Below are 72,089 nucleotides of genomic sequence, written 5' to 3'. Positions count from 1 at the left end.
ACACCCTCCATTTAAATGTAATTTTACAACTCAAAAAAATTTTCCATAGAAATGGAGCTCCAATTTTTTTGCAAGTCAATAGAGAAATATCATTAGAGAAATTCACTTTACAGTCAATTTTTGAGAGCTATGATTTATATAAAGTGATATTCACTTATATAAGAACCCAAACAATAAAGGAGCAACACTTTTTTAAAAATAGCGTTTTATTTTCAAAATATATGCCAAGATAGTTTTCAACATTCACCCTTATTAAACCTTGTGTCCCAAATTTTTTTCTTCTTCTCTCCCCCATCCTGACAGCAAATAATCCAATATATGTTAAACATGTGCAATTCTTCTACATATATTTCCACAATTATCCACAATTCTTGTTGCACAAGAAAAATCAGATTAAAAAAAGGGGGAAATGAGAAAACAAAAAGTAACCAAACAATAACCAAGATGAAAATACTATGTTGTGATCCACATTCAGTCCCTACATTCCTCTTTCTGGATGCAGATGGCTCTCAAGGAATAACACTTAATGAAAAAGAATTCTAGTTATTAGATTATTTTAAATTAGGGCTTCTTTCTTGAAACATTTCACTCTTTTGAAATTTTGTATCATGCATCCTTGCAAAGTACTTTCTCTTCCTTCTTTTTCTCCCTTCTGCTTTTCTGCTTCCTTTTTTGTGTTGTCTTTTTCCATCCAGAGATGGGCCATATTTATAACGTTTTTCATGGGCCATACAAAATTATCAACTTATAGAACTCAAAGAGTTTGGGAGATTGTTGTAATTGATTTTCAGCTAATTATCAATTGCAATTGCCTTAACAAATGATTTCACAACCCCAGACATTCCTTGAGGGCAGAGACTATATTTGTATTTGTATCCTTAGAAATTGAGTACTTGGCACACAGTAGGTGCTTAATAAATGTTTTTTGACTGACTTGATTAATCTTATATAAAAGACATAAAAGAACACTAGTTTGGGATCAGCTATTTGAGACTTAGCAAGCTCTCTCTTGGTCTCTCTAGGTTTCACTTTTCTCATCTATAAAATAAAGTAGAATTCTTTATAAGCTTCCAACTCTAAAATTCTATAATTCTAAGTGAACAACAGATAATCTTGGAGGATAGGAGAGGAACAGTAAAAAAAAAAGACAATCAATGTGGCTGTTGCTCATGGTAAGGTACAAAAAAAATCATGAAAATGGAGATGCTACACTAAACCTTCATTACCACTGTGAAATCCATTTCCCTAAATTTGGATTTGGTAAACAGAAAAGATTTAGCAACACTCCAGTGATATAGCTTTTACTGCCCAAATGACTTACTTGAAATTGGAAATGGGCCTATTTGCTCACATTCAGTCTTTCCCTAGTACAAGCACATTCAACGTTCTTTATAAAAGATACTGAATCCAAAGTTACTTTCTGTTCTCCTTTTCTTGTTGATACCCACTTTGTAAAGTTCCCCTCAAGCCATGGAAGATTGGTCATTAGACATTCTATAAACATCTTTGGTAGCAAAAGAACACAGGGGGAAAAAGGGAATGAAATGTTAAAATTCTGCCTTCTTCCAAAATCCAGCTGAGCCAGCCCGTATCAAATCCTAAGTATTGGCAGAGCTTTAGTTCTTCTCTTATTAACAGAATGATAACTGTTAGGCTGTTAGAATTTTATTTGACTTCTTGAAAAGGGAGAGGCATCCAGGCTAATATTGCATGACACTTATTTCCCAGAAGCTATGCCTAAAACTGAAATAAAAAGATGAAGAGAAAGCTAAAAGATTACACAATGACCCAAACACTATAATCATGGTCTATTTGTCGCTAAGAGCAAAACCACTGGTGTTTGCATTTGATTAGTGTCATCTCAGTTAATGGAAAAGAACTAGAAATTCAGATCAGCAGAACATTATGTTCGGAATATATATCTTAACCAGAAGATCATTATACACAATAACAACAATGTTGCACTACGATCAACTGTGAAAGACTCAGCTATTCTCAGTGATACAGTGATCTAAGACAATTCCATAAGACTCGTGATGAAAAATGCTACCAGATTCTATAGAAAAAAGTTATGAATTCTGAGTACAAATTGAAATATATACCTATATGTCTATATGTTTGTGCATACGTATATATGTGTGTATGTGTGCGTATTATGTACAAGTGTGTATAATACACACTTACATACTCTTTCTCCCCCCCCCCAAGCTGGGGTTAAGTGACTTGCCCAGGGTCACACAGCTAGGAAATGTTAAGTGTCTGAGACCAGATTTGAACTCAGGTCCTCCTGAATTCAAGGCTGGTGCTCTATCCACTGCGCCACCTAGCTGTCCCACGCTTACATATTCTTAACGACCTCATGTGGGGTTTTATTGGCAAAGATACTGGAATGGTTTGCCATTTCCTTATCCAGCTGTTTAAAGATGAGAAAACTGAGGCAATTAGGGTTAAGTGACACTCACTGCCCAGGGTCATGTAGCTGGTAGGTGTTTGAGATCATAAGAAGATGTCTTCTTGACTCCAGGGCTAGCACTCTATCCATTGTATTACCTAGCTGCTAGCTGATAGATAGATAGATAGATAGATAGATAGATAGATAGATAGATAGATAGATAGATAGATAGATAGATAGACAGATAGAATGGACGGATGTACAGATGGATGGATGGAAAGATGGATATGTTAAAAACTGTTCATAAAGCAAACTTGTATATGAAAATGCTTATATTTTCTAGTGTTTGTTGAGTCTGGATGACAAAGAATAAAAAGGCATCTTAAAAAAAAAGAAAAGAAAAGAAAAAATGAATATGAAGAAGGCAAAATGTATATTTAAGAACACATGGGGAGGTATATATAAACTAATATAGAATACACAATAAGAAGCAAAAACAGGGTGTTTGGATTAGATCAATGACCTTAGAGTTGTGCCTCTCCTAGTGAGATGTTCTCCCTGCCCTTTGCTAAGGGACATGCACAAACTAAGGCTCCTGATTGATTTGGTTCTTATGATAGAGAGGTGTTACCATATAATAATATTAGACATTGATTGAGCCAGAACTTGTCACTTACTCTGGGGCTTTACAAAGCAAAAAGAAGTGTCTGTCAGTCCCTTTCAAGGCAGCTTCTTTAATGAAACAAAGTGCTTAATCAATATACACTAATACTAGAATGTAAATGGAAAGAACAAAACGAAACAAAAATGACTACTGTATAATTATAATGGCCAAATCGGGTCCTGGAGGAAAGTAGAGAAAACACATCTGCCTCTCTTCTTTGAGAGGTGGATAACTATGAGTATATGAAATTGCATATGTTTTTGGAAACAGTGAATACAATTATTGTTTTTTCTGAACCTCTTTTTTTTCCTCCTTTTTAAAATTTTTTGTTATGCAGAATGCATCATTGAGGATTAGAGGAAAAGGATATATTTGGAAATAAAGGTGATACAAAATTGAAAGATACTAACATTTTTTAAGAAAAGAAAATCATAGGGATGACTAGGTGACCAATGGATAAAGCACCAGTTCTGGCGTCAGGAGGACCTGAGTTCAAATCCAGCCTCAGACACTTAACACTTATTAGCTATGTGACGCTGGGCAAGTAATTTAACTCCAAATGCTTCAAGAAAGAAAGAACAAGAAAAGAAAATCATGGAATACTTGCTTAGAAATAGAGAACAAGAAAAGTCAGGCATTGGGGATTGAAGAAAAGTTGTTTGGGCTTTTTGTTTAAATAGAACAAGAAAAGAGTATATTTCTGAAGAAGCAATGAACTAAATCTGAGAGAGGTTTTAAGGAAACAAGCCTAGGGTTCTGGACTAAAAAAGAAATGAACTTCCTAGTATCTAACATGGTGATACTTTTAGAATAAGGCACTTAAACCAATGTTTCCTGAATTTAACCCAATCCAAAGAATTGAGGAAATAAATAAAGCTGCCAGAAAACAATTTAGAACCATCTCTGAAGCTAAATTCCGAACAATCCTATTGCATTTCCAATTCATCATAGTTCATATTGTTGAAGAAGTAATTTAATATTCTGAATTTCCTCTTGGCCAAGGCATTTTTATTTCTCTGTGTTCATAAGAATAGAATCAGACCATGGATGTACAAGAAAGTCTCATAATCATAATTTCCACCAAATGGAGTAAGACTAGTCAAATTAAAGCTTTCCTGCTCAGTTGGAAAGATAGAGAATAGATTGATAGAGATAAAAAAGTAGGTAATAAAGAATTGAAAGATGAATAGAAGGATTGGTTAATTGGTTAATGGCCTTCATTTCTGAAAAGGAACAAAGTTACATTACTATTTTAGGATATTATTACAATGTGTCTGACTGTGATTGATTATAGAATAATATGAGGTTGGAAGGTTCTACTACAGATTGGGCACAAATAGTCCTTATGAACATTTGGAGTGGAAAAATCTCTAAATTTGCACATCTCACATTTCTTTTGAACTACTATAATTCTGCTTTGCTCATGTCTTGTTCCACGTGGGCACGCCATGTTGAATGGTCCTATGCCAGTGTCTCCTCTGTTGCACATGGCCACTGTAATTCAGAACACTGTTTGCTTCAGTCGATTCATCTGTCAAATGGGATGGAGAAGGAAATGTCAAACCACTGCAATATCTTTGCCAAGAATACCTCAAATGGGGTCATAAAAAGTTGGTCACTACTAAAATGATTAAACATCAAAAAACAACTCTTCAGTTGGAAAGTACAAAATTAGAAAACTGATGAAAGCATGATAAGTGATTGAAACACACTAGGAAAAAGGTTTATGGACAGCATTTTTTCCCCATAGACATACTTTTACCCATTGTATTTTCATAATGGTAATATCTGCTTTACCTACAGTTCTTTGCAGCTGTGTCAGACTCTAGGTGCACAGCAAAATGAGATAGGTCTAGCTAGAAGTCTGACTCCACAACAACTCAAAGTCCTTCATATTTGAAGTAAAGTAGTTGCTATTATACCTTAAGAAAAATTAAAAAAAAAAAAAAAGGTTGGCCTAAATGCTATTGCTGATTGTTGATTGTACTTTGTTCTCAAAGAGGACATCAAGACATCAAAAGGTAATGCCATGACATGCAAGTGAATTGGATTTAAATGAGGAAGTGCCAGGCAAAATCACCAGTCTCACCTGTCCTCCTCACTAGACCCATTTATATCTGGGTCTAGTAGCAAGATGTGGAAATGGCCCGAAGTCTTTTCCAGATCCCAGTCTGACTGAAGCAAAATGCCCATCCAGTGATTAAGGCTAGGTAAGAAATGAGGCAAGAGAATGGCTTCTTTTATCTAGCCCCCCAAAAAAAAATCTGGAAGGGGAAGATCCTCAGGGTCTCTGGCCAAAATAGAAACAATTGCTATTTACATTCACTCTGAGACAATTAGGAACCAAACAATGACCCTATGGACTTGGGCCAGTACCCACAATTGGCCAATCAATGAGAGACAGAATAATTTGGGTTTAAGGCATGGTCCTAAAGAAAGAAACTAGCCCTTAAATCCCAACATATCTTGCAAGATATCCATGATCAAAATTTACATTCCTTATTGTTACCAGAATTTAGTAGCTACCTAATTTTTCTTATATAAAGGAAAGGAAACTGATTTATAAGTAATAATAATAATAGTGAGCACCTGAGAGATATATCATTCATAAGAAAATAGCTACCTGAGCTACCAGTAAAGGAGAAAAAAATCCAAATGGCTGTTTTGCAATGTTATCAACATGCCCTTTAATTTCTCAGCTGAAAGAAAGGGCATTTCCTCAGTTTCTATCCCACATTTTACTATAACAAATAGAAAGCCAATAATAGGCTCAGGGAAACTTGGCACTCCATAATCTCTCTCCACTAAGAGGTCCCATTCAGTTCTTGACTTTGTCTAACACACCCCAGCCCTGAATAAGCATTGTAATGCCAGAGAAACTGAGGCAAGATAGAGATTTAAAAAGTTTTTAATATTTTATTTGAATTTTTGTGAGGCAGAGATTGTCTGGGGGCAGAGCAGACATTTCCCTCCCCCCCAGGGCTGAATTGGACTTTTATCTCAAAGAATTCAGCATCAAATGTGAGATTCCAATAATTTTTATAGGGCTCTAGTGATCAGGGGAGACAAAGGCAAGGGGGTAGAGTCCAAACACTGTGAGAAGGAATTTTCTGGAACGGATCATAAATCAGGTTCTGTCAGGTTGGGAGGTGAGGATCATAATTTCTGATAAATTGGGAGTGAAAGAAATATTCACCCAGAGACAGAAAGTCTGGAGTGATAGAGGTAGAAGATGCCAATTAGTTATCTGAAATAGGACATCTAGAGTTTTATGACTCTTTTGGAATGCCAGAGTGGCCAGATCTCCACAGCCCTAATTATCTCGGTCCAAATGAAGAGGAAAGGGGTATTGAACCAGGGGGACTGAGGCAGAACAATAAAAGGAAACTGTAGCACAACAGCACTACTTAAATTTTAGGTGTTGACTAATGAATAGGGTCTCTCCAAAGAGGAAAGTAGAAATTTAACCAGTGTAGAACATGAATCAGGTATGGACAGCCATTTCAGTGCCTTCACATAAAAGAACTACTAAGCACAAAAGTCTCACAACACATACTCATTTTTTTTTCTTTTTTCCTGAGGCTGGGGTTAAGTGACTTGCCCAGGGTCACACAGCTAGGAAGCATTAAGTGTCTGAGACCAGATTTGAACTCTTGTGTCCTCTTGAATTCAAGGCTGGTGCTCTATCCACTGCACCACCTAGCTGCCCCTACACATACTCATTAACAGAGACTTAAAACAAGTTATGGACACTTAAATATTCTCCCAAGAGATTAAGATTCAAAACAACCAAAACATAAAGGCTTTTACAGAACTGTTGAATAGGCATTTTACATTTTACCTCAGCTCTACATTTTATAAACAGTTTTCTCCAGGATTTTTAAGGGGCCGAGCTCCTGCCAGTACTGGTGGTCATCCTTTCCAATATAAGAACTTCTCCTGCTACCAGTTGTGAAAAATGCTGAGAAGTTGTGTTTCCACAGTGTTGCAAGCTTTAAGATAGTATGGGATTGGGATAGTGGGTACCACTGACCCAGAGGTTTTCAGAATGTGAGAGGTTAAGGAAGATTAGGATTCACAGGACAATTAAGTGATCAATAGAAAGCAAACAAGAAATTGCAGGGCTAGGAAGGCACGGGTAGATTCAGAAAGACTCGAAAGGAGTTTTGTGGTTTTGAGAAAACCACAAATTTAAGATAATAGCCATCCAGCCCGAACTTGTTGGGATCAGTGATCTGATTTGACCAAATCACTACTGTGCCTGCTTAATAGGCTAATTGAATATTAAACAACACACTCCAGAGGAGGAGTTTTCTACCATTTTTGAACATGGGATCTATGATGGGGGAGGGAGCATGTTTTATGCATATTAAAGGGGAAACATGTAGTGGATGTATCAAAAAGACTATAACCCAGATAAAATGGACCAATTCATTTTCTGAAGGGAGGAACTTAGTCACACCAGCAAGTATAAAGGTTCTCCCATTTCTGTACTCAGTGGGGCCCGTTTCTGGCCAGAAACATTAAGATGATTCCTTAAGATTCTTCTTTAATAAATTTTCTTTGATACCTGATTTTTCAGTATCAAGAGTATTATTTTTAACACAGTGTACACCAATCTAAGGACTCAGAGTCTCTGGTCTCCTAAAGTGACAAGGGAGCCTACAAACTTGGAAATGTCCATCTTAGGATGGCTACATAATCACCTAAGACCAGGCAAAGAAATACAAAAAAGCGGAGGAAACCAGAGGCCCAGAGTCAAGCTCAAATCACTGAACCCTAGCTCTAGCTATCTTTCGGGACCAGTTGCTATGGAGGAAGGAAGTCACCAGTAGGTTATTACCTCTTAAAGATCCACTAAGTCAACAACTCTTCCTGTTCAGCAGACAATCAAGTTATTGCTTCATCATTCCAAAATACCCAAGTCCTGCAGCCCCAAGCTATTTCTCTGGAAAGGCTCAGCACTCATGAGGTTTCCTCCAATCCAATTCCTATTATAGTTTGCAAGAGGAAATCACAGTCATGGACCAGTCATGGGACAGTGGAGCCAGCACTTACAGATCAGGCAACACTACTGTTCCCTGTCCACTATATGCTTCCTGATCAATAAAAAATCATGACAACTAGTAAGATGATTGATCTTCTCTTAACTTTTTTTTCCCTAGAAGACTATAATAAGTGCCAGAAAGCCAAGGTCAGCTCAACCGGTGAATTTGGTCTTTGTTTGAGTCTTCTATTTCCACTGCCAAATTCTCGATGCAGATGCCATATAAAGACAAAGAATCATTCTTTGGGAATAAGGACTAGAGAACATTCCTTGGGCAGCAGTATTGAACAAATCAAGGAAGAGGCATATTTATACCTTCCATATCTTTTTTTTTCTCATCTAACCTTCACCAAAGGTCTTTCTTTATTCCCCAGAGATAACCAAAACTCAAAATTTTCTTCACATAAAAGCTAAAGTCTAAAATCCAGTTCATTCACCACTATGAAATCTAAACACTTGAAATATAATTCTATAATGCATTCCTTCCCATTTTCCCAGAAATAGCGTCTCAACACTGAAGAACAGGAAAGAAAAAAAGAGGGAAGTGACTTAAAGGTTACATTGCAAATATTAACACATAATTACAAAGCTAGCCTCTTAAGCTGTCATCAAGATCTCAGCTTTTAACATTGGACAATATCTACTAATTCCAGTAAAAATAGACATAAAAGAACCCTCTGTTTTCCCCACAATATACAAAAAAGTGCCCCTATTTACCTTTCAAAGCACCTGCTCCCATAAAGCCTTGCAACAGTAGAGCCTCTTTTATTAAAAAAAAAAAAAAAAAAAAAAAAAAAAAAAAGCTTCATCATGAATAGGCATATCATTTCACCCCAGAACGAAATAAATATTTTCTGCAAACTGAAACTAAAATTCTATCCGACAGCCCAGTTTTCCTTTATTCTTATCTTGTTGAATACAGATCTAAAACCTGAACATCTCTAGGCTTGATTAACTTCATTTTTAAACTTCCTCCCTCTAGATTCTTTGTTCTCCCTAATCTCTGCAAGGGATTTCTGAGTAGGCATTTCTCCCCATTGGCCTTAAAGAGTCAAGTTATATTTATGGCAGTAACTGCTGCTCAATACTGCAAGCAAAATCGTCTTAACTATATATCATGTGATAGATTTAGTGAATGCTTGAAAAAGAAGCCTCCTGTTAGACAATCAGAACATGTGCATTCAATATACATTTGTCAGTTTTTTAGAAAGACAAAAAGTGAATTCATTCTAAAATTAAATCAAAGGAATTACCTTAGAACACGGATAGGCATTCTATACCTCTGTTACAACTATTAATGTTATTTTACCCATTCCCTATTCAATACACATCTATTTCTTCCCATCTCTCAACCAATCAATCAATAAACATTTATTGTCTACTACTATTTTTAAAACTATTAGTTATTAATTATGATCTATTAGTTATTAATTATGATTGATTATTTACTGCTATAGTTAAGTTCCAAGCACTGTGCTGAGCACTAGAGATACAAAAAAAGAGATAAAAGCTCCCTATCTTCAAGGAGCTTATAATCTGGGGGGAGAGGATAGACAGGCAAACAAATATATACAAAGCAAGCTATATGCAGGAGAAATAGAAAATAATTAACAGGAATAAGGCACTAGAATTAAAACGGTTTCAAGAAGGCTTCCTATTGAAGATGGGACTTTAATTTGGACTTAGAGAAAGCCAAAGAGATCAATACTTAGAGAGGAGGGAAGAAGAGAATTCCAGATATTGGGGATAGTCAAAAAAGAATTCCCAAAGTTGAGAAACAGTGTCTTGTGAATGTAACAGCCAAAAGGCCAGTATCAGAGGATCAAAAAGTATGTCAGGAAATAAGGTGTAAGGAGACTGTAAAGGTAAGAAGGAGTTACATTGTAAAGGACTTTGAATACCCACAAAATATTTTGTATTTTCTCCTAGAGGCAATAGGAAACTACGGAGTTTATGAAGGGGTTGTAAGGGAGATCAGACCTGTACTTTAGGGAAAAAAAACACTTCAGTAACTAAATGGAGAATTGATTGGAGTGGGTTGAGGCAGGCAGACATGTCTCCAATAGATATGAAGTGATCAGGGCAGGATCAGAGAAGAGAAGACAGTTCAATCAAGGGATGTTTCAAAGATGAAATCAGCAGGCCTTGGCAACAGATTGGATACAGAAAATTAAAGATAGGAAAGAGTCCAGAATGACTTCTATGATGTGAGTCTGAGAGAATGGGAGGATGGTGTTGCTTTCTACAATAATGGAAAAAGTGAGGGATGGGGAGTTTAGGGGGAAAGATAATAAGTTCTGTTTTGGACATATTGAGTTTAAGATTTCTACTGAACATGCAATTGAAGATGTCTGAAAGGCAGTTGAAGATATAAGATTGAAGGTCAGAAAAGAGATTGGGACAAGAAAGATAGATTTAATGTTTGCAGCAGCAAGGAACTAGAAAATGAGTGGATGCCCATCAGTTGGGAAATGGTTGAATAAGCTATAGTTTACAAATGTAATGGAATATTATTGTTCTGTAAGAAATGACGAGCTGACTGATTTCAGAAAAGCCTGGGAAGACTTTTATGAACTGATACTAAGTGAAGTGAATAGAATCAAGAGAACATTGTACATACAACAACAAGATTATGTGATCAACTGTGATGGACTTGGTTTTTTCTTCAATTCAATAGGGTTGGAATTCTCCAGCTCTGGACTCAAATAGGCCCACCTAGATAAACCACTTTATCTGATTCCCTGGGGCAATCTCTCACAGAGGCAGGACTCAAAGAGAATCTCTCCTTCAAGGAGCTTCAAGTGCTTTATCGCATGGCTCATTCCCAAAGTCAGAGAGAGAGAAAGAGAAAAAGTTAGGGCTCCCCTCATCAATATGGGATGATTTAAAAAAAAAAAAAAAAAAAAAAAAAAAGAAGGTGGTTTCCCCCCCCCCCCAGCAATGAGGTGATTCAGGTCAATTCCAATAGACTTGTGATGAAAAGAATCATCTGAATCCAGACAGAGGATTATGAAGACTGAATGTGGATAATAGCATTTTATTTTCATCTTTGTTATTATTGTTTGTTTGCTTGTTTTTTTTTCTCATTTTTTAACCTTCTGATCTGATTTTTCTTATGCAGCATGATAAATGTGAAAATATATTTAGAAAAATTGCACAGATTTAGCCTATATTAGATTATTTGCTGTCTAGGAGAGGGGATAGGTTTGGAACACAAGGTTTTGCGAGGGTGAATGTTGAAAACTATCTTCACATATATTTTGAAAAATAAAAGGTATTAAATATATATACTTCATTTCCAAAAAAAAAAAAAAAAGATAGTTTTGAGAATCATCAGTCATCAGCATAATTCTCAAAACAAGCAAACAAACAATAGGATTCTGTCCTTGGGCCCTTTTTTTTTTTTCCTGCTATACTAAATACACTTGGTGATTTCATCAGCTCCCATGGGAATCCTGAACAACACCAATAGTTAGAGAGGGTGATCTAGAAGAGGATCCAGAAAAGGAGACAAAGAAGTATTCAGAGTTAGAAGGAGAACCAAGAAAGAGTAGTTTCCTAAAAACCTAGAGAGAAAAGAAAATCAAGGAAAAAAGGGTACTCAAGAGTGGACAAAGATGGTATAAATTCTCATTAGGGAAATAGGTGAGGATAAAGAGAGGGTAACATTGAAAGAGAATATTATTTCAGCAAGCAGAGGTTTCCTTGGCATAGTATGGCATAACATAGCATGGCATGGCATGACATGTGAGATCCTCTGCAAGGAGTAGGTTTAAAATTGGCTCTTTTTATAATAGAAGCTTTAGCTACAAGCTGAGGCCTACTCTGGATGGGGGCTGGTGGGTGGAGTTTGAGCTGGAATTGAATAGAATTGAATGAGTCTTTCTTCAATTCAATAGAGTTGGAATTCTCCAGCTCTGGACTCAAATAGCCCCACCTGGATAAACCACTTTACCTGATTCCCTGGGGCAATCTCTCACAGAGGCAGAGTTCAAGGAGAATCTCTCCTTCAAGGAGCTTCAAGTGCTTTACCTCGGGTCATTCCCAAAGTAAGAGAGAAGGAGAAAGAGTTATGGGGCTCCCCTCATCAATATGGGATGATAACAAAAAAGGAAGGATTTTTTTCAGGATAGGAGAGACATTTGTAGGCAGTGGGGAAGGAGCCAATAGAAAGGAAGAAACTGAAATAAGTGAAAGAATAAGGAAAATAACTGAAAGATTAGTAAGCAAGAGGGATGTAGATAGTACAACAAATGCAGGGCATTTCCTCTTTTTATCTTTTCCATTTTTTTAAGTGCAGCCCCTTGGTAATTTTTTTGGCGCTAGCAGGAATGTGATAGTAGCACTAGAGAACTTCCTCACCCTAACATAGATAGTAAGTAGACTTGGAGGGATTTCTGCTGTGAAGCAGCAAAATTGTACCCCCAAAAAAGATTAGTTTTCTGTGTATAATTAGAAGCTTGAATAATAAAAGAGTTAAAACAAGCCTAAACATTTTATGAAGACTTTAACATCTGACTTCTCAAAACAGAAATCATGGAAAGTTGGTGATTAGTATATTTTACCAGCCATTATCTATCACATAACTATCAATTAATCCACAATTGTTTATTAAGAGTCTACTATGTACCAGACATTATGCCAGAAACTGGACATACAAGTACAAAAGTGATTCCCTGCCTTCAAGAAGCTTACGTTCTACTCAAGGAGAGGGATGGATATAACAATGCAATGTGTATGTGTATGTGTATGTGTGTGTGTGTGTGTGTGTATGTATGTATGTATGTGTGCAGTCATTTCAATTATGTCCAATTCTTTATGATACTATTTGGAGTTTTCTTGGCAAAGTTACTGGAATGGCTTGCTATTTCCTTCTTCAGCTCATTTTATAGATGAGGAACTGAGGCAAACAGAATTAAGTTGTTGAACCAAAAAGGACCCTGTAAGTTTCTCATGAAAATCTGAACTTAGCCACCTCACACACCAGATCAAAGTGACAACCATGATCATAGAGTGTGACCTTGCCTATTTCTGTTCTTCTGCTTAAGTGGGCATCACACCTGTGAGGTACTTCTATAGATAAGATCAGTTATTGTTCTCCAAAAATACTGACCCTGGAAGGTCCCCTTAAGCCATTCCCACCATTGTATATATCTCAAGCCCATTCCCATCATTATATGCATCTTGTTATTGCTATAGGCTGTGAAAAACATACTTTTCTTGAATAATAGCTGCCTAATGATAAATAAGGAAATCACCTAACTGCATTCTTTTTGCTTCTGTTATCACCTGCTTGCTTTGCTAGTTACAATCCTATATAAACTCTGTGCCTCAGATCCTTTGCACCAAATGCTTTGCTTTAAAAGCATATTCCCATTCAATCAGCTAGCTTATTATTAAATTCTCCATTTTAAAATTAAACTAGTTTCTACTCACCTCAATTTCCTTGGTATTACAAAGTGGCTTGCACAGGATCACACAGCAAGGAAGTGTCTGAGGCCAGATTTGAACTCAGGAAGAAGAGCCTTCATGATTCTAAACCCAGTGCTCTATCATGTAGCAAAAAGGAGTTGATCCCTGACTAATAATCTCACAGCTCAGGATGTACCACAAAAAGTCAGAGTCAGAAAACAAATTGTTAAACTAAATGTAAAGTATCTGTTCGGTAGCAAAAAAAAAAAAAATCTTGATTGAATTAGGAAAATCTAACCATTGGCTGGGGCCATGCTACTAAAGAGGAAGAGGGAAGGAGCAGGCAGTAACATGAAAACTTCACAAAGAAAGAAAGAATATCTGGGGTGCCATGGTCCAAGTTGCTCTGATCAAATGTACCAGTGTACCCTAAATTCATAGCAATTTTCCCTGCTAGTTTTATGTGTATTTATAGAGAATACACACCAGGTTTATAGTGTCAATATTTTCTAACTCCTGTTCTTAGAGCCGTCTTAGTAAATGCCTTTTCACTGAGTTAATTGTTTCTAATGACTGCCTATTAAAGATAAACTCACTGATAGGGGCACATAAGCCATTGCTTTAGCAATGCAGATCCATAGAGGGTAATCTGAGGGAAATAGCTAATCTATTGGAAGGTACCCTAGAGGGGGAATTACATACAAAATAAGCAAGTGATTTGAGGAAGGAACTCTAATTATTAAGTCTTCAAAGTGGATTCTTAAAGGATGTGGCATTTAAATTGGGTTTTGAAGGGTGTTAGGGGCTACTAGAAGCAGAAGCAAGGAGAGCATTCTAAGCCTGGGGCATAGAAACAGAAACTGGAATGATGTATATGGGGAATCCTAAGGAGGCTAATTTGGTTACAACTTGGAGGAGAAAAGGGAGAAATGTATTATCAGCCTTGAAATAGACTGGAGCCAGACTGAGGAACTCCTTAATTTGGAATTTTTGTATTTTACGCTAAAGTCAAGTAGTAGCCACTGAAGTTTCTTGAGCAAAGCTGGGATGGTGAAAGCTTGGGAGAGGAGAGGTTTTTAATTCTGACTTCTAGTTTGGGGAGAATTCATACTTGGTTCTAGGATCTCTCTAGGGAGAAGAGAAAGACTCTGTGAAGAAACTGTGACTTAAGCGTGTCCTTCTCCCAGATTGCCTTCAAGCTTCAGGGAATGACCCATTGGATGAGATGAAGATATCTGTCTATCCATCTGTTCTTCTGTCTCTCTATATCTATGTCTGTGTCTATGTCTGTCTGTGTCTCTGTCTTTGTGTCTCTCTTTGTCTGGCTCAATCTTTCTCTGACTCTCAGATATCTCACCCTTCCAATGAGAGAGTTCATTCTTTCTATATATTGTCTGGTATCATCCAATCTGAATAATTTCTATGATTTTTGTTTGCTATCTGCTTGAATAAGTGTACTTATCCACTACTCACTATGATGGCCTTCAGGTAACTTCATGTAGGAAGAGAATCAAGCCTTCAGTCATAGCTTTGAGTACTCCTCCCTTAAGGAATAGGGAATCAGGAAAAGTGGCTTGAGCATAAATATTATTTCTTCTACATTAACAATATCAGGAGAGAGAGTGACAGGTAGATATGACTCTTATCTGATATCTGCTCTCCAAACAGAGCAAAGTGACCCACCTCATGGCCCTAATCTCTTACTGCCTTCCTGGCAGGAATTAAAGTCTCCCTTTGAGAGGAATAAAGAAGACTCTAGGAACATCTTTTTTCTATCTCTTGCAAGCCACATTTTTGGCAAACACATGTGGACATGTGTATAACCCACATGGGAAACTCACATACATGCCTTACATTTGCAAACAAAATTATATAATCAGAACTTTTAATGAATATCTTCACAGGCCCACTCTACTATTGGTGGAATTGTGATCTGATTTAACCATTCATCAAAACAATTTGAAATTTTAACCAAAAAGGAAACTAAATTGTTCATACCATTTGGTCCAGAGATTCCTCTGCTGGAAAAATACTCCAAGAAGTTCAACAACAGAAAAACAAAAGTCCCCATCTATGCTAAAATATTCATAGCAGATTTTTTATAATCAAAATGCTGGTAACAAAATGGATGTTCATAGATTTAAAAATCGCTAAATTGATTATGGCATAAAATGTAATGGAGTATTGTTGTCCTCCAATTGAAAAAAAAAAAAAGAATACATAAAAACCTAAGAAGACATAGATGAACTAATGCAGAATAAAGTTAGAAGGGCAGCTAAGTGATGCCATAGTGCACAGAGCATTGGGCTTGGAATCAGAAAGACTTGAGTTCAAATCCAGCCTCAGATATTTACTGGTTGTGTAACCCTGTTCAAATCACTTAACCTTGTTTACTTCAATTCTTCATCTGTAAAATGAACTGGAGAAGGAAACAGCAAACCACTCCAGTATCATTGCCAAGAAAATCCCAAATGAAGTCACAGAGAGTCAGACACAACAGCAAAAGTTAGAACCGGAAAACAATGTACACTGATTACAATAATATAAATTAAATTAAAAGAATATTAAAATGAAACTTTTATGGAAATTTTGTGTGCAACTTCACATATGGTTTCTTAATGGAGACTGGGGTGGAGATAAGGGAAAGAAACTGGAACTCAAAAGTTTAAAAAAAAACAAATGTAACTGGAGGAAAATATTAAATAATTTTTTTAAAAAAGCAAATTCCAAGAAGAAAGTTAAAATGAAGCTAAATCCTGTCTGTTTGCAATAACCAGTCTTCTCCTTGAAGAATAAAAGAGGAAATATACAATCTTCCTTTCCAGAGAGGTGAGGGACCATGGATACCAAAAGTTATATGTGGTGACAGATGGATTTACTGTTTCACAATTTTCTTTGGTTACAAGGGAAGGCTCCCTGAGGAGGGAAACCGTAGGTTATATTCAGAAATGACTGTGAAAGAAAAACAGAAGGCATTAATCAAATATTCACTTAAAATAAAATTTGTAAAGAAAGTTGAAAAGCTAGATTTTTTTTTCATCTTTTTTTTGATGCTTTTATTAAAAAAAAAAAAAAAAGCCAATTTAAGTTGATCAAACAGGAAGCCAGAAAACACCACACTAATGAAAAGCTTCAAATTTGTATGTAAAGTTAAAAGTACCTTGCATGAAGCCCAAGTACTTTGAGCCCAGTCTGAGGCCCTTAAAGCAATAGCCTGGTCATGAAAGAGCAATTTAAAAGGCTAAAAGACCTACAGGAATTTCACAGGATGATAAGATTGAAATTACATATTTTTTTTAAATTGGAAAAACTTAATAGCTAAAAATGGTACAAGAAAAATAATCATTAAAGATAGAAAAGAAACACTTGTTCAAATTGATCAGCAATTAGGAGAAATAGATTGAAATAAGCTATATAAAGTTGGCTGTGACTATGAATTCTTGACTAGCTGGGTCTGATTCTAATGCCTTTGATTCACCAAAGGAACCCCAAAATGTTGTATAATCTTTCTGCATTACAGACTACTGACTTGAGTCTAAAAAGTATTTTAATCAAACTTATGCTAAAGATATATGCAAACCTTTATTGTCTGGCAGTAAAATATTGATTTTAGTACCAGTTCAGGGCATCTACTGGCACAGTGGAGAAAGGAGGTCAGTCCTTTAGTCAGAAAGACTCATTTTTCTAAATTCAAATCTGGCCTCAGATACTTACTAGTTATGAGACCCTGGGCAAGCCACTTAAACCTGTTTGGTTCAGTTATCTGGAAGACTCACCTAGAAATAATTCCAGGATAGGAAATCTTGCTTCAAGTCAAGTTAACAAACATTTATTAAGCTTTTACTTGGTTTGGGGCATTGTGCTAAAGATAATTCAAATTTAAAAAAAAAAAAGTCCCTGACCTCAAGTACTGTACATTCAATGGGAGAAGACAACACATGAGAGACCTGAAAAAATATAGGAGTTGTGGTGCCCACATGTCTGGAGAGTCAGCGGAATAAAAGAGCTCACTAACATGGCTGGCTTGGCATGTTCCTCAAAATGTAGGCTCTGGGAGAAACTTACCAATGGGGGAGATCACTACACAGATGGAGAAACCTCCCAAAGGTCTTCAGAGATGAATCTTGAGACAGGGTTTATGATTTATTTGGTAATGATGGGTTGTACCTTATGTTTTTAAGGGTGAAAAGTTTTTTTGTTTTTTTGGTTTTTTTCTCCTAGTTTTGTTTTGGGTGAAGAAAAAACTGAAAGATGGTTTGATGTCGAAATGGGTACATCAATGCGGAGGCAACTGGAAGAGAAAACAGGGGCCCTGCTGATGGAAGAAACAGGGCAAGTGAATGCCTTGCTGCCCTCATGGAAACAGATTTAGTTGAGGTAGTGGGTGGGTAAGGGAATTTCTTTGCCAAGATCTCAAAATAGAGCTGTTTAAAACGCCCTTTCACAGCATGTCAGACAAATGAAGCGTGTGTATTGCATACATTTCAGAATGATTAAATGTCAAAAGAAGGCTTTGAGAAGGGAGAAAAACTATGCCTGAAAAAAATAGCCTGCCATATATTTCCAAATCTGGGTACAAATGGACAACCCTGAAATTAGGACATGTTATCATCTAACAGTTTCCTTAACCAAGTTCTTCAAAATGTCAAAACAGTTAAGACTTAAATTATAATTTTGAAAGTAATCACAGTAATTGAGAGTTAGAAATAACCCCAGCTGCCATCTTGTCCAACTCAAACTCAAGGAATCTCCAGTAGAACATACCCAACAAGTGGTCATCCAGCTTCTGCTTGCAGACCTCCAAGGAAGTGGCCCATTCTACTTTTGGTCAGCTCTGATTGATAGGAAGGTTTTCCTAACACCAAACCTAAACTGATCACTTTGCACTATCCACTACCCCTGGTTCTGCCATCTAGTGTCAAATAGAACCAATTTAATCCTTCTTCCATGGGACAGTCTTTTAACTTTTTAGACAACTATCCTGTTCCTTCTGAAGCTTCTCTTCTCCAGACTAAACATATCTCATATAATAAAGATGGAATTTCCTACTTGCCTTCCTTTTCCAACTTATCAATGTCCTCCTTAAACCAAGATACCTGAAACTAAACACAATATTCCAGGTGAAATAAGAGCAGAATAAAATGAGTATACAATGGGATATTCACCTTAACATTTCTGGAAACTGTGCCTCTCTCAACAAAGCCTAAGTGTGTATTAAGTTCATATTAACTTTGCAGCCCACTAAAATCCCAAGATCTTTTTCAGAACAAGTGTATCTAGAAAAACATATCTCCCCCACATTTTGTACTTGTGATATTGATTTTTTTTGTACCCATGTCTAAGATTTTATTTTTATCCATCTTACTAAATTCAGGTCAATGTTCCAGCCTGTCAAGATGCTTTTGAATTTGGGGGCTCAAAGAGCAGTTAGTAATTCCACATCAGAGTATCATGTCTGAATTCATCTAATTGTATTATGATCTAATAAAAGGTGTCAACACAAGAGTTGTACTGTAGCCTGTAACACTTCCAAATGTAACCTGGTATGGTTAATGAACCTACTTCTTTTGAGTCTGACACTGCTGGTTTAACCCATATCTCTTCATCTTCTTTATAAGAATAACATGAGATGCTTGCTCAAAAGCTTTGGTAAAATGAAGGCAAACTATCCCTGCTGAGTTTTTGTGGCAGTTTCCACTCAGATGTTCTGTTACTATCTTCTGTGCTATAGCTACTACTGGTAAGCCTTTCCCTTAAAAGAAAAAGTTAAACTTTTAATCTAATAGCCTTAAAGCATATCTCAGGAATTATGCAGCTATAACCAACCTGACATCCAGCAAAAGCAAATAGATGCTCTCAGGTTAGTATTAGGTCTGTTCTCAAATCCCTATATCCAGCCAACTATGACTTAAAATAAGTCGATTCCAAGCTCAGGGCTCTATCTACTGTACCACCTAGCTGTTTTATTCATTCCTGTCAAATCCTGATGATCAATTTGTATCCCTTTGGCCCATTTCAGCAACTTGACTCAATAAAACTACAAAGTTGCTTTATGAAGAGAAGGGGACTTCAATACTCAGTTCTCATCTCTCAAAATGCTACCAGTTGCCAAACAAATCCACAAGAAGACAAGAATAAAACCTCATCTTTAAGTATTTTGTTTTAAATTCCTGCTTTTATTGTTTCTACCTGCCAAAACCCCCAAAATTTCCAATCTTTATTTGACATCTTTTCATATAATATATCATGTAACATATCTCCTTATGATTTTAATATAATATCAAATGATATCCAAACTTTTTAATCCCTAATGCTTTCCTTCTTCTATTCAACCTAACCTTCAAAATCCTCAGCATCAGCATCATCAATAAGATGAAGGAATTTGGTTCCGGGCATCAGAAGTTCCTTACAATTTTAAATAGATTCTAAATAGATGGCCTTATCTATGACCTTTTTGAATCCTATTATGCAGTCTCTCGGTAATGGTAATCTTAAATGGATCATGCCTCCTATCCAAGGGATCCCAAGGAAAGAGTAGAATCTAGCTCTTGTCTCTCAAAGGGCCTTAAACTCCCCTTGAAATACTTAGGCTAACAAAACTGTTAAATAAATAACAGATTTATTTCAGGCAATAATGAACCCTCCCCCCCCAAAAAAAAAGCTTCCTCATTTGTAAAATTAGGAGATTGGAGTGGATAACCTCTAAGTTTCTTCCAGCTAGAGAGCAAGATCTGGGACTTGTATCCAAGGCCTCAGTGTAAGGAAAATCATTCAGTGTTTCTCTCCTCTGAGGTTCACCTCATAATTGCCACAAACTCCAAGCACTAATTAGTGAAGTCTCTGAACCAAGAGTAGAATGACAGCCTTGATAAAAATACCAAGTCAACAGCTCTAGTGCAAGGACAGATGTAGCAAATCTTCTCTGCCTCTGATATGGCTCCAGCTGAACTATTTTCTTGACTCTGGGAGACCAGTGTCTGCACTTTCAGACTTCAGTTCCCTCACTCTAGATGACGTTCAAGCTTTCTGTCACATAATTGTCAACTCAGAAATTTCTCTTTTGTATTTTTTGTGCCTGTGGCTTTTGTTACCCCTATACATGTAGCCTCAAACTTCACATCTGTCTTATATAGAAGGATTGGGGCTGGGGCTGGGAAAGCTCAACTCCTTTTGGTCTATGCCAGCTATTTATAATTTATCTGAAACTACCACCAAATTTTCTGGGTCACATTGAACAACTACAAAGATAAAAAACGGAAGAAAATTAAAATTGCTGACTTAACTAGGCATCCTATAAGCAGTTCAAGGAACTCTATTCAATAATTCTCTATTATAAGATTCATAAGTGGGTTCCAATCTTGGTGCCAACTTTTTTTTTTTATAGACAAAATCTAGAAGTTAAAGGTCAAATGAACAGAATCCAAGGGAGCACATGTATACTTTAAGTATCTGTTGAATTCAGCAAACCCTAAAACTGAGTGGGAAGAGAGAGAGGAACTATAAAAAGTTCAGGGGCATAGGGGATGCAAACATACTGATTTCCAGTTTAGGATAGAGTTTTTCATAGTACATGGTGACATACTAAGTCAAATGTGGGAACCATTAGCATTCCTCCCTGGTAAGTGACTAATGCAGTATAAATACAGAATGTTTATTCAAAAAAAGGAAAAAATAAGAAACCCTGGACTGTTCTTAATAAACTATGTCCTTAGCCAAAGGTCACTCAGAATGCCAAGATGAAATATTTCTTTAGCATGGTATCTGAACCAATTTTAAAACTTATATCCTGAGATCTAGCAGAATTCCAAAGTTAAGGACTCATTTATCGTAAGCTACATTTTTTTCTTTCTCATCAACACATAAAATAAGAAAAGGACAAAGTTTCTTCCCAAAGTGGATAATGGAGCAGCCTAATATAAATGAATCCTGTTGGTGAAATGCCTGTTATAATCACTGGATCACATGGAGAGTATGTGGGAGTATTGAAGGGAAACAGCATGACATAAAAAAAACAAATGCTTTCTTGATTTGAGTAACAGCCTCCTCAGCATGTATAATGAAAAGTGGGTTGAAAAGGAAAGGGAATAAAGGAATGTCTGTCTTCCTCTTCTGTGTATCCCCTAGAGTGCCTAACACAGTATCTTATACATAGTAGGTGCTAAATAAAATATTTACAGAAAGAATGAAATCAAATACAAAATTATGTGCCTAAGCTAAATAATAACAATAATGTTGATGATAGCATTTGTATAGCACTTTATGGTTTGCAAAGCACCAAATATTATTCCATATTTGCCTTTACAACAACCCTGGGAGATGGGTGCTATAATTAGTGGTATTTTTACAGATAAGGAAACTGAGGCAGATTACAATTAAGTGATTTAGCAAGGGGAAAGGGCAGGACAAGGCAGATGGGGCAAACAACATAAAGTCAAGCAGGAAGCAATGATCTCATTCTAAATCTGCAGTCATGCTCATGGTCACAGTATTTTCAGAGGAAAGTATATAGACTCAAACTCATAATTAGCAAGGGGAAATTAGGACTTCACTCCATAACACCAACATGGCTAGTGGTAGAGAGAATTGGTGTGGGAAATCCCCTCTGGTCGGCGCAGGTCCAATGTGAAAAAATTCACAAACCCCAAATCTGTAGCAAGAAAAGGGATTTTTATCGCCACTGAGAAGCCAGTTTTGCTAGGAAGAGAGACCCTTAGCAGCAAAAGGTCCTGTTAGGGAAATAATGGCTAACACCTAGGAGAGAATGTCTTCACAGGGGGCAAGAGTTCTGGCAGATAGCTTTGCCAAGAAGAGAGCTTCTTTGGCAAAGCATAATTCTATTTCAGACTTCTGCAAAGATTTGGGGTTCAGAGTTGTCTTTTATTGGCAGTCTGGGGCTAGGGCTTCCATTGAATGAGATTCCTTCAATGTTGTCAATGCCCCCAGGCCTAGATTTCCAGTTGAAAAGAGAGTACAGTATCTTGGAGTTTCAAGCTACTCAATAACTGGGAGTTCGAGATAGTGGGAGTAGTCCCAAATCTCCAACTGAGTGAGACCACTTAACTGCCCTGTAGGGTGGGTCTTTGTCAGAGAAGAGTTTCAGAATTCACTCCCATCATTTTTCAGAGTTCACCCCAGTCAGTAGAGGCAGAGAGGAAATACTTTCTTCCCTGAAATAGCCCTATGACCCACCAACCCTTCCCTATAAAATATAATTACCCCTGCCTTCTTGCCTAGCTCCACAAAAAAAGCCCCATTCTGTGGTGCCCCTTTATCATGATGACTGCAAGTAGCTATGAGTAGTTCACACATAGTTAATGTAAGTGAAGAATGGTTTGTCAGCCAGACTATGATCCTGAATCCTACTTACTTATACTCCACTTTCTCTGGACTTATTTATTCTATCCCATTTTGTCTTCCTGGGCCATTATCCCAACAGCATATCCCAGAGTCTACACCCATGAGACCAATCCTGTGGGGACTCTTGTTTGGAGGCCTCTCACAAATTCACCTTTTCCAGACTGAATTTGCCTTCGGCACCAAATTCCTAGCAATGACTCTGAGGAGATTAGCTTGGATGAAGCCAAAGATTTCTGTGGGGGAATGAATGGCAAGAGATAAAATTGGAAAGGTAGTTTGTGGAATGCTGGAACAAACTGTGGTATATGAATGTAATGGAATATTATTGTAATGAGGAAATGAGGAACATGAGCTATTCAGAGAAACATGGAAAGGCTTATGAACTGCTGCAAAGTAAATTAAGCAGATGAACCAAACCTCCCAGCCCTTGGTGGAGAGATGATTAACTAGATATGCAAAATGAAGCATGAATTCCAACATAACCTTGGGGTGGGTTTGTTTTTCTTGACTGTACATAAGCGTTACAAGAGAAACCTTCTTTCTGGAAGGGGGCAGGTTAGGAAGTAATGATAAAAAAAGGGGAAAAGAGAATCAACAAAATATTTTTAAATGTAATGAAGGGGAAAAAAACAAAAGGGGACACAAAGGAATAGAGAATTTTATTACTACTTTGTTAAATTTAAAAATCTTTTTTCTTAAAATTATACATATCAGAAGTTCACAGTCTCTTTAAAAATCCTCTTTTGGGGCTGTTTTTTTTTTTTGTTTGTACATGGAAAATCTATATTTATTGATGATTAAGTTCATAATTGAAAAGAAAATTTTACTTTTATAAAGGTAATTGAAACTAGATTCCTGAGAGTCCAAAATGCCAAACCAAGGAGTTGGATTTTATTCTAAAACAACAGACCAAAAACATTCTAAAACTCCATTATTGTTTCAATGTCAATGAGTAGCTTAGGAGTCAGTGTGTGTACATTTTTGAGCAAAAGCAAAAAAATAAATAAATAAATAAATAATACTTCCACTTTTGTTCCACACAGTTGATATTTTCAAGGATATATCTCCAGGATCTAAATTTAAATTTTAAATGTCAAAATTGTCATCAGAAAGAGCCTCCTATAAGCCCTTCTGAAAAAATACTTGAATTGTCTAATATTCAGAGCATTACACAAGAGCATTTCATCAGGTTGTCTCTGCTAGCATAGCAGCTCTTAATCTTTTACCCATACATCCCTTGCAACTGGGCTTTGATGAACTTCAGGGAACAAGAAATAAGTATGGAAGTAGAAGTGAAAAGACAAGATGGCTAGGAGGAATAAATCTAACACTCAGAGGAATCAAAGCAAATATAACATACCTCTCATCTACAGAAAACTTAAATGAAAGGCCTCTAGGTCAAAGATACTAAGTTGGAACACTGGGAACTAGCTTCTATTTGCCAGGTGCTGGTTTAGACCCCATTTCCCCATTTTTTAAGATGGACCAGCTGTGGATGAGCAGCAGTCAAGGTCACTGCCAGCAACAAAACATAGTGGTCAGATGCTTTAGTACACATCAAGCCCCAAGTCTCTATCCCTTCTACTATGATAAGGAACAGAGATGCAAATTCAGAATTCTTGAGCCTTTAATGAAAAACTTCGCTAAGGGATAGAAGATAGTCTGTGTTTTGATAAGCATAAGGAATTTGACACTTCTTCAGTATGAACATTCAATGGGATGAGGACCATAACTACTAGACTAAGACCAAATTCTTGATTTTTACCATTAAATAAGATCAGATTAGTGTGGTTACCAGTACCACTTCCTGATTAAATTAGTCCAGAATAGCTCTACCTCCAAGTAGAACTTGTTTGGTTCTATACTATTTAACAATTTTATCATTGAATTGGATACAGGCTCAAAGGTCCATTTGCTTGGAACTATTCTCATTGGAGGAGATTGCACTTCTATGAGAGGTAGAACTGGTAAAAGCTCTAGAAAAGAAAGAGTTCTGATTTCTACCTTTAAGAATGAAGACACATTCTCTTCAAGTCCCTGACATAAGAAAAAGATTCTAAGAAGAAGCCAACATAAGAGAAGCTGGTGATCTCAAATGTGTCCCTCTTCCAAACTTGCCACACTAGACACTAAGAAGAATTTCCATTTGCTAGATGTTAAGGGACAGGTCAATTCTCCGAGTGCCTCCACAGCTGTGGATCATAGCATCTGAAGGAGTTGCAGAGCAGCCTTTGCTGACACAGGTGTTGCAGACTGGGAATGAAATAAATTGGAGGCAGAGGGAAGAGGAAAGAGGTCAGACAACAAAATGGCCTCTCAATCAGAGAGATCAGAGAACAGCAACTGCCTCTCAGTCTCCTTGGAGCATCCTCTCACGAGAGGAGATCCATGATGGCTACTATGTATTCCAACAGCTCCCATGTTACAATAGTGAGATAACTGAGACTCTCCATTGGTTGAACTATGTTATTTTGCTCACTGAGAAACTTCATTACTCTGTGGATTGTCTGATGTATACTTTCCTGTGTATACTTAATCCATTTTCTCTTTCCTATCTATTTAGATAAATGAGTTTTTCCACTATTTGCTGTAAATATTCATTGTAGAGCAAGCATTTATTAGAAAGGAAGTAGTCTTGGCTCTGTAGCCTAAGCCTATCTTTCCTATTAAGAGATAGTGATAAAGGGCTCAGCTAAAACCTAAAAATCATTTCTCAACTAACAATGTTTAAGGATACAAAACAAATATAATTCTAGCCCATTACTTTCTCTCTCTGAGGAAAGCACTGTGGTCAGCCATGGTTCCAACCTCTTGCTTTTCCTCTTGTCAGGAATCAAAGTCTCCCTTGGACATGGATGGATGGAGGGAGGGAAGAGACTCTGAAGATGTCTATTCTTGTCTATTCTTCTAGCCACATCTAAACATCCAGGTGGACATCCATAACCTACATAGGCAAAATAACTCTTATGCAATGCATACAAAGACTAAATGGTATCTTTATTAAATTTCTAGATGACACAAAGTTTGAAGGAACATCTAATCTTGTCTGTTAGAATCAGGATCCAAAAATATCTTGATAAACAAAAAAATTAGTCTGGGTCTAATAAGAGGAAATTTTTAAAAGAATAAATGTAAAGTAGTATATAGGTTCAAAAAATAAACTTTACAAATAAAAGTCATGGTTAAACAGAAATTTGTCTAAAATAAAAATTGTGCTTTTTTAATGGACTGAAAGCTCAGTGAATCAGTAGTGTGATTTTGCTGTTGTCATTCCCTCATGTTCTACTCTTCGGAACCCCATTTGGGTTTCCTTGGCAAATATACTGAAATGGTTTACTTTTACTTTTCCAGCTCATTATATAGAAGAAGAAACTGAACCAATTAGGGTAAGTGGCTTGTCCAGAGTCTCATAGCTAGTATCAGAGGCCAATTAAACTCAGGAAGATGAGTCTTCCTGACTTAGGTTCAGCACTCTATCCACTGAGCCATCTTGCTGCCCACAGCAAGTTTTGGCAAATCCCAAAAAAGTAATAAAATCCTGGTCTGCTTTGAAAGGCACAGTAAGCAACAATAAGAAACTGATAGTTCCTATGTTCTCTGGCACATCAGGAGTATTGTCTTTAGATCTAAGCACTCCGTCTTAGAAAGGAGTCTGATAAGCTTGAGAGCATGAAAAGACTGACAATTAGAATGGTGAACAGCCTCCAGTCTGTACCATATAAAACAATTGACTGAAGAAACTAAAGCTGTTTATCTTGGAACAGAGAGGGATGGGGAATGGGGGACAGAGTGGAATGGGAAAGATACATATTATAATTCTCTTAAAGTCTTTGAAATGCTATCATGTGGAAATACTTCATGTTCTATTTAGCCACAAAGGTTAAAACTAGAAACAATGGATAGAAGTTGGAAAGATGAAAATTTAGGTTTCCAGTAATGAAGATGTCAACAGTGAGAGCAGTTGGATACTATAATGGATTGCCATGGCGACAATGAGTTGCCCCTCACAAGAGGACTTCCAGCAAAGGCTAGTGGTAGCCAGGTGATGTGGTAGGTAGAGCACCAGCCCTGGAGTCAGCAGGACCTTTGTTCAAATCCACTCTTAGATACTTGACACTTACTAGCTGTGTGATCCTGGGCAAGTCACTTAACCCTGATTACCTCCCAAAAAAGTATACAAAAAAAGCAAAGACTTTTTGCTAGGTGTGAACTAGGAGGGATTCCTCTTTCAGGTATCCATTGAACTAGATGGCCACTGATGTCTCTTTCAAATTTGCAATTCTAAGATTCTATAATGGTAGTGTTTCTAGAATTGTTATGCCATCATGTGGTCAACAAGAAGATTGAAATTGAAATGGGTTTCAAATTTGTATGTACAGTCTAGTAATAAATAATATAAAGACATATTCTTTCCTCCCACTATGCATGAAGAACAAAGAGACTAAAAGATAACCCTGAAGAAACCTTTCCTATTTAGATTCAATGGCTATTAATAGGTTGTTTAACTTTTTATAAGCTATTTCTTTTATTTTTCTAATTTTAAAAATTTATTTAATACTGTTATTTTTCCTCAGTTACATTTAAATAATTTTTTACTTTTGCTTTGAAAACTTTGAGTTCCAGATTCTCTCCCTTATTCCCGGCCCCAGCCCCTATTAAGAAAGCACATGTGGAGTTATGCAAAACATTCCCATAAAAATTATGTTGTGAAAGAAAACAGATCTGTCCCCCTAAAAAAAAACAACTCTCAAGAAAAATAAAGCAAAAAGTCGGGGAGGAGAAAGGGAAAGAAGGAGGAAGGTAGGTAGAGAAAGAAGGAGAGAGGAAAAGACAGAAACACGCATACATGGAGAGAGAGAGGAAGAGACAGAGACATAGAGAAAGAGAGAGAGAAAGAGAGGAAGAGAGGAAAGAGATAGAGGGGGGAAGGGAGAGAGAGAGTGCTTCAATTTGTATTCAGATTCAATCAGTTCTTTCTTTGGTAAAGTTTTCTCTTTTATAAAATAGTTAATATTAAGTATGAAGGAGAAAAAAAGAAGGGATTGTGAAGAAGACTTTTAGAGAGTTTTGCAACTATGAAGAGATTAAATTTTGAAAAGGGGAAAATTGGGAGGCCTCAAAGAAGAAAAGCATAGAATCTCAGAAGTCTTCTGGAGAATTCAGTTTGTCCATCACTTCCTAACTACTATGATGCAAGAAAGTTAAAGGCTCCATTTCTCATGCCTGGGCATTTCCCACCCAAGTGAAGGTCAGGAGTGGGGTTGTGGGAATGGGAAGATGTTACAGACCAGGCCTAGCTAAAATAAATCTTGTGATTCAGACTCAGGAATGGAACGCAATGAGATATCCATGGAAAATTCAATGAAAAGGCATTTACTTAATAAAAAAATGTTTACAGGATTCATATGTGCGAAGTCCCTTTCATCTGCATTTGCATACAGCAGCACTTATTTAAAAAAAAAATTATATCAATTAGCCAATAATGGGGGACTATATCAAGCCTAAGGAACAATTGGGTATTTTATGCCTCATGCAAGCAGAAAGCATGCCCAAGGTTTCCAGTTTAGACCAATGAAGTTCTTGCTCCTTTAAATAAAAACAGCCTAGTCTATGGAAAACAGATGGTATTCCCACCACATCCCACTCTTTGGTGTAAATTTTCCAAAAATTTACTTAGTGATCTGAGGGATGTAAAAATCCTGGAACAGGTAGCATTGGAAGACCTGAATGCAAAAATGATAGATAGTAATTAGACAGAACATAATATAAAAATCCCTGAGAAAGGACAGCCCATATAATGAGAGTAGTATGAGAGATAATTCACAGTGCATCTTTCAATTCAATGAGAGCAACAGGAAACTGTTATTATTATAAAAGATAAATTTATCTAGCACTGTCTTTAATAATAATACCTAGCATTTGCATAGCAATTTAATGTTTGCAAAGCAGAGTTAACATGTGTCAACTCATTTAATCCTCACAACAACCCTGAGATAAATGCTATTATTATCCTCATTTTACAGATGAAGAAACTGAGGCACAGAGGAATCAAGTGAGTTGCCTGAGGCAAAATTCAAACTCCAGGCATCCTGACTCCAAGTCTGGTGCTCTATCCAGCTGGCTTCAGGGGGTCAAGCAGGCGTAATTACCCATCTCAGTCACCAAGAAGAAACAAAGAACTTTTCTCATTCAGAGGTTCTAACTGGTTTAACAGGCTTCACGAAAGTCAATCTGTGAAATGTCCAGAGTCCCAGAAATCTTTGAAAGGAAAAGGTCGGCATTGGCCCCATTGAACCACACCCTAAGCAGCCATTGCCCCAGTGACTCAGAGTTGTTTTTCTTTAAATTTCTGCAGCCTCTCCAGTTTTGGGTGGTGGAAGCCTGCCCTCCCTGTAAAGGAAACCAAGCCCTCTCTAGCCCGGAGGCTCTCTCACTAAACAAAACAAATTCTCTGTTTTCATCTTCACTCCAGTTTCTTTCTTAATGATCCTGGCTTCAACAGGATTCATCACATTTTCTAGCAAGACTCAGAATCCCACCAGTCCTATAATATATCAGTCCTACCCCAGCATCACCATCATGATCTGCAAGATGCTTAAAAATCAAAAACACATTCCCATAAATTTTCTTCTTCTTCTTCTTCTTCTTCTTCTTCTTCTTCTTCTTCTTCTTCTTCTTCTTCTTCTTCTTCTTCTTCTTCTTCTTCTTCTTCTTCTTCTTCTTCTTCTTCTTCTTCTTCTTCTTCTTCTTCTTCTTCTTCTTCTTCTTCTCACAGTACACACACTCTCTCTCTCTCTCTCTCTCTCTCTCTCTCTCTCTCTCTCTCTCTCTCTCTCTCTCTCTCTCTCTCTCTCTTTTTGGTTATACTCACAGCACTAAACACAATGTCTAGAATATAGGAAGCCCTTCCAAAAATGCTTTTTATTCATATTGGAAAGAGCTTTGAAGTTAGAATTTAGAAGAGTTGAATTCAAATTCCACCTCTGATGGTATGACCCATGTGATCTTGGACAAGTCAGTTAACTTTCCTGGGCCTGTCTCAGTTTCTTTATCTGTAAGAGGAGAGCATTGGACTAGATGGCTTCTGAAGTCTCTGTCAATTCTAAATTTATGATCCTATAAATCTATGACTCTATGGAAGGCTCTAAATCCTTGCTACCCTCTATCTAGAACTGAACCTCCTCCACAAAAATAAAAACAGAAAGAAATGGATATCTAGGGTCATATGAAAACAAAGATGATATTATTAATATTAATTATTAAATGTGGTTTTGATTTAATTTTGATTTTATTTAATTTGATTTAATTTACTTGATTTAATTACTATTAGTTATTTAATATTAACACATGATTCACATATATAACATATATCAAATTGCTTGCCATCTTAGGGAGTGGGAGGAAAAGAAGAAGGGAGAGAATATGAAATAAAATTTTATTTAAAAAAACATTAAAAATGTTCTTTACTGATAGAAAAAATTAAATAATTTTTAATAATTAATGATAAGAAAAATTGGAAAAGGAAGTAGATTAGTGAAAGTTATCAGACCTTTCCCACTTATTTGAAATTACATTTTTACAGAGCTATTTAATGTCTGGCACAGAGAAACAATCACAAGTAATTTATTTCTGAGAATCGTTTAACACAAAATATTACACATAAAATTTGTATAGGCACAAATCCATATCTGTCATAACACAGATGGCAAGGAACAAAATAAAAACATGATCTAAATTGGCTAGTCTATACAACTGGACATAGTTGTGTCATGTACATCAATGCCTTTCATCCTGGCACATTGACCAGATATATCCTAAATATCACTAATGAGAACAATTAATTAAAATAGAAAACTATCTTCCTTTCAGCCAAACTACTGGCTTCCTCTCCTTCCTTTTAATTTTCTTCTCAGCCCACCTTTATCACTCAAGTGAAATTGCTTTTTCAAAGGAAACCAAATGTAGTATGGGAAATTTTTTCTCTCCCCCACATATCCAAGTCTAATAGATGCAATCACAGAAAGTGAAAGGAAAGTAACAAAGGTTTGGTTGCTGTTGTGTCTTTTCAGTATTATTGCCCCATTTGGGGTTTTCTTGGCAAAGACATCAGACTAGTTTGTCATTTCCTTCTCGAGCTCATTTTACATATGAAGAAATTGAGGCAAACAAATGAACAATTTGGGATCATATAGCTAATAAGTGTCTGAGCTCAGTTTTGAACTCATAAAAATGAGTCTTCCTGACTCCAGACTGGGCACTCTATGCAGATGGCACCATCTAGATGCCCAATATCAGAGGCAACAAGATATTAATATCTTAAAACAAAGCATAGGAATATGGTTACTTTTTATTAACTCTTTATGAATAGGAAGTTCTCCCTGAAAGAATTAGAAAGGCAGCATGGCCATTGGCTACCTGAAGATAGTCCACATCTTTTATATCTTTTAGAAAGCCGAGACTCTTTTTGATAAACCCTAGAGAAATTCAAGTTGCCGTGCTCTAAGTTTGTCTTCAGTCTTCTCACAAAGTTGGAGATATTTGTAAAAGAATGAGCACAGATTTACCCCCTAGTAAGGCACATATACAGGGAACACTGACTAAAGCAACTAGCATATCTGGCCCAGAAGGCCTTTCCTTTAGAGTGATGTTCCTACCCCTTCTCCCTGGATCTGAGGGACCAGAGGACTCTGAAGAGGAAAGTGAGGCTGGTAACTTCATAAATTCTTGCCTCACTTAAATCCAATTCACTTGCATGTCATAGCATCACTCATAGCATCACTTCCTGATGTCATGGTTCTTTTTAAGAATGAAGGACTGGGGCAGCTAGATGGTGCAGTGGATAGAGCACCAGCCCTGAAGTCAAGATAATGCAAACTCAAATCTGGCTTCAGACACTTAACTTTTCCTGGCTGTGTGATCCTGGGTAAGTCACTTAACTCCAATTGTCTCAGGAAAAAAAAAAAAAGAAAAAAGGACTAACATCAACCCTGGCCCCAGGTCACTCAGCTGGTCTTCCTAACCCTGCTTTTCACCTCAGCTCATCTCCTGATTGTCTCTCTTTTTCCTCCAAGGTTCCCTTTTCTGAGCTGCCAAGAGACATAAGCAGAACCTGTTTTCTGTCCTTTGTCTTTCTACGTGTCTCTGCCCCTTTCTCCCTTAAAAATTTAGCAGGTTTACTTTTTTTAAAGTCCATCAGGATCTTGGTAAATCAGCACCTATCTTGATTCAATCAGGGAAAAACCTTTTATGCTTCATAAAGGGATAAGAGTGTTTAGTCTATTTTAACATGTTAACATTTTCCGTGATTATATCAGCTAAATCATATCAAAGCATTTATCAAGCCATGTCCTTCAGACACTGACTGACTGACCCACTAATAAATGACTGACTAATAAATGAGAAAATAATAGGGGAAAGCTTTAATCCTAATATAATAACTGCCTATTAATATGATAGCAAAATAATAATTTCTCTCAAAAGGCAAAAAATGCTCATCCCTGATCTTCTCATTCTAATGCAAATAATTATGTATAAAAATGATATAGTAGGATAAATTAGATATAATCATAGAGGGAAGACACTGGCATTAAGGGGGATTAGGAAAGGCTTCTTGTAGGAAGAAGGATTTTATCTGGACTTAAAGAAAAACAATGAAGCCAGGAAATGGAGATGAAGAGGAAGAGAATTCTAGGTATGGGAGACAGTAAAAATGCATGGAGCTGGAAGATGAAGTGTCTTCTCTGAGATGGAGTTGAAAGTTCCTAACAGAGCCAGAGACAGAGACAGAGAGGTAGAGATATGCAGAGATACAGAGAGACAGACAGAAATATACAAAGACACAGAAACAGAGACAAAGATCTTAATCATTAAATACAAAAGGGTTTTTTCCATCCTCATCTTTATCTCTTTGCAATTTTTGACATTGCTGACCATCCTCTCCTCCTAAAGATGTTTTCTTTTTCTCTCAGTTTCCCTGACATTGTTCTCTCCTAATTCTCTCTGTCTAATTATTCCTTCTCAACCTTCTTTACTGGATCACCATTCACGTCCTTACACCTAACTGTGGGTGTTCCTCAAGCTTCTATCTGTGTGTGTGTGTGGATGTGTGCGCGCTTTATCTCTCTTTGTTTGTGTCTCTGTATCTCTGTGTCTCTGTGTTCTCTTTGTGTGTGTGTGTATGTGTGTGCATGACCATGTGTATGTATGTATGTCTCTTATTGCATAGACTCCTCTGGATTCAATAATTCAATTATTTCTTTGCAGACAGCTCACCAATCTATAAATCCAATCTCTCTCCTGAGGTCCAATTCTACATCACCCACTCCCTATTAGATAACTCCAACTGGATGCCCCACCAATCTCATATTAAACATGTACAAAATAGTAATTATCAGCCCCAACCAGATCTCTCTTGCAAACTTTCTCCTCTTTGTCAAAGATACCATCTTCCTCCTTGTTATCCAGGTTGATAACCTCACACATCATTCTCAATTATTCCCTCAGTCACCTTCTATATCCAATCAGCTGCCAAATCTTGATTATTTTTCTTCCACAACTCAACTCACAACCATCTAGTTCTCTCTACTCAGTTCACACCCTAGCTCAGAATCTCATAACTTCTTGCCTAGACTATTGTTACAACCTCCATATTGGATTCCTGGCATTTAACCACACACATGCCCCTCTCTATGCCTTTCTTCTCATACCTGGAATGCACTCTCTCTTCATCTCCATTTCTTAGACTCCCTAACTTCCTTCAAAGCTCAGATCATGTCCCATCCCCTGTGAAATGCCTTTCTTGACCCCCTAATTCTTTAGTGTTCTCTCCCTCTTCAAATTAGTGTATATATTCTTATATAGCCCATCTTTAGACTACCCAGGGAGAAGGTTGGGGGAGGAAACCAATTTACTGACTGGGACATTTACCCATAATTCTCAATTTCCAGTGTTGAGTCCTGACCTTGAAATGAAGGAGGTTGTGTGAAGAAGAAAAGGAGGGGGAGGATACTAGAAGCCATGAGGAGTGAGAAAGAAGAGACAATAGAGATCTTTGGAATGTGTAGACTGAATCTTTGTTGCTTTTTCCTTCTCCATGGAAAAGCTGAATGTCTATGTATGTTATTTATTCTCTCTTTCTTTTTTTTTTTTTTTTTTAGGTTATGAAATTTTTTTAAATAATTTTTTATTATATATATTTTTTATAATATTATCCCTTGTATTCATTTTTCCAAATTATCCTCCCCTCCCTCTATTCCCTCCCCCCGATGACAGGCAATCCCATACATTTTACATGTGTTACAATATAGTCTAGATACAATACATGTGTGTGAATATCATTTTCTTGTTGCACAATAAGCATTAGATTCCGAAGGTACATGTAACCTGGGCAGACAGATATTAGTGCTAACAATTTACATTCACTTCCCAGTGTTTCTTCTCTGGGTGTAGCTACCTCTGTCCATCATTGATCAACTGGAAGTGAGTTGGCTTTTCTTTATGTTGAAGATATCCACTTCCATCAGAATACATCCTCATACAGTATTGTTGTTGAAGTGTACAGTGATCTTCTGGTTCTGCTCGTTTCACTCAGCATCAGTTGATTTAAGTCTCTCCAGGCCTCTCTGTATTCCTCCTGCTGGTCATTTCTTACAGAGCAATAATATTCCATAACCTTCATATACCACAATTTACCCAACCATTCTCCAACTGATGGACATCCATTCATCTTCCAGTTTCTAGCTACTACAAAAAGAGCTGCCACAAACATTTTGGCACATATATGTCTCTTTCCACTCTTTAGTATTTCTTTGGGATATAAGCCCAGTAGTAGCGCTGCTGGGTCAAAGGGTATGCACAGTTTGATAACTTTTTGGGCATAATTCCAGATTGCTCTCCAGAATGGCTGGATTCTTTCGCAACTCCACCAACAATGTATTAGTGTCCCAGTTTCCCCACATCCCCTCCAACATTCATCATTATCTTTTCCTGTCATCTTGGCCAATCTGACAGGTGTGTAGTGGTATCTCAGAGTTGTCTTAATTTGCATTTCTCTGATCAATAGTGATTTGGAACACTCTTTCATGTGAGTGGATATAGTTTCAATTTCTTCCTCTGAGAATTGTCTGTTCATATCCTTATTCTCTCTTTCTTCATCTTTTGGGTATATAGCTGTTCAGGGGAAACTAGTATCTTTGGTATGAGGATTGTCCTTTTCAGGGATGCTTTTCACATTTGATGTCCCCCTGATCCACCTAATTGTGACATGTAGCTCTAAAAAATTACAGTATACATAGCAGTCTCACCCTGGTAAACCATCTCAGCAGATGGGACTAAACCAGGTTGAGGGTAATCAAAGGGTCTTAAGCCATCAGTGAGATAGGGGGTGTCTACACACCAAACATGTGAAGACTTCCTCAAGTGATGAGAATAGTGAGAAGTAGATGAGAATAATTTGTTCCAGTGACCATAAAGGCAGCTGAAGTAGGTGATGAGGAGTACTTAGAGTTTGGTTAAACGTCGAAAACGTCAAGGTCATCCATTGTGTCCCAAGGTATATCCAGTTATCTTAACTTTTATCTTGCCAGTAAACCATTAATTCTGAAAGATAAATTTTGCACAACTCTGACTCACTAAATCCAATTTATGTGCAAATCAAAAGATCACTCATTCCATGTTTTGCAAACTTAGAGACATCTCTATTGCATATGTTCATTGTGAACTATTTGTGCCTGATCACATACCCCCTCCTTCCATTTAACCCTACTAGGCAGGTGAATTTTAGAAGCTCTGCTTTTCTCCCAAGTGATTATTTGCTTTCTTAAGTTATTAACCCTGAAATAAAGTTTGACCAATAAAAGACCCATGTTCCCCTTTCCAGAAGTGAAAATTACATTTCTGTCCAGTATGATTAGACTGGGAAATGGATCTCCAGAAGTAATGAAACAGAACCAGTATTATCTTCCACAAATCTTTCAAAAGTACCCAAATACTAGAATCCTGCATCTATTCTTTAAGTGGAAAAAAAAAAAAAAAGGAGCGAAAAGCATTAAATTATAGGGGAAAGAGGCTACTACTGCTTCAGTAATAGACTTGAAGCAGCCTTTTCCCCCCTTCTTTCCAGAAGTGTGAGTGGAGAGTGTGAGTGGAGCAGACACAGTAATCTAGCTGTATTAATTGGACATGTGTGTTCACCATAATGATTCTGCCATAGAAACCTGATGACTAACAGCTTCTGAATTCACTGACTGGTACTCCCCCAAGTGGTCAGATTTATTTGTTCAATTTGAGTCTAGATGGAATGTAAACTTCTTTAGAATAGAGAATGTTTTCTATCCCCAGTGTTTAAGATATTATTTTGCACATAATAGGCTCTTTATAATAATAATATCTATGTATATATGTATAGCCTACATCAAATTGCTTACCATCTTAGGGAGAAGGGAGAAAATTTGGAATTCAAAATTTTATTAAAAATTAATATTTAGGTGACACAGTGGATAGACCACCAGACCTGGACTCAGGAGGACCTGAATTCAAATCCAGTCTCAGACTCTTGCTAGCTGTGTGACCCCAGTCAAGTTATTTAACCTAGAATGTTCCATGCTCCCTTCAAAAAAGGGAAATGTTAATGAAATGTGTTTTGCATGAGAACACAGGTATAATTTATGTCAATTTGCTTGAAAGGGAAAAGAAGGAAGAGAATTTTGATTTGCACATAAATTGGATTTAGGTGAATCAGAGAATTTGAAAAAATTTGAAAAAAAATGTTAAAAATTGTCTTTACATGTAATTGGAAAAAATAAAATATCTTAAATGATAACATCTAGCATTTATAAAGTTGCTTTAGGATTTCAAAATGCTTTACAAATATTATCTCATTTGAGCTTCATAACTACTTTGGGAAGCAGGTTCTATTATTATCTTCATTTTACAGGTAGAGAAACTGAAGCTAAGAGAGAATAAATATCTTTTTCAAGATCATAGAGTTCTATTAGGTGTCTGAATATGAATTTGAATGCTGATTTTCCATTAAGCCACTTAGCTCCCCTTTTATAACTATTTATTGGATTGAATTGGAAACTACCATCTAATCTACAGAGATGAGCAAGGTTTTTTATACTTTCCTTAGAGGAAAGATGAAAAAATATAAGTAGAGTCAGGAGACTAAGCTTGAGCCAATAATGCTTAATATTTTTATGTGTCTTGAATAAAGATAAAAGATGTGCTCATTTATCAAACTGGTTCCAAAAGACATTCTAAGCCACCATAAATCCCAACTCTCAGTTTTAAAGGGAACTGAATAAGGAAGGAAAAGTGGGGTTTTGCCTCTAGAGACTCAAAAATTGGAAGTTGAATTCATATATATTCTCTCTACAAATAATTTTTTGGTTATGTCTCATCCCAAAATGGTAGGAGCTATAAGTCAGACCAGCCTCCAGAGATCTATTCTCCAAGCATTTTTTCCTCTATAACCAAAGTTTTAGAACTATAAGATATTCTGGGCCTCTAGGTATGGCCCCAAACATTCCATACTTACTACATTGCAAGACTCTAGAGATAGTCCTAGGTTGAATTTAGGAGCCTTGATCTGTTGATCAAGCTCTTTGTTTTTACTGTCAGTTTCAAAAATCAGCCTCTGCTGAGCCAAAAGTTCTCTCTCCCTCCTTTTATGTATCCACCTCAACTTTACCCTTCCATGGTCCACATCATCCTCTCTCCTCCTGTTCTAACATGGCTTCCAAAAACCAAATAACTCTTATTGTTATCAAACTCCCTTTTAATTCAGAGCTCTTCCCTTTACTCTTCCCACTTTCAAGGATCAGCAGGAAACTAGCCTGAAGATAGATACTACATCCTTAGTCACCCTCTCAGAGTAGTAGGCATTCTGCTCATGTCTCCCAAAGCTGGGTCACTAAGTGATGCTGGACAAAATATTTCACCTCTTAGCTTTAGTTTCTCCATAGGTAAACTGTGGATAATAAAAGCACCCACCTCCAGGGTTGGTTGTTATGAGGAGGAATAGGCAAAGTTCTTGCCCTACACTAGCAGTCCCATTTTTAGCATGCATTCCCAGAGTATTCCAAACTGCTTTTTTATCCCCATGACTCAGTAATTTCTCTTAAATCAATTAATATTCATTTACTAAGCACCTACTCTGTGTTCAGCATGGTGTGAAGCACTGAGGATACAAAAAGAAACAAAAGATAGTTGCTACCCTCAAGGAGCTTACAATCTAATGGAGATATATAAATATATATGAAGTAAGTTCTATCCACTATGCCATCTACATGCCTTAATGTAATGATAGGGGGTATTTGAATCAATTATTCCTATCTAAATTGATTTAATTAACAAGATAAGCCCAGATACCTTTATTAAGTGAGAATACCTCTATTGAATCAATCAATGGCAAAAACCTAACTGGAAAGATTATTGATTAATTTGGAAAGAAGAAAAAAACCATATGAAATGGGGTCATTCTGTCATTCTGCACAACAGATTTACTGAGGTTGACTGAAGTGATTTATTCACACCCTATGAATTTAATATAAAACAACAAACCAGTTTGAAACCTAGAATTCCAGTGTCTGGTCAGCAGATTAATGCTCCTGAGAAAGAACTGTTTGAAGGATAAAAGTGAAAAGCTTTGTCTCCTTCCTCACCCAGCCTTCTGTTAAAGAATTTGAACTCCTCTTTAATTGTGTAATTTGCAAAAGTGTTTGTAACAGGGTCAAAGATAAGGTAGTCACGCATTTCTACAATGAACCCTACAAATAACCACCCCATATTATGGAAAACTTCATAAGGACCACATGAATTAAGAAAAAGAACTTTTCATGATGGCTTCTGAGGAGCCATTGATCACATGTTCTAAGATTAGGACCACTTCACCCTAGACTATATATTCTTGTGGGGAGAGGAAGAATGGGGCAGAGATTCAGAATTCATCATAGACTTTTTTTAAATTAAATTTTATTTAATTTTTTATATTTTTATTTTTTAATAATAGCTTTCTAGTTTCAAAATACCTGCAAAGATAATTTTCAAAATTTACTCTTGCAAAACACTATGTTCCAAATTTTTCCCCCTCCCTTCCCCTTACTCCCTTTCCCTAGACAGCAAGCAATCCAATATATATTAAACATGTACAGTTCTTCTAAACATATCCCCACATTTATCATGCTGCACAGATCAAATAGAAAAAAGTAAGAAAGAAAAAAAAAAGCAAGCAAACAACAACAAAAAAGGTGAAAATACGATGTTGTGATCCACACTCAGTCCCCATAGTCCTCCTTCTGGGTGCAGATGACTCTCCATCACAAATCTATTGGAATGAATCTGAATCACCTCATTATTGAAAAGAGTCAAGTCCATCACAGTTGATCATCAGATAGTCTTCCTCACAGACTTTTAGAGAGATGTTTTGTACCAGCTGTTTTTACCCTACCACCTTAGTGAATACCCATTTCTAAAAGCTAATTTTAGAAATTACATTTCTAAAAGTTAATTAAGTCTGGCTGATCAATTGATAATAATGGTGAAGGTGGGAGCTTGTGAATTATAGTATTAGAAAACCACCATGCCCTATTTATCCTAAGCAAAAATAGCAGTTATTCTCTGTGAATCCAACCTGCCGGTATAACTAAGGGCCTGGGACAGCAGCCCCAAAATATATCCTGTACTAAGATCATCCTCTGGGCAATTGTTTCCCTCACAGCATCTATCCCAGAACATTGAATACTCTAGGCATTTAATAAAAGTTTGCTAGATCAGTGAATAATGATTTAGTTCATTCATTCTTAACTATGTGATATGAGCCATAACCTACAGAGCTATGAAGAAAGTATGAAATATATGAAAAAAGCCAACAGTTGGAAAGGTTCATAAAAGTAAATCAGGGTCACTATAGCAAGAAGGACTAATTGGATCTGTGGCCTTGGCCTGCTTTTGAACAGAGGAAAGGCAGAAGGACCTGAGAGGTATTTGTTTTTCCAACTAGGGATTTTTCCCCACTGCCTCAGCAGCTCCACATGTGCTCAAGAAGCCTAGAAGTGGGGAGGAGAGGATGGAAGGAGATGTTTAAGAGATATACCGACATCAGGGGGTTGATGATTGCCTTGGTACATCCTATCCTGTGATATGGAGATTACAGATGATGTAATTGAAGCATTAACAAACATCAAGGATATACATAACAATGTATTTGAATAGTATTCCATTAAACATAATAGTATATAATAAGTTACAAGCACATTTAAAGAGCTACACTGAATTTAACAGGGCTTTATATATAGCTTCTTTTCAGAAGATAATATATATTACATATATATATGCACCTTTCTGTAAAGAAATCTGCCCCATGTATTATATTCCTTTTCCAAATTTTACATGTTTATAAGATCATTTTGTATTTTGTTGTTGACATTATATATATATATATATATATATATATATATATATATATATATATATATATATATATATATATATATGTATATATGTATGTATATCTGTGCCTGTGTATCCATATACTTGAATTTGGCCTATAATGGAATTTGTTTTATTACAATTTTACAATTTGTCAGTTTTTTTCTCCTCCTCCCCATATTGGGGTCAAAGGTAAGATTTCTGTTGATTAAAAATATGCTATTCAATTTTAAAAAACACAATGTATTTGAGGAATTTAATTTGCTTATGTCTTATCCAAAAGAGATTATGAACGCTGATGCATGCAGGCACTACATTTTAGCTAAATTTTGTATCTTCCGGAGGTTCCTAGAATAATGCTCTGCACAGTGATGGTATCCAATTTATCCTTTTAAAAGCTTATCTGTACATAGTTGTTTGCATGTTGTCTCTCCATAACACCGCGAGCTTCTGATTGCATTTTGCGGTTCTTTGTATCCTGAGCGCTTAGTACCGGACCTGTCACATAGACTTTTAATATAGTCTCGTTGCTTGCAGACCAGGAACCGGGCCCCATAACCTGGCCCCTCCCAGGGTCTGGCACCCCACGCCTTCCTCTCCTGCGTGCCTTGCTCTCGGTCCCTAGGGTGATGGGGCAGCGTGCTGGGCGGTCCCTAAGGCTCACCCGGTGAGAGAAGAGAGCAGTCGGCTAGTAGTTGGGAATCGACAATGGCACCCAGAGGCTGGGACGTGATGGAAGCGGCGGAAGAGTTTTCGGATCAGGTGAGCTAGGTTTCCATCCACAACTCACCCTCCCCTATTCCAGCATCACAATGGTACTCCCCAGCCCCTTAAGCAGCCCGCCCCGAGAGCGGATCTGGATTATACCACTCTCTAAGGAGTGTGGAAAGCAGGTGCTTTAGAGGGAGGGACTAGTTTTGCTTGCACTTATTTGGGGGCAGTTTAAGAGAAGTTTGGATAGATATGGGAAACGGGAAGACTTTTCTGCACCAAAAGAGTGGGTGCTCTGTGTATTTTTTTTCTCTCGTGGGATGGGTTGTTTGAGGGGAATGCTGACAGTCCCTTTAGAGGATAGTAGAGGGATAGAGTGTGGGAGTCAAACAGACTAAACTGACAATTGCTTGTACCACGTGCGCCCTGGTAACAAAAAAAAATTGTAAACAAAAAAAATTGTAAACAAACTTCTGGGATTTGAGGTTGGAAGGCACTATCTAATCCAGTTCTTTCGTGTACATTTATCATTCAATAAACCTTTACTAAGCACCTTCTCTACTGCAGGCACTATGCTAAGCCTAGAGATACAAAAGGAAGCAAAAAACAATTCCTGTCCTTAAAGAATTATAGTTTAAGATAACAGGCAAACAAATTTATACAATGCAAGCTCTATAAATGATAGATTGTGAAAACGGGACCAAAAGAGTTGAGACATGTTCAAGTTAACATATATATTTTCACTTTTTTTGTTGTTGTTTTTTGCTTTTTGTTTTCTTTCTCTCTTTTTTTTTCTTTTTTGATCTGATTTTTCTTGTGCAACATGATAATTGTGGAAATATATAGAAGAATTGCACATGTTTAACATATATTGGACCACTTGCTGATTAAGGGAGGGTGAGGGGAGAAGGGAGGGAAAAATTTGGAACGCAAGATTTTGCAAGGGTCAGGGTTGAAAATTATCAATGAATATGTTTTTTAAATAAAAAGCTTTAATAATAATAATAATAAAGTTTACACATGTAATAAAGTAGGAAATGTCTCTCTGAAGGTGTAAGGGGCCTAAGTATATCCTCCTCTCCAATTTAAGTATGCAATCATAGAACTGCTGCGGTTTTTGATCTGTACAATTTGAGCTTTATCTAGTACTGGATTTTGAGGCAGAAGACCTGGGTTTGAATACAGGCTCTGCTACTTACTAGAAATTTGAGCTTGAGCAATTAATTTTCCTTTCCCAGGCCTGTTTCTTTTGCCTTTTTCTTTCTTTCTTTCTGTCTTTTTCTTTCTTTTTCTTTCTTTCTTTCTTTCTTTCTTTTTTTCTTTCTTTCTTTCTTTTTCTTTTTTTTTTTTGGTCTGGATGAAGGAAGTAGAACAAAAAAGAAGGAAAGGAAACAAATGAGACCTCTAGGGTTCCTTTGCAGAGCCAAAACAAGTATCCCAGTTAGTCTTAATTTCCAGGTGTTTTCAAGTCATGCTAAAAAAATTTCCACTATCTTCTTAAATCTTCACAATTACAGTGCTTCAATATCTAGCTTTCCAATTTCAGGCCCTACCCCATTTCTGCCATTCTTAGCAACTGGGTTTTTTCCTTGTTAGATTGGAGTTTGAGGCTTTGGGGATGAAATTTTTATTTTAAACTTAAATACAAAATGAGAAAATTAAAAAAAAAAAACAGACCATAAGAGAGGATTCAATATAAAGCAAATTTCCATTTTATGAAAACCTATATAATGAACACTATATATTGTTTTCAAAGCTGTCCAACTTTACTTTGCTTCCTTGTCGGTTTTCTGCTATATACTTTTTACTGTTTTTCCCCCTTCCCTCCCATTACCACCCTAAACAAGGCTTCAATTAAGCATGGAGATAGATATAAATATACACATATATGTAAGATCATATTACATGCATTTCCTTCTATCATCTGTTTCTCTGAAAGTAGATAGCATTTTCCCTCATAAATCCAAGCTTTTCCATGTTTTTCTAAATCAACCAACTCATTTCCACAGCAATATTCCAACCCAATTGCATCCTATCTGAGAGATTATCTATGAATGCTTTCCCCCAATTTTCTGCATGTCTTGACTATATAGATTTAGTTTATGCAAGAAAAATTTAACTTAAAATAATTGAAATTATCCTTTTTACATTTCAACAATGCTGTCATGTTATAATCTAGTTTAAGATCTGATACTGCTGAATCTATTTATTTTACATCTTTTTCCCCTGGTTTCTTTGAAGTTCCTTGACTTTTTGTTCTTCCAAATGAATTTTTTTTTAATTCGGTTAAAAAAATTTTTTTTTATTGCCACAGTGTCACTTTTGATTAAATCTATTTAAACTTTAACTTTGAGATCATGATTACTATATCCCTACTTTATTTTACATTCTAAATTCGACTCCTGCCCTTTTCTTTATCTCTGTGTTTATCTCTCATTGTTATAATGTTTCCTGAAAGTAATATATTGTTCAATTCAAAATTTTAATCTGCTATCCATTTGTTTTATGGCTAAATTCATCCCATTCACATTTTAAGCTATAATTACTTGTATATTTTTCTCCTTCCTATTTTTCCCATTCCTCCTCACTCCTTTGCTTTATTTCTTTACCCACCCCTCTAAAAGGCCCTCCTTTAATCTCTCCTCATACTCCATACCCTGGCTCTCTTAATTCTTTCTAAATTTAGAAGATTAATGCTCTTCTGGATTTTTATATTGTTTCTTTTTTAATTCATTCCCAATGAGAGTAAAATGCTAGCACTATCCCCTCCCTACCACTAACTTCTTTTGTATCAGTTTTTCCTTTTATGCCTCATTAGTATGAATTACTATTTTTTATCTCTCCCTACAGGTTTTTTTAGACTCACCCCATCATACTTAGTTCAGTCTACACCTTTTCTTCAAACCTATTTTTTTTCAAATAAGGATGACAATCGTAAGACAATAATAATATCTTCATGTATGTGAAGTAAACAATTTGACTTTATTGAGTCCCTTATAATTGGTCTTTAATTTTTACTTTATATTTCTCATGACTTTTATATGTCAAATTTTACTTTAAGTTCTAGAGTTTTGTCACAAAACCAAGAAAGTCATTAAATAACCATTTTTTTCCTCTTAGGATTATATGTAAGTCATATTTGGTTATAACCCCCAATTATGTTGCTCTATGAAATATAGTATTCCAAGACCTAAAGTCCCTCAATGTAGTAGCTGCTAGGTTTTGTGTAATCCTTACTATAACTCCATGATATTTAAATTGTCTTTTTTTTTCTTGTTGCTTACAAAACTTTCTCCTTAATCTGGGAGCTTTAAAACCTATGATATTCCTATAAGTTTTCCTCCTGGGATCTTTTTCAGGTAGTGATCAGTAGATATTTTTCTATTTTTGTTTTGCCTTTTTGTTCTAGAACTTAAAGAACAATTTTCCTTGATAATTTCTTATAATATTGCATCAAGATATATTATCATTATTTTCATTTGCCTGACTGTTCCTATATTATTTATCTTTGATCTTTTCTTCAAATCAGTTATTTTTCAGATGTGATGTTTCACTTTATCTTCTTTTTTTTTCTTTCTTTGATTTTGCTTTATAGGTTCTTGGGGTCTTAGAACATCATTAGCTTCCCTTAGCCCAATTCTAGTTTTCAAGGAATTATTGTCTTCCTTAAATTTGTGTTTCTCTATTTCTAGTTGGTTGACTTTCTTTTCATAATTTTCTTGATGTTCTCCAATTGCTATTTTTTCCTTAATTTTTCCTTGACCTCTCTTATTTGATTTTAAAGTCCTTCTTAAGTTCTTCCAAGAACTCTGTGCTTGGGACCATTTGATCTTTCTTGTTGAAAATAGAATGGCTTATTTTTTTAGCTGTACTATCTTCTTTTGAATATGAGTCCAGACTTTTTTTAAATTCCCACAGTAACTACCTATGGTTGAGTTCTTTCTCCTTTGCTTATTTGCTTTTATTTATTTTTATTTTATTTTGCTTTTTAATGACTATTAATCAATTTGTAGTTCTAAGATATGGATAATAAGGCCCCAAGCCTCAGGTCCTCCTTACTATTATTTTCTAAAGTCTGTCTCAGGGCTCTCCTCTGCACTATTAAGCCAAAATTAGGGGTCCCAGCCACATTATCCCACAAATGATCTTGTTCCCTATGGTCCCTCCAATACGGGCAAACTACAGCTATCCTCTCTGCCCTAGAACTGAAATTAGACTCTCTGTTGTCCTGCAAGTGTCCACAGTCAACAAGATCCCACTAGTGACTGTTTTTGCTTCTTTGTATTCCTAGCTTCTATTACAATACCTCACTCATAGTAAAAGTTTAATAAATGCTTGTTGACTGACTTAAAAGAAAACAGTAGTTTTATTTTTTTAATCTACCAACTGTAATATAAGCTATTTTGAGTAGTACAAACATTCATCCCTTTAATAATATTGAGTCATATATATATAATTCTTCATGATTACAATTGAGCTGATGAGGATTAAAAATGGAGATATGCCTCTACCTTAAAACATATCCCTTCATTATTATTTACTACCTTAATGATTTGGAGCAAGTCACTAAAATTTTGTTGCCACATATGTAAAATGAGACTCGGATTAGATGCTATCCAAGGTTCTTTCTGGATTAAAATCCAGAAATTAATGTGCCAAAACCAAAGGATTTTATTTTTACATTACATAGCTCTTATTTCTACAATGCTTTAAAGATTATAATGCATGTTCCTCATGATAACACTATGAGGTAGGTGGTGCAAACATAATTATTCCCATTAAAAATGAAAATGAAGATCAAAGAATTGATCTTCAATTCTATAGTATTATCCAGATTTCAAAATCACACAGCTAATAAATAACAGGGTCTTAAATCCAGGTCTTCTCACTTCAATTTCTGTATTCTTTTCAAGCATGACCATCTATATGGCATTAAAAAATATGGTTACATTTGAAATCCATTTGCTCATGAATTATACTCATAAATTTGGGTGTAGAGAGCCTAGGGTAATAGGTTGAGTAATAGCTGTAGAAGCCATGAGGATGTCCCACTCATTACCAAGATAGATCCCAGTTATACTACTTAACATGGGTAAATCACCTCCCTTCAATGGTATCAGTTTGCCTAAATGTAAAATGAAAAGATTGGATTAAGTCATGTCTAATTCTAAATCCTTTGATTCTGCAGATCATAAACTTTTTTAATGACTTTTTTTACATATAGATACAAATATATAATAATTATTACCAGAAATTGAAGTTCAGGAACTGTAATATATTGACCTAATTTGTTAAGGGTTTTTGTCAGTCAACTAGTATTTATTACATGACTACCATGTGCCAGGCACTGTGCTAAGCACTGGGGTCACAAAGAAAAGTAAAAGTCAATTCCTGCTTTCCAAGAGTATTGTCTTTAACCAAAGAACTAAAGTTTCTCCAGTACTGAGATTGATGGGTTTTGCATTCAATTGTCAAAATTTGTTGACTTGTTTTGATTATTAGAGCATACTAGATGTAATGATAAGAGCATAGAAATGGGAGTCAAAGATCTGGATTCTGATCATGTTGGGCCACTGTGTAATTCTTCATTATCCTGCGGTTTCAATGATTTAACCTTTCTCATCTGTAAAAGAGGGATTTTACTATTATTCAGTAGCATCTGACTCTCAGTGACCCTATTTGGGGGTTTCTTGGCAGAGATACTAGAGTGGTTTGCCAATTCCTTTTATATTTCCTTTTTCAGATGAGAAAACTGAATTAGACGGGGTGGCTTGCCCAAATCACACAACTAGTACCTGGTTGTGTCTGAGGCTGAATTTGAGCTCAGGTTTTCCTGATTCCAGGTCCAGAGCTCTATCCACTGTGTCACTTAGCTGCCCTGAAGTAAACCTACCATGTCTTAAAGTTGTTCTAAGAATCAAATGAAATAACATATTTAGAATGAGATCCTTCCTCTACAAAGTGAAGGTACTGGGCTAGGTAATCTTCCAGGGCCATGCCATCCAGTTATGACAATCTTTGACAAGGGATTAACTCATTACTTGCTAGCCTCATGTAGTTTTACTTCTGGATGTCATTCCTTGGCTCTGTCCAGCCTCCAGTGCTGGCTCCACAAACACTTCCTCCAGTGGTGGCTCTTCTCAAACTATTGTTACCACTTAGCTATACTCATTAATCCTAACTCTAACAAGTAAATTAGGGTGGTGGTGAACACAGCAACAGCAGGAGCTTGTTTGTAGGTAATTATGGTATTTAAGCACAAGAAACCCTGGTGATATATTTCATGGCCACATATATTGGCGGGGATGAGGGGGAACAGGAATTGTAATTTGGCTGGCATTGCCATGTTAAATGATTTGGAAACTTCCATCATTTATACCACATGAGATTTCTGTTCTACTTGTCCTTCAAGAAGACTTAAAAGTCACCTATTCCTAAAAAGTTTCCTCTCTGCTCTTACCCCCTTCCCAACCATGATACTTATTATGTCTTTATCATGTCTTTCTCTGTTTTCTAGTCAATGTACAATTATTACATATTCCTATAAATGTACATGTTTTATTTTCCTTGATAGATCATAAGGTCTATGAGAGAACAGACCTTCGTGTCTCCCCTAGTGCCAACAGTATTTTGAATGTATTAAACACTTAATAAATGACAATGAAATTCAGGAATGAGAATAAGAAGATGCATTTAAATTTGCTAATTTAGTTAAAATTTTATTGAATGTTATGCTGTGCACAGTGTCCTGTGCTAAGCACTCCTAGTGATGCAGAAATTAGTTCTATGACATTCTTGCCTTTAAGAAACTTATATCTTCTTAGGAAAGATAAAACAACTAATAATCTTTGCTTTTTCATTTTTTAGTTCAGTCATGATCAACTTTTCCTGACCCCATTTGGGGTTTTCTTGGCAAAGATACTAAAAGGGCTTGCCATTTCCTTCTCCAACTTGAAATTCCAGTTGTTCTTATTCAGTCATGTCTGACTCTTTGTGATGCCATTTGGGGTTAGCTAGTACTTATATAATGCCTTAAGGTTCAAAAAGAGTTCTTTACATCTGGAATCTCATTTGATCCTCACAACAATCCTAGGAATTGATAGGTGCTACCCTTTTTTACAGCTGAGAGAGCTTGGTTAAATGACTGTCATAGAAATGACAAATTTTTGAAACTGGATTTAGATTCAGGTCTTTGCCCCAAATCTTGTCTTCTAGCCACTTGCTCAAGCAGATATATGACTAGAATGCAAAGGAGAATATGATGAATACCATGCAGAACAAGAAGATTAGCATAGGGGTTGTTCATCATTGAAGGTCATTATGATAGTTGGGATTGGGGAAGGCATCATAAATGAAGAAAGATTTGAGCTGATCCAAAAAGATTGATGGCATTTTGATAGACAGTGATGGGGGAGAGAAAGGACATATTCTAAGCAGAGAGAACTAAACCATAAGCTATTATATGAGCATAGTGCTGTTCTTTTCTTTCTTTCTTTTTTTTTTAGCAATAACTTTTTATTTTCAAAATACATGCAAAAAAATTAGTTTTCAGCATTTATCCTTGCAAAACCTTGTGTTCTAAATTTTTCTCCTTCCCTTCCCCCCTCCTCTACATAGCAAGTAATCCAATATAGATTAAACATGTGCAATTCTTCTATACATATTTTCCACATTTATCATGCTGCACAAAAAAAAAATCAGATCAAAAAGGTCTGAGATAGGATTTGAATGCAATTCTTCCTGAGTCTAGGGCCAGCAGTCTATCCATTGATCCAGAGCCACCTCACGGTCCAGGGTAATGTCCCTGGATCTGCAGCTGCCTAGCCATGGCACCTTTGAGTTAGCCATCTTGTATTGGTTTCTCTGCCAGTACATCAGGATGCTAGAGCCAGAATGCCAGAAAACAAGCGTACAGTGTTCTAAGAATCCAGAGCAATAATCCCCTGCCTTCCCCACCCTAATCCCCACTCCCAATGGACTAAGAATTTATAAATGAAACTCTTTTTGAAGGCAGATTTCTTCACTTATCTGACATTAGTATCTTAAAGACATCACCCTGTTTCCTGCCCCTCAATTCTGCATTTTTTGCCTCCTCATTTTTCTTTTGATTGTTGCACTTGTCAGTTCCTTCATCTAACAAAGAGATTCCTGCCCCATTTGGCTCGTCTCTGTCTGATCAGCACCTTCCTGGAGGATGGCATTCACACCTGGTGGCAGTGGAATAAACAGGAATCCAGTAAGATGTCTTGGAGCAGCAACTCTTTCCTGGCATTAATTTTGGGGATGATAAATACATTTGGGCAGTTGGGTAAGATTTCTTGCTATTCTGGGGCTCATAGAAGTTGAAAAAGGCAGCTGGAGATTAGATACAGAAAGGTGAGTGGGTCAGTAAAGGTTTCAGTAAGTACAATTTGGGGAGGAGGGAGAAGGCTTGGCTGAAGAATGCAGCGAGGGGAGTTAATGGTATCACCTCTAAAACTGTTTATCCATTCTTTCCATTACAGTGGGTTGTGTGTTGATTTTAGTCCAGAAATGTGTTCCTTGTGCCTGTTTTGTGCTGTTTGGAATCATTTTCATGCAGGTAAGTTAATAGGCAACTGATGTACTTAGGTCCCAGTTCTGCACTGATTACACTCTGTGACTTTGGTCACATCACTTCTATTCTTTGAACCTTGTTTTCATCCTCTGTGAAATGAGAGCTTTGGATTGAGGCCCTGTCCTCACCAGTTTAAAATCCTATGAAACCTATGATGCTGCCAAAAATATTGGCCACTTTACCTAAGCAGAACTTTCTTGCAATCTCTAAAAAAGTGACCTTTGCTTAGCAATGTACTTTGCAGTCAAATTCTACTTGCCTGACCTTTCTGCTTCCAGAATATTTGCATTACAAATATTGACTTCCCTGACACCAACATTCTTACATAGAAGCTGGCAAGTCTCTTGAGCTGCATCAAGGAGTCTCTTCCTTTATCTCAAAGGTCACCAACAGAGTCCTCTATTTTTTCAGGTGACAGTTTAATGGAAATAATACTGAATTTCAAATCAGAAAAGTTTGGATCCCCTTTTACCATTTACTATAACTTATGAAAGTCCCTTCCTTCATCCAGACCTCAGTTTCCTCATCTGTAAAATTAGGACATTGGATTAGTTGGATTATAAGGACTCCTCCCAATTTCCTCTTTTCCTTTCCATGTTTACATCAGTAAATTGAGTTGAGAGAAGAATCATTTTCTCTGGAGATTCTAGAAGAATAGAGATCAATAGTGAGAAGGATACTAGTACAATTATACATTGGGTAAGTGGTCAAAGGAGATGAACAAACAATTTTCAAAAGAAGAATCACAAACTGTTAATAACTATAGGAAAGAATGTTCCACATGGCAAAACAACTCTAAAGTTTCATCTCATACTCAGCAAAATTGTCGAAGATGATAAGAGATAAGAATAACCTGGGGGGGGGGCTACAGGATAACAGGTTCCCTAATATATTTAAGGCTTTTAGGTAGTGTAGTGGATAGAGTCAGGAAGGCCTGAATTCAAATCTAGTTTTAGAGGCTTCTTAGTTTTAGGAGCTTACACACTTTCCCTGGACAAGTCAATTAAACTTTGTCTGCCAGGAATGGAAAATTCATGAGTATTTTATCCCTGGGGAAGCTAGGTGATTCAGTGCACAGAGTGCTAGATCTAGGGTGAAGAAGACTTGAGTTTAAATGTGGCCTTAGACACTTACTAACTGTGTGATCCAGGGTCAAGTCACTTACCTGTGTCTATCTTAGTTTCCTCATCTCTAAAATAAGGATAATAATAGCATCTAACTCACATCGTGGCTGTGAGGATAAAATGAGAAAATATTTATAAAACATTTTGCAAGCCTTAAAATGCTATGTAAATATAAGCTTTATTGTTATTATCATATACAGTTGATGGAATTAAAAATTGGTCTGACCATTTAAGAAAACAATTTTGGAAAATCAGCAGTCCATACCTTTTGACCCACAAATCCACTGCTAGGCATGTATTCCAAGGAAGTCAAAAATGGAAAGCATCCCCATTATATTCATAGAAGCATTGTTTATGGTAGCAAAATCCTGAGAACAAAATTACCATTTTGAGGAATTCAAAGATTTGGAAAGATCTTACATGGGAAGATTCACATGATTGATATAGAACAAAGCAAAACCAAGAAAACAATGACTACAAGAAAATTTTTTAAAACCCTCACTAAAATGAATTCAATGCTACTTAATTGTAAATAACCAACGTTGGCTCTGGAGGAAAGATGAGAAAATGCACCTCCTTCCTTTCTAGAGAGATGGGGGCTGTAGTCATTGTATTCATTAGTTTCATTTAATCATTTTTCTGTTGCAAGGTCAGAGCTAGGCATGAAGAGGATGTTGGCAAATCTGGAAATTGCTGTGATATAGTTTTTTTTTTAATTGTCAATAAAACATTTAATTAAAAAAAAATAAGAAGAAGCAACAGGATTTGGTGAATAAAACTCCACCATTGAACCAAGAAAGCAGAATTGAAAAGTCCATTTCCCTGTATCTTCTTTGTTCTTGCCAAGGTAATAATAACCTTTTACTGGTAATCCTGTTTAATAACATGTTTCCTAGCCTTAGGAAAACCACAGGCACTTAATAATGAAGGTTGCCCCTTCTCTGTCCTCATAACAAAGAGGTGGTAGGCAGCAGGTGCAGCACCTGACCAATGGGTCAATTTGTTTGAAGTAAAACAAATTTTTTTCTTATTTATTATACAAGAGACTTGTTGAGGGTGCAGAGACACTAAGAAGTGACTGTGTGTTTTTTAAGCATTAATAAAACATTTTTAAAAAGAACAGATACTTCACAACCAATATGAAAAAAGAAAACTTATCCTTTTTGATTAATCAGAAAAAGATAAAAATGCCCAACCAGAAAAAGAAAATGATACTTTGTAACCGATAAAAAAAGATAACTGATTTCTTTGTGTCCAGTCAGAAAAAGGAAATCTATGCTTTGTGACCATTCAAAAACAGCACGCATCTATGTTTCCAAACCTCATCTTTACATTTCAGGAATATTAGGTCCCTCAAGATCATACTTTCCTTCCTAGAGCACCCAATACAATGACCAAGATCACATCTCATCAGTTAAATAGCAGCAATTCATTCTTTTATTTTAAAGTCCTGGAAACCTTCAGAAGAAAGGCAGCATGTTGTTATGATGGTGAACAGAAGCACTTGAATTGTTTGGAGCTCCTCAGGCTAAAGATATTTTGATATTTTCTGTTCCTGCTGCAGGCCTGTAAGGGGATGGTGTCTGTCTGGTCTCAAAGGATCTCCTCTTAATAAAAAGGGAAAAGCTCCCTTTTTCTTACTTTTCTTATCCCTCTCATCATTTTTTTTTTTTGCCATTTTGCCTAACAAGTGTTTGTCTAAATGAATTGTATTAAAGGGAAAAAAATTAATTAATTGTATTGTTGGACATGTTTCCATTTGACATCAATAGGATAAACCCCCCCTCTAAACTTCCCATAGTCCCTTACAAGTAGCATGTGAATGAGTAATTGTGAACAGATGCTCTTTTTGTTTTGTTTTGTTTTGTTTTTCAAATTTCCTGCTTTATCAAAGGATTTTTGTAAAGGATAGTCACATGTAGCCAGTGTCAAGTGGGAATTTGTTCTTGAGTTAATTTTTTCCTCCTTTTTGTAGGTCATGGCCTATGGCCTTTTGTGGAACCTCAGATTCCTAATGAGGTAAGTGAAATTAAGTGTTGGGGATTGTCTAGCATGTTCAATGATGCTGTGGGTGAATCAGTCACGGAAAAGCAGAAGGCCTGGCCTTTGGGGAGTGGAGCCAAAAAGCTGGGGAAGCAGTTGTGCCCTGAGCCAGGGTATATTTAATGTGATGATCCTTTCAACAGAGGGTGACCATGTATATGGATGCACATTAGATTTGCTGCAGGCAGTTTTGCAAAGCTGTGCATTGTCCAGCCTCAGGGTATTAATTTTTAGCTCTAGAAGGGGAACTAACTGGGGTTTGGGTAACATAGATCTTTCCTGTTTCTATCATCACAATTTCAAGAGGACATCATTAGAAAAACAGCTTTTAAATTCAGTTTAACAAGCACCGATTGAACTTGCAACAATAAAAAGAGCCTGTCTAACCCCATTTGATTATTTACAGATAAGGAAGCTGAGATTTAGAAAGGTTAAGTAGCACCAAATAATCATCTCTTTCCTGAACAATGAAAATAAACAGATACATTTTTCCCAACATCTGCCCACTGTTAAACTGGAGACATTTGGATGTCCAAAAAAGAATGCATCTCCTCAAATGTCCTCCTGTTAGGGCAGGAATGAGGGTGGCATGGAACTTTCTATGAAGGATTTGCTTAATTTTGTTGAACATTATCATTTGTCACATGTACTTGCTTTGATAGATTTGAGCTGTATGACATACTGATCTTTTTTCCTCTTCTGCTCTCTCCATGGTTTCCTAGAAATGTTTCTTTGAGTGGTGGTCTGCTGTTCCTCTTAGCTGAGAGCCAAGCAAAAGGGAAGTCCATGTTTGCTGGTGTCCCCACCTTGGATTACATCTGCCCCCATCAGTACATTCAGCTGGGAGGAAGAGTTCTTCTTCTCCTCATGTTCATAACACTCCTACACTTTGAAGTGAGCATGTTCACTGTAAGTGACCTGCAAACTTTTCTTTCATTTCCCTTTCCCTGGCCATTTATCCTTCTTTCTCCTACATTTCAAAGTCTTCCTCTACTCCCATCTGTTTCATCTTTTCCCCTTGATTTTTGCAATCACTTCCCTTCTCTTGACACATTACTATTATTTATTTTACTCTTTAGTTCAGCTCATCCCTTTCATCTGCCAATATATATTAGTAAAGCAACCATACAGAAAAGTCCATTAGGGCTGCAAGGTTTTTGGAAAGGGCTCTTCAGGAGACTGACCAGAAGGATTTGTCTCCTGTTCCCAACATGTGTTGGGAACAGTGTTCCTCACCTTAATAAGAGAAATTAACCAATAGCTCACCCATATTTAAATTAACCTAACTACCAGCTTAAAACAAGTTATGTTACAATACTTACAAATGTACAAGCCTCATGTCCTGCAGAGATCAGCCCACAACCTGTAGCCCCATGTTCTTTGGTCTTCTTTATTGCAGGCCATAGATATTCCATGTAGATTTTAACCATTTAACACCATAATCCATTGAGTCTTTCCAGTTTCTTTATTCTTTGGTACTAATCTGCCCCAGAAGTAACAGAAGTGCCCCTGCCAATTAGTCAGGCAGTCAGAGCACTATTCTGTGAATCTATTTCTCTTCTCTATATCAGTCAACCCACAATTTCATTATAGGCTCCACTGTTCTCTGTACATTTGGGAAATAAAACCAAATGCAATTCCATCTTTTAAATAGGCTCAGCTTTGGAGGGAAAAGAGGAATAAACTCAAGAAGTCATTAGACTGATTATTTTTCTTTCATATCTTTCTACCTTGCTGCTTAGATCTTCCAAGATGCCTTCAACATGGTTCTCATCATCCTGGTGGCCATTGGGTTCAAAACAAAACTTGCTGCTCTCACACTTGTATTCTGGCTGCTCTTTATCAACGTGTTAGAGAACCCATTTTGGACCATCCCTGCCAACAGGCCCCTCCATGATTTTATGAAGTATGACTTTTTTCACACAATGTCAGTAATGGGAGGCCTTCTCTTGGTAGTAGCCCTTGGACCTGGGGGAGTTTCAATGGATAAACACAAGAAGTGGTAAATATCACAGCAGAATAATAGAGAGAAATGAAAGAGATGGGTTTTGTGCTTTCATGACTTTTAATTCCCTTCTTATAGAGCAGAGGAGAGTGTGGCCTCCTGTCTACTCATATGTCCTCCAAACATCTCTTATAACTTTCTGCTACCTCAATAGAGCAATTTTTATTTCTCTTCCTGGGCCAGTTAGAGACATATATAAGAAGAAGGGCAATCTGGTCCTGAGATTTTTTTGAAGAAATTCTGTTAATTTCATTGTATTATAAGAGCTCTGTGTATTCACAGGGGCCAAAAGATAATCCTAAGGTTAGGGTTAGGGTTCTTCATTCCACTTTGTGAACCTAAAAGAACTGATTGTACCATAGGCATCCAAATTATGTATCATCAGGATTGGGCATATATCTTTTGAAGCTATCATTTTCCTTGTTTTCTTCAGAACAAGATCTTTTTGGTGATCTCCTTTTTAGCCAGTTTGGTAGAATCCAGTCTTTGTCAGTCGTAGAGCTGATATGGTGGTCCCTTTCTGGAGATCACTGTCAAAAAACACTATACCCCCATAACCTAGGTCCTCTGGTACCAATGAGCACATTTTACAGGACTCTGCATCAGCTTGGGACTCTCCCCTTCTCTTTTCCTCCATGAAGCTTTCTTTCATAGTAATTTAGCACCAACTTATCCAGTCTTAGGTTACTCTCATTTTCATTTTCATAAGTTATATTGACTGTTGTTAGCTACCTGTTATTAGCCAATGAATAGACCAGAGTATCCCAGGATATTTCACAGCTGCCTCATTATCCATGTAAGCTCCTATGAGTTGGCTTTTTTCCTAATTGAAGGATTTCAAGGATTTATGAGAATAAAGCTGCTTCTCATAGGAAAGAGTGGCTGAGGGGGCATCAGAGGTCTGTGGACCTAAGAGTCTTTCTGGATGAATTCAATTATCATATGGCTCAAAGTATGTTTCTGAAGAGTTTATTAGGATCAGATTCCCTTTGAAAGCAACAAAGGTCAAAAGGAAATTCTGCTAAAGATATGAAGCCAAGAGTTTTCTATGTTGCTTAGCACATAGTAGTGCTATGTACCTAGCACATTGTAGGCACTTTATAAATTCTAGTTGACTGTGTAAATCAGGTATTGTACATTTGTGTATATGTATATTTTCACACCATCTGAGATTTATATAAACCTGTTTTATGTAAGCCTATTGTCTTCAGTCGAACAAAGTCTTCAGCTGATTGACTAGCAGATCTAAGCATTCAGTATAATAAACCTGTATTAAGCATCCTATCTAGATGCAGTAAACATGTTAACATTCACTTTTACTCATATTTCATATATTAGGTGATCTTATCTCTGAGGAAGACTATCAGGCAAATATAGGGTTTTTAAGAATAGTTACTCACATGTTTAACCTATATTGGGTTGCTTGCTATCTTGGGAAGGAGAAAGGGTAAGGAGAGGGAGACAAATTTGAAACACAAGATTTTGCAAAGATGAATGCTGAAAACCATTTTTGTGTGTATTTGAAAGAATAAAATACTATTAAAATAAAAAATGCTTGCAGGATTAGAGGGTTTGATTAATCCCACAAGCAACCAAGAAAAAAACAGGGAAGGTTAGGAGGACAGTTTTAGGAGGAAAAATAACAAGTTCCATTTTAGACATGGAGAGCTTAATAATAGTTAGCATTTATAATGCTTAACAAAATGTCTGTCACAAAGTAGGTGCTTAGTAAATGCTTGTTTCCTTCCCTTCTTTTTATATAGCATTTTAAGGATTAAAAGGCATTTTACAAGTATTATCTCATTTTATCCTCTACAACAACCTTAAGAGAGAGATTATTATGATTCCTATTTTTTAATCAGGAAATATAATCTTTAATGAGAAAAATCTCTAAGTAGATCTTTAGTACATTTAATGTTCTTTATAGTTCTTAAACTAGAGTCCACAAATTTTTTTAAAATCTACTAATATTAATATTTTTACACTTAAAGGTTCTGATAAAGGTCTCATTTGCAAAATATATAGAGAATTGATCCTAATTTATAAGAAATCAAACCATTCTGCAATTTATAAATGGTCAAAGGATATGAACAGACAATTCTCAGATAATGAAATTGAAACTATATCCACTCATATGAAAGAGTGTTCCAAATCACTACTGATCAGAGAAATGCAAATTAAGACAATTCTGAGATACCACTACACACCTGTCAGATTGGCTAAAATGACAGGAAAAGATAATGATGAATGTTGGAAGGGCTGTGGGAAAACTGGGACACTGATGCATTGTTGGTGGAGTTGTGAAAGAATCCAACCATTCTGGAGAGCAATCTGGAATTATGCCCAAAAAGTTATCAAAATGTGCATACCCTTTGACCCAGCAGTGCTACTACTGGGCTTATATCCCAAAGAAATACTAAAGAGGGGAAAGGGACCTGTGTGTGCCAAAATGTTTGTAGCAGCTCTTTTCGTAGTGGCTAGAACCTGAATGGATGGATGGATGTCCATCAATTGGAGAATGGTTGGGTAAATTATGGTATATGAAGGTTATGGAATATTATTGCTCTGTAAGAAATGACCAGCAGGATGAATTCAGAAAGGCTTTGAGAGACTTACATGAACTGGTGATGCTGAGTGAAATGAGCAGAACCAGAAGATCACTATACACTTCAACAATACTGTATGAAGATATATTCTGATGGAAGTGGATATCTTCAACATAAAGAAGATCCAACTCACTTCCAGCTGATCAATGATGGACAGAGACAACTATACCCAGAGAAGGAACACTGGGAATTGAATGTAAAATATTAGCACTACTGTCTGTCTACCCAGGTTACTTACACCTTCAGAATCCAGTACTTAACGTGCAACAAGAAAATGGTATTTACACACATATATTATATCTAGGTTATACTGTAACACATGTAAAATATATGGGATTGCCTGTCATCTAGGGGAGGGAGTAGAAGGAGAGAGGGGATAATTTGGAAAAATGATTACAAGGGATAATGTTATAAAAAAATTACTCATGCATATGTACTGTCAAAAGAAAATTTTATAATTATAAAATAAAAAAAGAAGAATTGTACATGTCTACCCTATATAGGATTACTTGCTTTCTAGAGGAGGGGAAGAGAGGGGGAGAGATTTGGAACACAGGTTTTGGGGGGGGTGGACTTGGGAACTATCTTTGCATGTGTTTAGAAAAATTAAATACTATTTTTTAGTTTTTTATTTTCAAAACATATGCATAGATAATTTTCAGCATTCACCTTTGCAAAATTTTATGTTCCAAATTTTTCTCCCTCCTTTCCCCCTACCCTCTCCTCTAGATGGCAAGTAATCCAATATATGTTAAACATGTGCAATTCTTCTATATATATTTCTATTATCATGCTGCACAAGAAAAATAAAATCAAAAGGGAAAAAAATGAGAAAGAAAACAAAATGTAAGCAAACAACAACAAAAAACTGAAAATACTATGTTGTGATCCACATTCAGTCCCAACAGTCCTCTCTCAGGGTGCAGCTGGCTCTCTTCATCACAAGACCATTAGAACTGACCTGAATCACCTTATTGTTGAAAAGAACCATGCCAATCAGAATTGATCATCATATAATCTCACTTAGCATCAATTCATGTAAGTCTTTCCAGGCCTTTTTGAAATCATCCTGCTGATTATTTCTTATGGAACAATAATATTCCATAACATTTATATATCATAACTTATTCAGCCATTCTCCAACTGATGGGCATCCACTCAATTTTCAGTTCCTTGCCACTACATTTTTGCATATGTGTATCCTTTTCACTTTTTTATAATCTCTTTGGGATACAGGCTCAATAGAGACACTGCTGAATAGAGTTATGTACCATTCAATAGCCTTTATATGTAATTCCAAATTGCTTTCCAGAACAGATGAATCAGTGCGCAACTCCACCAAAAATGTATTAGTGTCCCAATTTTTCCACATGCCCTCCAACATTCATCATTATCTTTTCCTGTCTTCTTAGCCAATCTGAGAGGTATAAAGGGGACCTCAGAGTTGTCTCAATTTGTATTTCTCTGATGAATAGTGATTTAAGGCATTTTTCCATATAACTAGAAATGGCTTTAATTTCTTCATCTGAAAATTGGCTGTTCATATCTTTTGACCATTTATTAATTGAGGAATGGCTTGAGAGAGAATGAATAGTGAAAGATAATACTGTGGTTAAGAACCTGAGTGATTGGAAAGATGATAGAACCCTCAACAGTAATAAGGAACTTTTCCAACCATTCTGGAGAGCAATATGGAACTATGCCCAAAGGGCTATAAAGCTGTGCATACTCTTTGACTCAGCAGTGCCATTAATGGGTCTGTATCCCAAAAAAGTCATAAAGGAGGGAAAAGGACCCACATGTACAAAAATGTTTATAGCAGCTCTTTTTGTCGTAGCAAAGAATTGGAAAATGAGTAAATGTCCATGAATTGGGAAATGACTGAACAAGTTGTGGTATATGAAAGTAATGAAATATTATTGTCCTATAAAAATGATGAACAAGCTGATTTTAGAAAGGCATGGGAAGATTTATATGAATTGATGCTGAGTGAAACAAGCAGAACCAGGAATACATTGTACACAATAATATCAAGAATGTGTGATGATCAACTGTGAAAGACGATTTTTCTTAGAGGTTCAGTGATTCAAAGCAATTCCAATAGACTTTGGATAGAAAATGTCATCTGCATCCAGAAAAAGAACTTAAGAAGATTGGATTGAATTGTATGTAAATCAACACATACTGTGTTCACTTCTTTTTTTCTGTTTTTTTTTTTTTATTTCTCCCATGGTTTTTCCCTTTTTGCTCAGATTTTTCTCTCCCACATGATTCATAAATTAATGTGCTAAAAAAAAATAAAGAAAAAGAAGAAAAAACCAGTAATAAGTAACTTTAGAAGAGGGATAGATTTGGCAGGGAGGGAGGGGAGAAGAAGAATGAATTCTGTTTTGGACATGTTACATTGAGATGCGTATAGGACATACAGTTCAAAATGTCCTGTAGAGAGGAGGAGGTAAACTGCTTAAATAGTCCCATTTCAGAAAAAGAAATAGAACAAGCTATTAATCAACTCCCCAGGAAAAAATCCCCAGGACCAGATGGACTTACATGTGAATTCTACCAAACATTTAAAGAACAATTAGCCCCAATGTTATATAAACTATTTGAAAAAATAGGAGATGAAAGACTCCTACCAAACTCCTTTTATGACACAGACATGGTACTGATACCTAAATCAGGTGGATTGAAAACTGAAAAAGAAAACTATAGACCAATCTCCTTAATGAATATTGATGCTAAAATCTTAAATAAGATATTAACAAAAAGACTTCAGAAAATCATCCCCAGGATAATACACTATGATCAAGTAGGATTTATACCAGGAATGCAGGGCTGGTTTAATATTAGGAAAACTATTAGTATAATTGACCATATTAATAATCAAGTTAATAAAAACCATATGATCATCTCAATAGATGCAGAAAAAGCATTTGATAAAATACAACATCCATTCCTATTAAAAACACTTGAGAGTATAGGAATAAATGGGCTATTCCTTAAAATAGTCAGGAGCATATATTTAAAACCATCAGTAAGCATAATATGTAATAGAGATAAACTGGAACCTTTCCCAGTAAGATCAGGAGTGAAACAAGGTTGCCCACTATCACCATTACTATTCAATATTGTATTAGAAATGCTAGCCTCTGCAATAAGAGTTGAGAAAGAGATTAAAGGAATAAGAGTAAGTAATTAGGAAATCAAACTGTCACTCTTTGCAGATGATATGATGATATGCTTAGAGAACCCCAGAGATTCTAATAAAAAGTTATTAGAAATAATTCACAACTTTAGCAAAGTTGCTGGATACAAAATAAATCCACATAAATCCTCAGCATTTTTATACATCACCAACAAAATGCAATAGCAAGAGATACAAAGAGAAATTCCATTCAAAACAAATGTCGAGAGTATAAAATATTTGGGAATCCATCTACCAAAGAAAAGTCAGGAATTATATGAGCAAAATTACAAAACACTTGTACAAAACAAAAAACAAAAAATAAAGTCAGATTTAAATAATTCGAAAGACATTCAGTGCTCGTGGATAGGCCGAGCGAATATAATAAAGATGACAATACTCCCCAAACTAATCTATTTATTTAGTGCTATACTGATCAGACTCTCAAGAAACTATTTTAATGACCGAGAAAAAATAACAAAATTCATATGGAAGAATAAAAGGTTGAGAATTTCAAGGGAATTAATGAAAAAAAAAAAAAGTCAGATGAAGGTTGTCTAGGTGTACCTGATCTAAAGCTATATTATAAAGCAGCAGTCACCAAAACCATTTAATATTGGCTAAGAAATAGACCAGTTGATCAGTGAAACAGATTAGGTATAAAGGACAAAAAAGGGTATAACTATAGCAATCTAGTGTTTGACAAACTCAAAGATACCAACATTTGGGATAAAAATTAATTATTTGAAAAAAACTATTGGGAAAACTGGAAATTAGTATGGCAGAAATTAGATGTGGATCCACACTTAACACCATATACCAAGATAAGATCAAAATGGGTCCATGATTTAGGCATAAAGAATGAGACCATAAATAGATTAGAGGAACAGAGGATAGTCTACCTCTCAGAACTGTGGAGGAGGAAGGAATTTATGACCAGAGGAGAATAGAGATCATTATTGATCACAAAATAGAAGATTTTGATTACATCAAACTAAAAATTTTCTGTACAAACAAAACTAATGCAAACAAGATTAGAAGGGAAGTAACAAATTGGGAAAATATTTTTAAAGGTTCTGATAAAGGCCTCATTTCCAAAATATATAGAGAACTGACCCTAATTTATGAGAAATCAAACCATTCTGCAATTGATAAATGGTCAAAGGATATGAACAGACAATTCTCAGATGATGAAATTGAAACTATATTCACTCATATGAAAGAATGTTCCAAATCACTACTTATCAGAGAAATGCAAATTAAGACAACTCTGAGATATCACTACACATTTGTCAGATTGGCTAAGATGACAGGAACAAATAATGATGAATGTTGGAGGGGGTGTGGGAAAACTGGGACACAAATGCATTGTTGGTAGAGTTGTGAAAGAATCCGGCCATTCTGGAGAGCAATTTGGAACTATGCCCAAAAAGTTGTCAAATTGTGCATACCCTTCGATCCAGCAGTGCTACTACTGGGCTTATATTCCAGAGAAATACTAAAAAAGGCAAAGGGACCTGTATGTGACAAAATGTTTGTGGCAGCCCTTTTTGTGGTGGCTAGAACCTGGAAGATGAATGGATGTCCATCGATTGGAGAATGGTTGGGTAAATTATGGTATATGAATGTTATGGAATATTATTGCTCTGTAAGAAATGACCAGCAGGATAAATACAGAGAGGTTTGGAGAGACTTACATGAACTGATGCTGAGTGAAATGAGCAGAACCAGAAAATCACTATACACTTCAACAACAATACTGTATGAAGATATATTCTGATGGAAATGGATATCTTCAACATAAAGAGGATCCAGCTCACTTCCAGTTGGTCAATGATGGACAGAAACAACTACACCCAGAGAAGGAACACTGGGAATTGAATGTAAACTGTTAGCACTATTGTCTTTCTACCCAGGTTACTTATACCTTCGGAATCCAATTCTTAACATGCAACCAAAAAAATTGGATTTACACACATATATTGTATCTAAGTTATACTGTAACACATGTAAAATGTATGGGATTGCCTGTCATCTAAGGGAGGGAGTAGAGGGAGGGAGAGGAAACTTTGGAAAAATGAATACAAGGGATAATGTTATTTTAAAAAATTACTCATGCATATGTACTGTCAAAAGAAAATTTTATAATTATAAAATTAATTTTAAAAATGTCCTGTGGACAATTGATGATGTAGGAATGAATCACAAAGCTAGGGCTAGACATAGAGATCTGGAAGACATTTGCATAAAGATAATTGAATTCAAGGGAGTAGCTTAGGTGTCACAGTAGATAGGATCTTTGACTTAGAGTCCTGAATACTTGTGTTCAAATCCAACCTCAGACATTTATTAAACTATGTGACCCTGGATAAATCACTTAATCCTACCTTATGGTGGTTGTGAGGATCAAAAGAGATAATTATAAAATCACTTAACCCAAGAGCTTCACACATAGTAGGCATTTAATAAATACTTGGGTCCTCTTATCCTATTTCTAAGATTATCAGGTGAGAAAGAGAAAATGGAAGAGGGTTCAGGTCAGAATTTTTTGGGGAAGGAGGAGTACATTCCATACTCTTACTAACTGGGAGGTGATCTCATCTCTATAAATTCTTCATTGTCCAATGTCCACCAATACTGGTGGTTTTATTTGAAAATCACCTTCTGACTTGGAACAGTTGCTAAGAAGATATCAATGCTTTACCATATCACAGCAGAGATCAAGTCAAGATTAGATGACCTTGGGTAGCACCCTGTTAATAAGATGAGAGACAGATGATCTCTCTGACTAGTACTGAAAATAGAAGAAAGAATATGTTGTCAGATGCAATACCTTCACCCAAAAGGGCAAAGTGGACTGCTTTTCCTACTCTAAGAGGAGAGCAGACACTTCATTTTCAATTTACAAAGGCTTCAAATTCTTGAATTAATCTCCTGTGCTGTTGTTTAGGAAGAAATTAAAGAGGTTCAATCTAGCATAAGAAAACTGACCTTCAAATAAAACCACCATTTTTGATGGACATTAGACACTGAAGACTTTATAAAGAGATGAGATCACCTTCACAGCTAGTGAGAGTATTGAGTATATATCCCAAAGTTATGTCCTGGACCTTCTCTTTTTCTCTATACTCCCTCACATGATTTCATCAGGCACAGAAGGGGAGGCCCCAAGTTTAATGTACAGTTTAGTATGGCTACAAGATGGTCAATTTCTCCCTACAAGATGGTCTTTGGTGTTGATTTCTCTAATCCATATTCAGTCTAATCATTCTGTACAAAATGAATAATACTTGTCTTGGAAATGAAAGATTCTACTGCTATGTGCAAGACTGGAATTAAGCACTTAGAAATGCATTTTATGTAGAAGAAAAGCAACCTGGTTTAATAATGGGTAAAATGCTAAATATGAAATCAGGAAAAATCTGTGCTGAATTTCTGCCTTAGCTGTGTAATCCAGAGCAGTCATTTTTAATCTCTCTGAGCTTCAAATGGGAATCATAAAAGCACCCACCTACTAGGATTGTTGTGAGGATAAAATGAGATATTATTTATAAAACAATCTGGAAACTTTAAAATGCTATTATTATTGCAATAATGCTGCCTTCAAAGGACTTTTATGAGGCTCAAATGTGTTCATATATGTAAGGGACTTTACAGGCTTGGAAATGATAAATAAATTAGCTATTTTTAAAAAGTTTTATATTTCTATAAGAAATGATGAGCAAGCTGATTTCAGAAAAGCCTGGAAAGACTTATATATGAACTGATGCCAAGTGAAAGACATTGTACACAGTAACAGCAAGATAATGTGAAGATCAACTATGTTGGATTCGACTCCTCAACAATGCAGTGATTTAAGGCAATTCCAATAACTTTGGAGACTGAATATGGATTGAACCATAATATTTTCACCTTTTTTTCTTTGTTTGTTTGTTTTCTTCTTTGGTTTTTTTTAATACTTATGATTTTTCCTCTTTGGTCTAATTTTTCTTGCACAACATAACAAAAATGGAAACATGTTTAAGAGAATTGTACAAATTTAATTTGTATCAGATTGTTTGCTATCTTGGGGAGGGAAAGACGTAAAGGAAGGAAGGAAGAAAAAAATTGGAACACAAAGTTCTACAAAAATGAATGGTGAAAACTATCTCTTTACATGTACTTGGAAAAATAAAATACTATTAACCTAGAAAAATAACAACAAAATTCATCTGGAAGAACAAAAGGTCAAGACTTTCAAGGGAGCTAATGAAAAAAAATCAAATGAAGGTGGCCTAGCTGTACCAAATCCAAAATTATATTATAAAGCAGTGGTCATCAAAACCATTTGGTATTGGCTAAGAAATAGACTAGCTGATCAGTGGAATAGGTTAGGTCCACAGGACAAAATAATCAATAACTATAACAATCTAATGTTTGACAAACCCAAAGACCTAAGATTTTGTGATAAGAATTCACTGTTTGACAAAAACTGGTGGGAAAATTGGAAATTAGTATGGCAGAAACTAGGCATTGACCCATACTTAACACTGTATACCAAGATAAGGTCAAAATGGGTTCATGATCTAGACATAAAGAGTAAGATTATAAATAAATTAGAAGAATATAGGATAGTTTACCTCTCAGACCTGTGGAGGAGGAAGGAATTTATGACCAAAGAAGAACTAGAGATCATTATTGATCACAAAATAGAAATTTTTGATTACATCAAATTTAAAAGTTTTTATAAACAAAACTAATGCAGACAAGATTAGAAGGGAAGCAATAAACTGGGAAAACATTTTTATAGTCAAAGGTTCGGATAAAGGCCTCATTTCCAAAATATATAGAGAATTAACTCCTTATAAGAAATCAAGCCATTCTCCAATTGATAAATGGTCAAAAGATATGAATAGACAATTTTCAGATGAAAAAATGGAAACTATTTCTAGCCATATGAAAAAGTTCTCCAAATCATTATTGATGGGAGAAATGCAAATTAAGACAACTCTGAGATACTTCTACACATTTCTCAGATTGTCTAGGATGACAGGAAAAGATAATGATGAATGTTGGAAGGGATGTGGGAAAATGGGAGACTGATACATTGTTGGTGGAATTGTGAATGTATCCAACCATTCTGGAGAGCAATTTGGAAGTATGCTCAAAAAGTTATCAAACTGTACATAGCCTTTGATCCAGCAGTGTTACTACTGGGCTTGTATCCCAAAGAGATATTAAAGAAGGGAAAGGGACCTGTGCAAAAATGTTTGTGGCAGCTCTTTTCGTAGTGGTTAGAAACTGGAAATTGAATGGATGTCCATCAATTGGAGAATGGTTGAATAAGTTATGGTATATGAATGTTATGGAATATTATTGTTCTGTGAGAAACGACCAGCAAGATGATTTCAGAAAGGCCTGGAGAGACTTACATGAACTGATGCTGAGTGAAATGAGCAGGACCAGGAGATCATTATATACTTCAACAACAATACTATATGATGATCAATTCTGATGGATGTGGCTCTCTTCAACAATGAGATAAACTAAATCAGTTTCAATTGTTCAATAATGAAGAGAACTAGCCATACCCAGTGAAAGAATTATGGGAAATGAGTGTGAATCACAACATAGCATTTCCATTCCTTCTGTTTTTGCCTGCTTGCATTTTTGTTTGCCTTCTCAGGTTATTTTTACCTTTTTTCTAAGTCCGATTTTTCCTACCTTGCCATTTAGGGGACAGGGTGGGAGGAAGGAGGGGAAAGGTTGGAACAGAAGGTTTTGCAAGGGTCAATGCTAAAAAATTACCCATGCATATATCTTGTAAATAAAAAGCTATAATAAAATAAAATACTATTTAAAAAATCTTTAATTATACATAAGAAGCCCCATCTGTTTTATGCACCAACAGGTATCTGTCATTTTCAAAAATCTAAATGAAAAGTATAAGTGTATAAAAAGGAGACCTCTTATCTGAGATACTTTTTCCCCCTTTAAGTAAATGATGTATAATAAACATAGAGCACTGGGCTTCAGTTGGGAAGATTTATCTTCCTGAGTTCAAATCTGATACTTACTAGCTGGATGACTCTGAGCAAGTCACTTAACTTTATTTGCCTTACTTTCCTCATCTATAAAGTGAGCTGGAGAAGGAAATGGAAAACCACTCTAACATCTCCAAGAAAACCCCAAATGGGATCACGAAGACTCAGGCACTATTTTCATGACTGAACAAGAAAAATGTATAATTCAAGAGGGTTTTCAGCATTTGGGTATTGAAATGCACTTTGCAACATACATACTTATAAACTGTTCTATTTATATATTCATAACTAGTGTAGTCATGATTTTAATTCTTTATTTGAAATAATTTCATAAAAATCTTACCAGATTTACTGACTTCCATATTTAATCATATTGCATAGTAGTCTATGTTATAAGAGGCAGCTAGGTAGTGCAGTGAATAGAGCTGTTTATCTGGAGTCAGGAAAACCTGAGTTCAAATCCTTTCTCAAGCAATATTACTAATTGTATAGCTTTGGATGAATCATTTAACCTCTAAAGGCATTTCCTCATCTATAAAATAGGGATCATAAGAGCACCTATCTCCCCAGGTTCCTATGAGGATAAAATCAGATAATATTTATAAAATATTTTGCAAATCCTAAAGTACAATATAAAAGTTTGTGATTATTGTTATATCCAACTCTATTCAAACTCTATTGCAGAGACTACAACTCTGATGGATAGGCTATGTTGTTGGAATGCCAAAGATACGCTAGTCTAAAAGACTGTTTTATGAAGAAATCATACAAAAACATGTGCCTACATAGAGGTCAGAGGAAGTGATACAAAGACACTTTCAAAGGTCTCTCTGAAGAGACACTGGTAGACACTGGCCCAGGACCTTCCAACATGGTATGCACTTATCAAAGAAGGTGCTGTACTCCATGAGCAAAGCAGAATTAAAGTAGTTCAAAAGAAAAGTGAAATTTGCAAATTTAAAGAATCCTCCCAAATGTTCACATGAATCATTTGTGTCTGCCATGTGGCAAAGCATTCCAAGCTCATAATGCTCTGATTAGCCACAGTGGGACACACTGTAACTTGATTCTAACATAATGATGTCATGTTGGTCCTCTTTAAGAATCAGGGGTAATAACCAATCAATCACTCCCTATTCAGCCATTTTCTAGTTGTTGGATTTTTAGAACTTTTCCAGTTTTTTTGGCATATATATATATATATATATTCCTAGTAGAGGAATATAGCTATAAATGTCAAAGAGATAGCTGTCTTTCCCCCCCCCTCCTCCTTTTAGATAAAAGGAAATTGGCCAAATATCAATCTGCCCTTCACATGTGAGATAAATATTTTCTATCAACCATGTTGTAGAATTCTTTAAATGTTTGCCTACAAGCCAACTAGATTATATTGTATATCATCTTTTTCTACCATACTGTTAACCAGTTTTTACAGTCAAATTTACTAAATAATGAATCATTGTCCCAATTTTCAGTTTTGTAGATTTCATCAAACATTATTTGTATTTACTTTAGTTTTATATCTTTTGATCTTTGATCCATATCACTGATCTATTTTTAAAAATTTTCCTCAGTGGCAGATAATTTTAAAAACTGCTTTGTAATCTATTTTAAAGTCTAGAAGTGAAAATCTACCAAGATTATTTCTCTTTTTTGTTTTATTCTTTGAAATTCTTGCCCATTTCCCCAAAATACATTTTAAACATTTTCTGAATGGTATTATAAAAAGAATCCAAGAACAGGATTTTCTCATCTCTCTAAGCTTAAGAATGCCTATGTGAAACACCCTAAATCCAACAACTCAAGAGCGTCTACTGGGAAATCCAACCCTATTTTGGGCCACCTCTATTTTGTACATGTCTCATGTATCTTGAACTGTTTTTACACTGGGAATAACTTATAGAATTTATCTACAAGTATAATGAGAACAAACTTGTTGTCCAGGCAAAAACTGACTCCATTTTGCTTTAAATCAATATTTTATGGTGGAATTTTCTGATATTTGTTTTTTATTATACAATAAGCATTGTGTGATGTAGATTGGTAAACAAAATGTTTACCTCCGTAAGCAACTGGTAATCCTGGGGACCCTCATAAAAGAAAGACTACCAATGAGAAAATCTGATAAATAATCTCATAATTAATTTGTATCATTGAGCATAAAGTTAATGAGTAAACAAATTAGGTCACTGACCACCAATCAGAATTAGGATGTAACCAGCTAAAGACCTATAAGAAATTCACCAGATCCTAGTCTTCAACTTGACTTTGGATCCAGACAGAAGTGAACACCTGCCTTCTCCAGTACTGATTGACTGAGATCTGCCAGTTTCCAAAACAATGCCTCACAGAAAGACACATGATCTCCCAACTGAGCAAGAGGAAACCTTTTTACTGAGAGCCAGTAGGGACACACTGGGAAGTCCTAAAAAATGAGGTTGGTGGTTCCTAATGGGGTTAATGTTTGTATTGCTTAATAGATAATATAAACTAATATTTGCATGAATTAGGTTAATAATTTTGGTTGCTAGCACTGAGAAGTATAAATCTAATGTTTCTGTTGCACTAATTAGCATAAGTAATGGTAATTTGGTTTCACTTGCACACTGTGCATTACAGCATTCCATATTAGTGACATGATTAGTGAACTTTTTGTACATAATTCATTTACTAAGTAAAAACACAAAATCACAGAATTGGAGAATTAGATAATACCTCTGTGGCTACCTAGTCCAACCCATACACCAATAAAATCCTTACCATAGCATCACCACAAGTACTTATCCAGATTAGACCTCGAAGGAGAAGGAACTCATTCAATTTTTTAAAAGTTTTTCCTGACACTACGCCTAATATAAATTTGCTTCTTTTGTAACTTCTACCTCTTGCTCTTTGTTCTGCCTTCTGGAGCCAAAAAGAACAAATTTAGTCCCTTTTCATGACAGCCCTTCAAATACAGGCAAAGAAAGCTACCACAATCTAAGCTCTATGTACTCATTTCCTTCATTCAATCCATATATATCATGTATTGACCCTCTACCTTCCTGGATGACTTGTTCCAGACACTCGCCAGCTATTCAAAGTTCATCTTAAGCCATAATGTCACAGTATTCCAGATTAAGTTGACATGGGCAAACAACAATGAGACTGTTATCCCCTTATTCCTGGAAGATGCTATTTCTTTATAGCCTTCATGCCCAATCACAGTATATAATACTGTTTCTATCAGAGGCAAACAAGTATGCAGTGGACAGAACTGTGAATTGAGCCTCAGGAAAACCTCAAGTAAGTTACTTATAGTATAGAGGAAGAATTTGTCATGTACACAAATAATAAGTTACAATGAAATAAATTTACATTTACAAAGAGGCATGAAACATCTATACAAGGAAAAGTTCACCCTTAACTAGAACCCTCATGGAGGACGAGGTCCTGAGGATGGCCCCTACAGGCAGAGAAGAATTCCAAAAGGCAAAGAGTTGGGACAAATCTTGTGTAGATCTAAGGATAGTTGTAAAAGGACATGGTAACAGGTAGTGTAGCCTTGACTACAATGTAGCATGGTGGTGGCTGTGGTAGTAGTAGAGGAATAGAGGAGACAATCTGAAGGCAATTTCAGTAGAATTAACAATACCTATGGCAGGATGAAGGAATGAGAAGTCCAAATTTTCAATCCTTAGTAAATGAGTAATGGGTAATAGCTCATAAACAGAAATAGGAAAGAAGATGAGTTTAGTTTTGGTCATGTTAAGTTGGAAGTATGGGTATTGTTAAATTGATAAATAAATGAATTTATGCTAGAGATGTCCAATAGGCAGTTAAAAAGTCAAGACTGGAGGTTGGGTTAGAGATTAGAGTTGGAGCTATATTCTTACATTTAGTATTATAAAGAAATTAAGGCCTGTCAGATTGGCTAGAATGACAGGGGAAGATAATGTGCAATGTTGGAGGGCATGTGGAAAAACTGGGACACTGATACATTGTTGGTGGAATTGTGAATACATCCAGCCATTCTGGAGAGCAATTTGGAACTATGCTCAAAAAGTAATCAAACTGTGCCTACCTATTGATCCAGCAGTGTTACTACTGGGATTATATCCCAAAGAGATTTTAAAGAAGGGAAAGGGACCTTTTTGTGCAAGAATGTTTGTGGTTGCTCTCTTTGTAGGGGCTCTCTTTGGAAACTGAGTGGATGCCCATCAATTGGAGAATGGCTGAATAAATTATGGTATATGAATATTATTGTTCTGTAAGAAATGACCAACAGGATGATTTCAGAAAGGCCTGGAGAGACTTACATGAACTGATGCTGAGTTAAATGAGCAGAACCAGGAGATCATTATATACGGCAACAACAATACTGTATGATGATCAATTCTGATGGACGGTGCTCTTTTCAACAATGAAATGAACCAAATCAACTCCAATAGACCAGTAATGGACTGAACCAGCTACACCTAGCGAAAGAACTCTGGGGATGACTATGAACCACTACATAAAATTCCCAATCCCTCTATTTTTGTCCGCCTGCATTTCTAATTTCTCTCACAGGCTAATTGTACACTATTTCAAAGTCCGATTCTTTTTGTACAGCAAAATAACTGTTTATACATGTATACATATATTGTATTTAATTTACATTTTAATATATTTAACATGTATTGGTCAACCTGCCATCTGGGGGAAGGGGTGGAGGGAAAGAGGGGAAAAGATGGAACAAAAGATTTTGCAATTGTCAATGCTGTAAAATTACCCATGCATATATCATGTCAATAAAAAGTTATAATAAAAAATTAAATTAAATTAAATTAAATTGAAAGAAATCAAGGCATGAAAGGGAGAATCAATTCCCTGAGCAAAAGAATGATCATTTGGTGAAAGGTTATGAACAGGAATTTTTCAAAGGAAAAAAATCTATGCTATCAACAATCATGTGGGGGAAAGGCTCTAAACCACTAATAGAAAAATGCAAATCTGAGGTTTCACTTCATGCCCATGAGAGTAGAAAAGATGACAAACTAGGGAAAAGACATGTTGGAGGGGGTGTGGGAAACTAGGAATACTAGTATACTTTTCGTGGAGTTGTGAATTGGTCCAATCATTCTGGAAAACAATTTGGAACAGAAAGTTATCAAACTGTGCATAACCTTTGGCCCAGTTATTGTATCTATACCCCAAGGAAATCAAAGAAAAAAGACAAGGGGGAAAAACTGTAGCAGCTTTTTTCATGATAGCACCAAATTGGAAACTAAGGATTTTAATTTCAATCTTTCTAACTCCGAGTTCAAGGCTCCATTTACTGCTTCCCCTAGTTAAAACATAAAAGAAGAGAAAGACATTTTGCAAAGAAAGGTGTGTTAACACTTTATAAACACAGGAACATCTCTTTATTTGTAATTATCTCATGTGACTGCATTAACCTGAAGGGGGAATCAAGTTTGTCCCCCACACACATACAAACATTAATTCACACAAATACATAAGTATATGTAGATATG

General features: G+C 36.1%; 1 protein-coding gene across 1 annotated transcript; it reads left to right on the top strand.

Moving 5' to 3' along the window:
• Positions 1–40,946: 40,946 nt before the first annotated feature.
• Positions 40,947–56,403, top strand: LOC141552268 (surfeit locus protein 4-like). The gene is made up of 6 exons (XM_074284662.1): positions 40,947–41,061; positions 49,135–49,318; positions 49,515–49,591; positions 52,706–52,749; positions 53,496–53,682; positions 54,516–56,403. Exons 1-6 carry the CDS (start codon positions 41,008–41,010, stop codon positions 54,777–54,779), a joined length of 810 nt encoding a protein of 269 aa, XP_074140763.1. The 5' UTR covers positions 40,947–41,007; the 3' UTR covers positions 54,780–56,403.
• The last annotated feature ends 15,686 nt before the right edge of the window (positions 56,404–72,089 follow it).

Source organism: Sminthopsis crassicaudata, chromosome 1, assembly GCF_048593235.1.
Source record: "Sminthopsis crassicaudata isolate SCR6 chromosome 1, ASM4859323v1, whole genome shotgun sequence".
Taxonomy (NCBI): domain Eukaryota; kingdom Metazoa; phylum Chordata; class Mammalia; order Dasyuromorphia; family Dasyuridae; genus Sminthopsis; species Sminthopsis crassicaudata.
The sequence above is the reverse complement of the archived record's forward strand: the minus strand, read 5'-3'. Positions and strand labels throughout refer to the sequence as shown.

What these genes read in the sequence shown, in the direction of transcription:
- LOC141552268 (XM_074284662.1), top strand. Translation starts at nt 41,008, where the DNA reads ATGGCACCCAGAGGCTGGGACGTGATGGAAGCGGCGGAAGAGTTTTCG. An exon ending in CGGAAGAGTTTTCGGATCAG is followed by an intron (nt 41,062 to 49,134) that starts GTGAGCTAGGTT and finishes TGCACTTGTCAG; the next exon opens with TTCCTTCATCTAACAAAGAG. An exon ending in TTGAAGTGAGCATGTTCACT is followed by an intron (nt 53,683 to 54,515) that starts GTAAGTGACCTG and finishes CTTGCTGCTTAG; the next exon opens with ATCTTCCAAGATGCCTTCAA.